We start from the raw sequence: 61,503 nt of genomic DNA, 5'->3' as shown, positions 1-61,503 counted from the left end.
CCTGATTCATCACGTACGCAAAACCATCACTAGGCCTTTCCTTCAGGGCCCTGCTCTCAGATCTGGAGCTGATAGACTAATTGGCGCTAATGTGATAATGGGCAATAATAACATTTACTGTTTTTATCATACATTTGCATATTAATAGGGCCCTTGGGAAACAACAACAAAAAAAAACGGGGAATAGTGGGAATATTTAGTAAAGAGAGGGAGGCATGGGGGCTTTTTAGAGCTTCCCTAAATTGCACTTCCAAACCTTTTCAGGCCCACCTGAGTTCCAAGACCCTCCCCAATTCACCTCTGCCCTCCCCTCAAGTCTTCTTCACCTTTAGACACCTCTGCATTCATGTTGCATAAACTAAGAAAACAAGCAAGAAAGGAATGTTACTACTGCTCAGTCACCTTAATATAACAACCATTTACTTTTGGTTCTATTCAGCCTTTGCTCATATACAGACTTTTCTTTTTTACACAAGGAACTTCTTGGTTTTGATCACAAAATCTTTGTCTCTTTGCCAAAACTCAATTTCCCTTTTCTCTCCCACAGAAGGGAGGCCTGGTGAGTTAAAGAAATCTTCTGGGGCGCTTAGTTCATGCTAGGCCAGTGTCCAGGAAGACCTGAGAGAAAGTTAATGGTTAGGAGAGGGTATTTTTCCTTGCCAGGAGCAGTCCCTCACCTGTGCAGGTGGGAGTGCATTGGTGACCCAGTGAAGCAGGGCCTTGGCCCAGGGGGAGGGGGATTGCACAGACATTTGAAATCCATAGAGCTTCCCTAGAGTTCCACCTTCTTCTTGCCCCGACTGTGCTGTTTCAGCATCTTGGTCTTTCCCTCTCTAGATCCTATAGGAATTGTCAATAAATAGTAAAAAAGACCACATAAGTGTTAAGAGGAAGTAAAGACCCTGGATAATCAACCAACAGGATGGTCAGCCCTTGCCTTGTTGAGAGTTGACTATTCCACTGAAAAACTCAGAGGGACTGTCCTGGGACCTTCCCTTCAAACTTTTTCCCAAGGCTCTTCTTACCTGGGGTTAGGGGAGACTGGCTTTTCAAAGTTCATTATACTTGCCAAGGGTCACTGCCAAAGGGACAATTGGGGTGCCTAAAGAGAGAACCTATGCTGTGGGCCACCTGGTTGGGAGCCCCATCAGAACCTGGTACCCGCACAACCAGGGCAAATATCTTGACGCCAAAGCAGACTGGACTATAATCACTATAGGTTAGTACATGACATAGATACCACTCCCCTATACCATCATCTTCTCCAGATCTGAGTTTCTGCTCACTTTGCTTTTACATCCCCCCTTCCTGATGGTGTCTTTGGGGAGAACGTATGGTGCTTTCACCTGAAACAGCCTCTACTAAGCCGAAAAGAACAGTCACCACCAAATCAATTCCTCATCCATTAACAGGTTGTCTCTCTGTTCCTGAGACACAGGCATAACCTGGTTAGACCTGTTTTATTTGAACACTAACGTGTGAGTTGGCCAAATGCAAATGAGCCAATGTTTGTAATCCTTTATTTTATTTTTTTAAAGGGCCCGGCAGCCAATCAGAAGAGGAGGAAGTGACTTAGGGAATTCCCGGTTGGTGGCTTATTGCTTAACATCCTACAAAATGATTTAAAATTATTGTCATATGCATTTATCTCCACTCTGATGAGGGCTCAGACGTGATAACACCCCTGGTTCTCCATCCCCGTAGGAGCTGGCGTGACGGGCTGCCTGTTGCCTCCCCTCCATTAGCCACAGCTATTGGATTTCCCAACCAGAATCGTTAGGCAAATGAGGTAAGTTCTTATTTTTAAAGTCCTTCTTTTGAATCTGAAATTCAACCACCTGAGTGGAAAGAGAAGCCTGCCTTGAATCAGACAGACGCAACTAAAGCAGACTTCTGGAGGCAGCAGGCAGGAAGTAAGCTTGTCTCACCTGCGCTTACCTCACTGAGTCTTATTAGAATTGCATTTGGGGGGGCAGCTGGGCACTGTTGATGTTATCTGTGAATTCCCTGCATTGAGTTGGACTTCCAGTGACTGCGAATTTAAAAGCTCCAGGTTTCTTTCCCTCTGCTTGTGTGACAAAGCCATTCCCTTGGGTTGAATTCTAAACCAAATAGGCAGCTGGGGATAGGTGATCCTGATAGAGCTCGGTGAAGAACTGGTTGACTCAATAGTTATTGGAGCTCAGAGCACATGTTCTCACTTTCTAGAGATGTTTTCTGTTGGCAATTTTTCTGACTCAGTTGTAGGGAAAGGCAGATTCATTTTTAGTATATTCTGGTGTTGGAAAATGGCTGGAAATAAGCAAGGGCGTATGTATCCACACTGGAAAAAGTGGTCAGGCAGATCGGGTAGGCAAGGAGATTTGGGGAGAGCTGCATACCTAAAAATGACTCTGTCCACAAAAAAAAAAAAAAATTGGCAAGGAATTTTCCCATATCACAAGGTGACACACTAACCTTTTGTTTGTTCCATAATGGGGTACTCTGACTACACAGGCAGACATGGGTCAGCAACACCGAAAGCCTTCTGAGACAGAGACTATTTTGATTTTATTTGGACACCACGGAGAAGTGTTGACCCCAGGGTGGATGGAACTGGGAATAGTGGAGAATTAATCTTCTTGGTAAAGAACAACATTTTAGCCATCCGTCTGTGCCAAGATTTAGTATACTCCCAGTACTGTGGATGCGTGTTATATTTTTAAGAGGACACATAAATTCTGTGAGCCTAAGTGCGCAGGTGTCTCCACTGGTTATTTGCACTGATCCGAGTAGCAGGAAAAAAGTGAGTGAGTGTTTGGATTCTGGAAACTGTCTGAGGAAACGTCTCATTCAGGAGTGGATTCGGTAGGCATGGGTGTGTTCAAATAGAGCCTTTCAATGTATAAAAGGGTAGTTTGGGGTCATGAGGGACCATGTGCAAATTCCACTGAGATCAAAGGAAGAGTCAATTTCCAATAAGAGAGATAAAGTCATATTATGAGGATGAACTTCATGAGTAAGCGACGCTAGCAGAAAAGGCTCTTAAGAGATTTTAAGAATGACTTTAATAGGTTCATTTGGAGTTTGCAGAAGGCTCCATTGTCCTCTTTTTGAGACCTAGAATTCTGAGACTATAAAATAGCTCATCGTTTCCATCTTCTTTTAACCTGAAGTTATGTAGGATCACATCACTTCCACATCAATTGCTAATGGTTCATGTGGATATATTTTAAAAACAATGATAAAACGTGAAATGGGGGTCATTTGGAAGTTTATAATTGCATTTGAAAAAATAATAAGAGATTTTTTCTCCATGTTTCCAAAGTATTTTACAAAGGCATTTTAAAAGAAAATAACTTAGAGGGAACAACTCTGCTATAAGTTCTCCTGAGTTACTGTTCAAGATGGCGGACATTTTTAGGATGGTTGTGAATTTGATCCAGGTTGCATATATACGGAACATCTCAAATTTAATTATATTTTTCCTTTTGTGTTAAAAACCATCTATTGTTAAATTAAAAAAACACTCCCCCCCCCCCCCCGTTTTTTCCATTTTTTAATACATAGTGAGCTCTCCCAAATGAAAATGCCTCGGGGACCTCTGGACCTCTGAGAAAGCCTTCTACATTTTGATAGAATCACTTATGAGTCCATGTTTATGCTCCCATTAATTTACCAACTTTACCCAGATCTTCTTTCAGTATCTTTTGGACTCCTTGAGGGGCTGAGACAAAACGAAAACTGAGAGGTTAAAATATTTAGTCAACTGCATTCAATTAGCTAATTAGAAACTAGAAGAAACTCATATCAGGTCTCAGGTCAGAATGTGAGTGGTTGGGCCAAAGTTCACCTCTACGAAGTAGAATTGAGCATTTTGGAATCTGTAATGTTTAATTTCCTCCTCATCCTCCCCACCTCCAAATCAGGGAATTTTAGCCTTGGGTTGTGTTCTTTAGACCATCTTGCTTTTCTGAAAGCCCAGTGTAAGAATCCTGTCCAATGTTAAAGCATCCAGCACAGACATAGAGGTTTATACAAATCATTACAAAATTATTCAGTCTTTCCCTCTTCCTCCAGACAGAATCATTTCTAAGTCCTTTCAAAGAGATGTGATTTTCAAAGGCCTCTGGGAGTGGGGGTGAGGGGGGTGGATACCAAGAATGCCATGGTAGAACCCGTAACACACTTGAGAAGACATGCCAGAGTTTTAAGGAACCAAATATAAAGTTGGAACCTGATTTTCAGTAACACCTTTTTGCTGCGCTTCAGCCCATTTCTCTTGTAAAGATCGCTTTCTGGTAGAATGGAAGTGACAATCATTTCTGTTGTGGGTGGGGCCCTCATTGGGAGGCACTCGACTCCACTGCAGGCTTGGTGTTTAGAGACCAACCACGCTTTCTCAGGTTGGCTTTGTTACTAGGTAACCCAGGGAGCTCGGTGGCTTTTAGCTTGGGTAAGCCGAATCTGCGGTGGGGATTTTCATCTGAAGACAGAGGCAAGAAAGCAGCCATATCTTGCAAGGATTCTCTTAAATCTGTTGCTGAATAACTGAACAGATGGAGAAGATAAAACTGTACTTAATGTTTTCTTAATTTTTAATAAGATTTTAAATAATATGATTTGTCCCAAGGAGCAGGCAATTGTGCTCTTTTTAGAAATATGTGACTATTATAGTTATTTAAATTGGAAAAGGTTTTAAAGGGCCAGAATATTTAGCCGCACAGGAAACAAACAGTGCAGTGGGGAGAAGGGCGCTAATATTAAGATGGGACATACCGTATGTTTAAGTTGAATGGCATTGATGTCAGGAAGCTGAGATGTACTGGAGTAAAAATGTCCATGAGTTATTTGTCCCTAGAGTTATTTGATAAAAAATTTACTGGACTTCAGAGGGAGGAAAAAAGATATTTCTTTAAGAATTTTCTGGAAGAATTTCAGATTTTTGAGTGATTGGAGCACAATGCGGATAAGACAGTGTGCAGAGCAGGGCTCAGAACTGGCAGTCAGGAGACTTGGTTTTCTATCTCTGGCAAAGCTGTGCGCCCAGAGTGACACACTCCACCTCTCTGGGCTTTAGTTTCCTCATCTGGAGAAATGAGTTTGAACCTGATTGTCTTTGAGATCCATTGAACCCTCAGATTCTGATGCCCGGGAGAACCGGCTATGCTGAGAGGTTACCAGGTTTAACTTGAATCTGTGAAAGCTGAGAATGAGGTAAGAGATGCCTTCCTAAGGAGGCGATAGATAGGAAAGAAAAGAAGTAGGAGACTTTAAATGCTTACTTTGGGGGTCTTCAGAATTTTGGATAATAGATAGAACTGGTGGAGGTACTCAGAGGGGCTACCTGGGCCCTCTTTGGGGGGTGTTAGAGGCTGCTCCATGACAATATCTGACCTTCATCAATTTGCCTCATATGTCCAAAGTTGGTGGGAGTGTAGAAGTGGGTGACGCTGACAGTTATGTGACCACAGGGAACAATCGGTGGACACGAGGAGGCACTCTAATGATCTCTTCTCTAAAACACCAAAACAGCCTCCTGAAAAGTGAACATTTAGGCACGCAGGGAGTCGACTCAGTTTGTGTGGTGCTGATCAGTTCGCTTGACTGATTGCCCATGAATTATTGGGTAGATTGGATGGACAAGCACTCCTTCTCCTAGAGGAAGACCCTAGGGATAAGAGAAGGGGCGCATGCCTGGCTGAGCCACTGGGCAATCAGCCTGGAGACTCTCGTATTCTCAGAGGGCCTCAGCCTGCATCCGGGCAACCAGCACTTGCAACAGGGTCAAGCAGGGTGGCCCATTTAAAGAGGCTCCCAGGGTTTTAATTGACCTTGTTTTAAAAGAGACACCCTGTAAAAATACCCTTTAAAAAATTGATTTCACTAGTACCTAACCACACTCTGTCTTCAGTTTGTTTTACAGGGCTGGGTGCCTTGTTCTGGTTCATTGAATTCAGATTATGTGTTTTTTCCAATCTTCTTCCACACCCTGGCCCTCACAGCCTCCTTCCCTTCCTTTCTCAGAAGTGTCTTTATTGTTATTAAAGCTATCTACCTATTATTTATTTAAAGTATGACCAGCATTGGTGAATTCAAAATGTGCTTTCTGATGAAAACAAAGGCAAACATAAAAAGGAGCCCCAAAGCCTATTATATTTTAACGATTAGACTAATAGACCACCTCATTAACACCACTATTTTAACGTCAGTACTTATTTTTACTTTTGTATGACCTTGTCTAGATGTCATTATAATTGTGGTGAACTTAAAATTTCATATTCGGTCACTTCCCCCTGACTGTATATCACAGACACAACGTAAACAATCTTGGGGGTTGGCCCTCATTTGCCAGGTTAAGGATTTGAGAAGTTTCAGTCACCCTGCTAGCCCTTTCTCAACCTGATGTAAAGTTTTTCCAAAACCCTGAACCGTCTTTCTTGGAATATATATATGAAGAGGCTCTTCTGTCTTTTGCAGATGACAGTGGAGCTTGGAGAATATGGCTGTCTTGTAGAGATTATGTGGGGATCCCTCTTAGCAAGCTTTAAAAAATTCCCTCGGTCGGGCTAATGCTATATTCTGGTGGTCGAGGTAAATGGGGTCTGAAAGGTGAAGCTATTTTCAGCCCTGTCTTCACGGTGACTGACAAAACTTCTTTCATCTTTGCAGTGTGCTTTAGATTTGTCCCAAATCAGCCTCTGTCTCGGTTATGTCCATTTGTAAAATTAGAGAGCACCTAGATCCCCTTTCACCCATTGTAACTCCCCTGGCCAGATGCTATGGGTTGAGGAACACAGATGAAGAGAAGGCTTTGCTTGTGTTTCTGAAGGGGCAGGAAGCTATGAGCTCTGGTTGCCCGGGAACAGATGGAAAGTAGTACAAAGAACACTGGGTTTAGAGTCAGAATACCTGGGTTCCAATTTGGCTCTGCCCATGGTTAGCTGAGTGACTTTGAGGGAGTTATATAAATGCTAGAATCGAAGTTTCCTCACCTGGGAAATGGAGTTAGTGATATCTGCTCAAAACTGTTGTAGGAATTAAATTAGACAAAGAATCTGAAAGCACCTAGACAAATGCTTGTGAGCAAATAATCGGTAATGTGTAGAGTAGAAATTGAGGACACGTCCTCAACATGGGTGTTTTCAGTGAGTCTCTGTTGGATCAAAGTGGATGAATAATTCTGGGATTTTGTGTTTTGAAATGATTGACGTTGGTTCTGCATTGGGATATTGGGGAAGAAATGCAATAGGGTTTTCACTGTAGAAGGTGGGCGATGGGACGAATCTTGGTAAGTGGGGAGCTCCAAATTGAGCCTTGTCTTGAGCAGGTGACAAACCCCAACCCATGCGGGTTCTGGAGAAGACCTGGGGCCGGCACACAGCACCTTCCTGTCCCTGTGCTTGATGCCTGTCATGTACGAGCATCCAAAAGAAACTCATCCCACTCCAGGCAGTTCAATCTCATATACTATTGCCCACCCCTAAAATTCTTGAGAATGTTTTTAGATATTTACTGACCACGTCAACTAGGGCATTACCCCGGGCATTCTAGAGGCTTTGAAAAACATCCCTGCTTGCTTGTTATGCCAAGACACTATGGGGCCTGTCTCTTGTAATTTGTTCAAGTGAGGATTCTGGCCACTGGCAGCGATTTCTAGAAGCTATTTGAGTTGAACGAGCAGTCTTTGCTGTTAATAAAACAGCAAGCATTTCTAACCTGAGATCCAAGGTTTTCTTGGTGTCCATGGAGAGAATTCAGGGAATTTAGGAACTTGGCTGTGAAACAAGTCACTTTTGTATGTTCATTAATCCAAAATTTAAGATTTTCTTTCAATATGAATGTAGGTGAAACTCTGCAGTAGCTTTAGCTGTAGCTGTGACTGTCACCAACAGAACTTATAGACATTTTCATGGCACGTTACACTTGTTACAGATGGTCTCGAAATGTCGACATTATCACTACTTACTTATCGTGGGGGTTATTAGACCTGCACTGGATAATCTTATTTAATGTATTAATAAAGAAGTACATATATTATTATGACATCACACATGTATTTAAAAAATATTTTTTTAAAGATTTTTTATTGGGGAAGGGGTACAGGACTTTATTGGGAACAGTGTAGTGTGTACTTCCAGGACATTTTTCCAAGTCAAGTTGTTGTCCTTTCAATCTTAGTTGTGGAGGGTGCCGTTCAGCTTCAAGTTGTTGTCCTTTCAGTCTTAGTTGTGGAGGGTGCAGCTCAGCTCCAGTTGCCGTTGCTAGTTGCAGGGGGCACAGCCCACCATCCCTTGTGGGAATTGAACCGGCAATCTTGTTGTTCAGAGGTTGCGCTCCAACCGACTGAGCCATCCGGCAGGCGGCTCAGCTCAAGGTGCCGTGTTCAATCTTAGTTGCAGGGGGTGCAGTCCACCATTCCTTGCGGGACTCAAGGACTTGAACTGGCAACCTTGTAGTTGAGAGCCCACTGGCCCACGTTGGACTTGAATCGGCAGCCTTCGGAGTTAGGCGCATGGAGCTCTAAACACCTGAGCCACCAGGCCAACCCTAAAAAAATGTTTTGATCATTGCATTTCAATAGAAACTTCCTTTCTAATCTTACCTATTTTATTCTGTCACTTAAAAGCATTTTGAGAAAGGGTGCATAGGCCCCACCAGACTGCAAAATAGATCTGTGGTATAAATAAAAGGCGAAGAACCTCTAATTCCCTCATTTAGAGCATTCTATCACATAGGGCTAATGAAATGACTTCTGAACAGCTTCAGCTAACAGATGGTCTTTGTCAAAATATTAGGTTCGTGCAAAAGTAATTGTGATTTTTGCAATTATTTTTAACCTTTTAAACCGCAATTGTTTTTGCATCAAACTAATAGTATATATTTTTCCCATCCATTGTTCCTGCCTATGGGTAGCTTTAGTGTTGCAGTGGGACTTTGACATAATGAAGACAATGGCAATAATAATAATAATAATAATAATAATAATAAATAGTAATAATAGTTAACATTTGTTGAGTGCCTACTGTAAACTAGGTGCCTTTACAGGCATGTTCAACGTCATATTTTATTTACTTCAGAGGGTCTTCCATGGGGCAAAGACAGAAAACATTCCCCTCCCATCCCCTGTGGTGATAGATGCAGATGAAGGCACAAGTGGGGCCTGACCCCCTGGACAGGGCCAGTGTCATGAATATGCCACCTGTGCAGTCACACAGGGCCCCACACTTAGAAAGGCCCTGGGCTCGGTTTCATGCTCTGTTGTTGCCGTCTTGAAATTCTTAATACATTTTGAACAAGGGGCCCCGCATTTTCCTTTTGCGCTGAACCCTACAAATTCTGTCGCTGGGCCTGCCTCTGGGTGTGCTGAAACTTTTAGAATGTGCGACGGCTCCCCTGCTGGGACCCTGCTATGAAGAGTCCCCTGCTCTTTCTTATCTCGCTGGTCTAGCTAACCTCTGCTGGGAAGCTGAGGCCTGTCGAGCAGGGATGCTGTTGGTTTTGAGTTGGTGAGTTTTATAATTTTGTTTGAGCACCAAAGATTTTCTCTGTAGCCACTGGAGAAATGGTAGAATAATCAGCTGAAAGGGATTTGATTTCTTGGAAAACCTTTCCGGTAAGGAGTTGCTTGCCTTGCTGATGGTTTTTCTTTTTCTCTTCTCTTCTCTTCTCTTCTCTTCTCTTCTCTTCTCTTCTCTTCTCTTCTCTTCTCTTCTCTTCTCTTCTCTTCTCTTCTCTTCTCTTCTCTTCTCTTCTCTTCTCTTCTTTTCCTTCTCCTTTTTTTTTTTTTTTTCCATAGACCAGTGAGCTAGGAGAAGCAGAGCAAAGTACATCCTGGAAGGGAAAATGAGACCCACTTTACATGGTCCATCATTCTTGTAGGAAGGCACTAAAAAGAAACTCAGCTTTCTTGCCTGCTGTCATTTAATGATTATCTGTACAAAAAGAAAACTCCAATTCTTCTAGAGAGGAGATCCTCTGATTTGTGAGAAAACGCAGATATTATTTGCTTCGTAAGCTGCAAAGATGAAAATGGAATAAGCCTTATGAGGTTCTGGCTGTGTTTTACTGCTAAGTTTTTAGAAATTGTTCCAAAGTTTGAAACAAGGTCAATGAATTTGGTGGAAGTGGGTGAGAACTTTCCTAGGTCTATTTGTTGGAATGGTGGAATTCAGACTCCTGGAATGACACATCCAGTCTTTCTCTCGTCAGTGTGATGTCCACAACATGACAGGTCTGTCATCAGGACCCACGAGGGACATCAGTCATCAGGTGCTTTTCCAAAGGAGCCATAATTTCCCCTTAATTTTTCAACAGTTTTTTTTCTTATTATTGCTGCTCTTTTATTGTGGCTAATAAGTCTGAGGTGGTTTCAGGCAGCCAAGCTCAACCCCTGAGTCAATCTGGGGCGTTCAATAAGAAGGCAGACTGAAAATTTGATGGATGGGTTTGAGTGGCCATGAACTAGTGCTTCTATAGCATCCACACTGCTAAAGGGAATTTTCATATTAGTGCACAATGATAATTAGTATGCCTCCTATTCACATTTAGGGGAAAAAATTATGGGAGCTGTGCTCAGATAAAAGCATGTGATCCTGGGGGCGGCCGGATGGCTCAGTTGGTTAGAGCGTGAGCTCTCAACAACAAGGTTGCCAGTTTAATTTCCGCATGGGATTGTAGTCTGCACCCCCTGCAACTAAAGATTGAAAACGGTGACTAGAATTAGAGCTGAGCTGCACCCTCCACAACTAGATTGAAAGACAACGACTTGGAGCTGAGGGGCCCTGGAGAAACACACTGTTCCCCAATATCCCCCAATTAAAAAAGAAAAAAGGTGTGTGATTCTAAGAGATCTCTTCTTTAGAACAACGAGAACCCATTTCAAAGCTACAAAGAATTGTTGCACTTCTCCCCTCCACTCCCAATATATTTATTACAATACATTCAGTCCATTTACTAGCTCTGTGTCTTTAGATAAGTCGCTTAACCTCTCAGTGCCTCTTCATCTGTAAAATGGGGATAATATTAATATCATCATCTGGGGTTATTGCAAGGACTAAATGAAATTATTCATATCAAGCCTAGCTCAATTCCTATCACATCGGGAATGCACGATAAATGTAAAGCACCATTACTTTCATAGCTATGGTTGTTGTTTTGTAATTACACAGTTTGTGAGATTCCAAACTGGTGGCTATCGATCTTTCCTTAGCTGGAGCATCTTGGTCTTTTCTCGGGAAGAAACTTAAACTTCGAAATGATCAACTCAATTGTCCCAGTCCATCCCAGCCCCTTCCTGGCTCCAATGCCCACTTTTTACCTCCCTCCACCCTTCCCGCATTCCTGTGCAGTTGGTCTTATTTATTTCTCAGTCAACTGAGGGTGTTGTTAAATCTTTTCTTTTTCTGGCTGCCCGATTTGGTGCTGAGGCACTCCACTCCCTGCCCTGCTCATGACAAGAATGCTTGGGAATGCTCAGCCAGCCATGTCCCTCCCCAGTGGAACACCCTGTTCTTAATGCTCCTCGAGAAGCAGCGTTTCCGAGGCTTTTCCCCAGGGCCGTGATTCCCCCATTCAGCCAGTGGTCTGGTGGTAATAAAGGCCCCATGGCTGAGAGAAAGCTGAGGGAAGAGGGTAATCTCGGGGAACTTCCTGCAATGTCCATGTCCTGTCCTTTCTTCTCAAAGCGTAAACAGAGATATTAATAGGCTTCATCTTTCCGTGTGTGTTGAAGGCTGAGTGATGAAGCCATTGCTTAATTAGTGTTGTCATGATCTCCTTTTGAGTGATTTGTTTAGCTCTTTGTGGCCCTTTCTGGCTTGAGCTCATCATGTGATCTTGACAAAGTGATGAGAAATGAGAGTGCGATGATGCTTGGATTAATGCAGAAATGACACCTTGGACATCTCAGGTCCTTTCCACCTGGGACCTGGGACCTCAAGTCACTTGGCAGGACAGGAGTGAGCCTACACAGCTCACCTGCGAGGTAGGTCTGGGTAGCCTCCTTTCCCCAGTGGGAAAGCTATGGTCTGGGGCCGGGGTTTTCAAATTATGCTGTTTGCCCAGGGCTGGGTGGAGGGAGTCTGTGGGAGAGGCCCGACCAAGATTCAGGCACTCCGAGTCTCCGCTTTAAGAGGTGACCCATAGACTACCCCTACTCCCGGAACCACACTGACTTTCAGAAGTGAACAATTGGGAAGAGGGTGGTTTGGATTTTGATCATCTCTCAGCAGCCTCTTCTCTGCCCTTGTTAATCTGAGTCACAATCTTCACCTGGATTGGTTGGAGGCTGGCCATGCCATTCTATAGACCTTGGATACCCCTCAGTGCCCTCACAGAGCCAGCCAATGGAAAAGTACAGTGTCTTCTGGCTTCTTGGCCCTGACAGCTCTTGCTGGCCTACTTGATACTTCCTTTACTTCCAAGGGACAGAGAGGGTAGCATCCAAACTGAAAATGCAGCGTTTTCTTTCTTTCTATTTTTTTTTTTTCTTTTCGGTTTTTATAGGAAAAACAAATTGGCATGAATGCTCAGTCAAACCAGCTCAGGCTGTTTGGGCAGATGCCTTTCTTTGCTTTTTTCTGTTTATTTTCCAACAAATCAATGCTTAACTGGTTGTTATCGGAGCAGAGCAACAGGTGCAAAAAAATAACTCTGCTGCCAACTCAAATGACAAGGTAGGGCTTATACCCTCTGGGAGGTATTCAGAAGATAACAGAAGCCCCTGCCAGCAACTGAATTAACAGCTCTGTTTACGGTGGGTTTTATGTTAACAACCTGCTCCTAACCCTCTTACACATAAACACACCATTGTCTAGGGAGAGACACTCAGCCATCCAGACAACCAATGGCCTTATTCTGCTCTGAATGGAGATTGGTTTTGGCTGAGGCTGCTTTGTGAAACTCAGGGGCATTACCTCGTCTGTTAACTTGATGTCTTAGTAAGGGTTACCTGTGAAGGTAAGGGCGTAGGGTTGCTGTAGAGAAGAGGATCAGTCCTGCTTTTGAACGTTGTTGAAGTTCTTTTCAAGGTTGGTCACGTCCGAAGGCCAGAGCAGGTTGCCTCTCTCTTCTCTGCTCTTGCTCCACTCCCTCCCCAAGAGGAGGTGGGGAATGAGCTCAGACGACTTTGGAGAGAGCTACTGTTGTTTTAGAAGTGGCGTCCCTGCTAAATAGTCTATCAGGGCAGGGGAGCGTCTGTGTTTTGTTCCCTCTTGTGCCCCAGTACCTAGTGTAGTGGCTAATGTCTAGTAGACATTCAAAAAATATATGTGTTAAAATTGGAGGGGGGTGAGTAAACATTTACAGTAGCAGGACAAGCATTGCTTAGCGATCATTTCCACAGAAGGCTAAGACACCAATTTTCTTGGGAATAAGGGAGGAGTAAAATCCAGGTGGTTAAGTAATCTTTTGAAGGGCTAAGGTGGGGGTGGGATCAGGTAAGGGGTAACTCAGCCAACCATGAAATTCTCTCCATAGAGGTAATCGTCATAAATGTCTTCTGCAAATGTTGTGTTTTGTGGCCATGTTTGTTTGCTCAGGCTTCACAGACTCATAAATAGCTGATCCCTATTGAATTTGCCAGTTTGGTGGTACTGAGCCTTGGGAGCTGCTTTCTTTCAAGTTGGCAAATAACACAGTGATAGAATCTCCACACACAGATTGGAGCTCGAGTTCTCCAGATTGAGTGTGTTGTCTTCGACTTTTCCAGGATTTCCTGGAGATTATGGATGTTTCCTTCAAGGCTGCTCTCCTGGAGTTAGTTAGTATGTTGTGGGAATGGAGGGAAGACAAGTAGGTGAGTTGATGACCAGAAGTTTCATCTGTGAGAGTGCTGAAGGGTTGGTTAAGGGAGGTTCTTAAAACTGTAGCTCTTGATTCAGCGGGCCTGGGTAGGACCACAGGAAACGTCAAGTTTAACCCCTTCTCTAGTGGTGATGATACAGGTGGTCCATAGACCAAACTTTGAGAAACACCTGTCTGGCCTCTTCAGCCACGTAGGGAAAATAAGCATCATAAGGGGACTCTTGGATGCACTAGTTCCCACACCAGTGCTTTTCCAAAGAGCAAAAAAGACCTATGGTTATTATAAGAAGTAAGGCCTGTTTTTCGTTTTGTGCTACACTTGTTTTTACTTTATGATCATTTGGTTTTATGATAGATAAAGGGGGTTAGTGGAGACACAGACACTGAGGTACAGCGTGGCAAAAAAAAAAAAAAATTGGGTGGATTCTTCACTGCATTGCCAAACAGAGGTCCAGAAGGACCATGGTTGATGCATGGCCCCTACTTCAGGTGCTGAAAGAGAGGGACAGTGGGGCCCTTTCTAGTGTCCCTAGAGGGGCACGAAGCAACATCCAACCCAAGAAAGAGAGCGAAAATAGAATCTCTCAGGTCTTCTCTTCCAGGTTAGCATAAACATGTGTCTCCCAACCCTGACTCCACTAAAAAGTTTTATTTAAATTTCAATGCAAACGGAGTGCAAGAGAGATGTCTTAAAAGATCCATGATGTCCATAGATCTGGAGGGGTCAAGAGATGGTCTTTGGAGGGCTGGGGGCCCACAAAATACATGCCAAACAAGGTGTGGGTGTGCATTTTTGGTAGGAGAGAGCTCTAGCTTCTGTGAAGTTTGCAAAAGGCTCTGTGCCCTTTTTAAGATTCAGAGCTTGCCCTATTCTTCTTAGTGTGTCATGTTCGAAGGGGGTTGATGAAGGCCTCAGGGGTCACGTAAGGTAATCTTGTCTTTCAATCAACTTTGGTACCTGTCCTCTGTCAGTATCTGCATCTTGTCTGGCACCAAGAACGATAAAGATCAGTATGATATGTATATTTCCAAGTGGCTTCCAGTCAGTAAAGAGTATCTGTGATAGATCAACACTTGGCCTCCCAATACTGCATCATTGCTCATGAAAACGCTTGAAAGCCCAGGAATAATACTTCAGATGTTGCCCCTGGGAGCATGAAATGTCTGCTTCAAAACACATTACAAGGTTATGAAATTACCTGTGATGTAATCCCGGGAGGATCAAATACATTCCCGAAGCTTGATTCACATTTTAATTCATTTGAAAAACATGAATTTTCATTTGTATTACAGTCTGTTAGATTTCATATGTACGTGAAGTTTCTTTTCTCCTATTTGGGAGTACTTCTTTTGAAATGACAGCCATACTGAAACAGGAAGTCAGTAAGCTGTTGCAATATCTTGAAGGCAGATACTGTGAATTCACCTGCTGGTAACTTTGATGAAGGGCTGAGAATGGTGTGGATATCACTGTCAGAGCAAAAGTAGTTATTCAAAATGCCTAATTGCTCCTCTGGCTTGAAGGGAAAAAATACCCACATGCCAGCCAGTTTTGTGGCAGTTTGTGGATGATGTGGTTGAATGATTAAAGGAGCTGGAAAGAAGGCAGACCATGGCTTTGACTCCGAGTCCCTTGGGGCTAGGGACAGAGATTACAGGCACAAACTCTACTTAAGATCTGCTCTGTGGCCTGATAGCTCCCAGTGTATCTTTACCCTCTCAGCAGGAGCAAATGGTGCTTTTTGACTTGTGGTCTAATTCAGATAACGCACAAATAATGATAGACCAGTTTATTTCCAAAATATAGAATAAAAATAACTTTATTGAGTCATAGAGGCAGTATTTATAGTATACATGTATGTATGCATATATATGTGTATATGTATGTATGTTATACATACAGAGGGTGCAAAAAAATACATACACATTTTACGAAAGGAAAAAAACCATTGCAATTGTAATAATATATACCGATAACGAAAGATGAATATAAGTCACGTTTGACTTCTGCAATTACAAGAGCTATTCAAAGGGGTTACCATCAGCGTCCAGACACTTCTGATTATGGCAAATTACTGCTTGAGCAACATTGACCAAGTGTCCACTTGTATACATTTTTTTGGCACCCCTACTATATGCATAGATCTGTTTTAATCGTTAAAAGAGTGTCATGAGTTAAACTGGTCCTGCATTTGAACCACTAACATATTCCTCCCATATTGTCTAAGTGGCAAAATGAAGGCAGCTCTCTATTCTTTCATCCTGAAAGGAGCTCTTGGATAAATTGGGAAGAAGGATGGTTTTGGATTGCTCTGGCAAAGTGGAAAGAGGGTCTCAATCAGGGTCCCTGCATTATTGAATGGGCCAGGGAATTTTATAATCTTGGAGAAGCTTGATAAAGGTGTGGTGCCCCAGATGATACAGGAAGAATGCTATGACTATGTATGGAATGGGGGTGGAGGTGAGGATGAGTTGAGGGCAACATTTTTCATCAGCAAAATACCCTCTTCTCAGCAGAAAATGGCTAAGGTCCTAGGGTTTGTTGCTAGACAGTCCCAGTTTGAACTCTCTTCTAGCTCTAATTCTTGCTAAGCTGTGTGACCTTGAAGAAGTTATCTAACCTCTCTGATCCTCAGATTGGCCGTGTGTGAAATGACATAATGCTTTGTAAGTTTATTGTGATTCTCCACTGAGACAACACATTTAAAATTATTAGCGCAGAGCTGGCACATTTTAAGTGTTCAATAAGCCCTAGCTACTATGGTATCATAATGATTATTATTATTTTTACAGCATTCAGTCCTAGGTCTCAGTAACCCTACCATGGAGCAGAAGACGTTCCCTGTAGCTGAGCAGGCTCAAGCTGGGCTGTGTTTGTCTCTGCTGGGAGGTTCTCTCTGGAGGAGAGGCCAGTTGAGAAGTCCTTGGCCTTGTTAGGAGTCCTGAAACTGGGCAAAGCCTCCTGGGTTCTGGGGTGCATGGCTCCAGCTCCCTCCCAGAGTCCCAGTGGTACTTCCTTCTCCTCACTTTTTTGTCCCCATGAGCTCAAATCCCAGGCTCTATTCTTTGCAATAATTGAGCATTCCTTGTGCTAAGGGACGCCCGAAGGATAGAGAAAGCCTCTGGCCACTCTTTGGCAGGAGCTCACATTTTAGACGTGATGCCCTGCAAACCAGCCATGATGCATGGGAGTACAACGCAGGGCGATACCCAGACTGTGGAGGTATGCCCTCCCACTGTTCCTGGCAGTCTTGGGTACCGTGTGTCTTGTGGGAGGAACGGGAGCAGGAGGGATAGCTTTCAGTTCCTCAAGCAAGGACCATGACCAGAGAGGCATAGCATGGCTTCTGTGAGAAATGGCTGACAATGCCGTTCATAGGTCAGCTGAATGGTGTATCCACACAGCAGCCCAGAGGTAGGGGGAGGGTCGGGGGGGAGAGGCAGGAAATCCGACCCTCGGCTGGACTGTACCTGCTAGATGACATTGGGAATATTATGTAGCTAGAAGAGGTTAGAGGCCTTGCTTGAAATGAACTTGGCCCTCAATTTCCTCCTTGGAGATTCAATAAACTAGTGTCAATACAACAAATAACAAGTATTACTGTGTTTCCCCGAAAATAAGACGTAGCCGGACAATCAGCTCTAGTGTGTCTTCTGGAGCAAAAATTAATATAAGACCTGGTCTTATTTTACTATAATATTAGGCCGGGCTTTATCTAACATAATGTAATATAATACCGGGTCTTATATTAAGTTTTGCTCCAAAAGACACATTAGACCTGATTGTCCGGCTGGGTCTTATTTTTGGGGAAACATGGTATTATTATAAAAACCAGCTAACATAAGTATTTACTGGTATGTGTCAAATACTTTTCTAAGCATTTTACAGGTATCGTCTCATTTTATCTTTTAACAAGACTTTTCATATCATCTCCATTTTATAAATGAGGAAACTGAGGCCCAGAGAAGTTGAATTTCTTGTCCAAGTTTGCCTCATTAGTAAATTGGCAAAGCCAGGATTTGAACCATGGCCATCTGATTCCAGAGCCTCGAGCTCCCAACCATTACACTATCCTGCCATTGAAGAGTCTACTATGGTCCCAAGAATGTCCCTAAATGCAACCAACACAGTTTAAAGAGAGACCTGTGGGCAGACCCTATGACAATAGCTAACATTTCTTGGCACTTGCCATGTATGAGATAACATATTGAGGATTTTACATTCCTGTTTAATCCACACATTAACAGCCCAAGGTCACCACACTTGCAAGATCAAAGCCAGAGCTGTCAGACTCCACAGGCTCTACTTTTAACCAATGTTCTCAATTGGGGGGGACTTGGCTCCAGGGGACATTTGGGGGTGGGGGGTGGGTACTGCTGGAATCTAGTGGCTAGAGGCCAGGGATGTGGCTAAAGAGCCTGTAATGCACAGGACGGCCCCCGTGACTGAAAAACCATCCCGACCCAAAATGTCAGTCATGCAGAGGTTGAGAAACGCTGCTTTTTACCTGGCACACATGACTGAGGAGCACCCCCCAGAATTCCCTCTTGAGTTAGAGATGAGGAGGGGTGGGTCTTTTTCCTAGCTTGCTTTTGACTCCAAAGGCTCTGAATGTACTTCTTCAGTCCTGGAAGAAGTGTGTTAGAGAAACACCTTGAGAATTGATGTTTAAAGAAAGGAAACTAATTTTTATTGAGGCCATGTGTGCTGGCACTGAACTAGGTACCTTTATAACCATTATAGTATTTATCTTTTAAAACAGTCCTGAGGCTTAGCGGACAGCAATGTGCCCCCTACTCATCCTTTTAAACCAGGGAAGAAATTGAGTCTCAAAAAGGTTAATGTACTCAAGGTCACATGGCTCAAAGATGGAACCTGGATTCTAACCCAGGCTTCAAAGATTCTGAAGTCTCTACCTCACATCTCACATCCTTGATGCTTTTTTTTTGTAAGAAATAATAAAAGCTATACTAAAGGTAAAGTGGAAAGCTTAAAGAAGAGCATTAAATAACCTTCATACTTTTTAATTAAAAGGAAAGCTCTTTACGCAACAGAGTAATCATTATATACCAAAGAAAGTCTATATTAGTATATGGGAGTACAGGCGAGTTGCTTGTAATGACTTTTTTTTTTTTTAAACAATTCCCTAGGTACATTTATTATCCATTATCTCATTTGATCTCCACAATAGTCCTGTGAGGCTGTCGGGGGTAGATTGCCTCATTTCACACCTGAAGAACTGGGTCTCAGAGGCGGATAGAACTTGGTGAAAGGGCTCCAGCTGTGGGGGCCCCGGGCCTTCCTGTGCCCACTCTGAGGCCACTGTCCTTGCAGCTCCATGCTGGATTGGGGACGCTGACCTTCTTTCCTCACAAGCCTGGGTGAGCTCAAGCAAACCCTGACTCACTAAGGGTTAAGCCACATAAACTCTTTTATGAGTAGTAACCATTTACGGTGCCCCATAAAAAAGGGCCCCTCATCATGCTGGCTTTCCCTAGGAAAGGGGGTGCCAGCAGGGAATAGCGCCCACGCATGCCAGCCTCTTGGGGGGCTGAGTGGTGACAGGCCACAGGTACTTCTGTAGTCCTCAGGGCTTTTCTGTGGGTTGAGAGTAGTTCTGGATGACTCCAGGAGGTAATGGCGAGAAATGACGTCTGCCCTGAGGAAAGGGGCTTGTGGGCAACGGGTCACAAAGGGAGAACTGGCCCTCCCTGTCCTGTGACATTTATTAAATTCTTTTTTATTACCCATGAAGCTCTTTCCATGCAGGACCTCATTAGATTCTTGCAGTACTTTGAGTGTGGGGTTGTTTCCCTTTTATAAGTGGGGAAAAGTGAGCATCAGAAAGTTTTTGGCTAAGCAGACTTGGAACTTGCTCAAGGTCATGCACAATGAGCAGGAGAACTATGATCTGAGCCCAAATCTCCACAACTCTGAAGCTGAGGTGCTTAGCTGTCACTACACCCTGCCTTCTGGTCTTTTTTGGGAAGTGTTGTTTTTTTTTGGGGGGGGGCGCGAATCTCTGAACCAATTAAGGTGATAACTCAGAATTGGCCCACGCAGGTCTCACTTATACAGAAATGGCCACTTTGAAATAGCCCTCCAGGCAAATCCTTGTGAAAGAATTTCAGGGAAGTCTTCCCTGCCCATTCTTCACCCCCCACAGCCCCCACCCTGGAGGGCCTATTCCTCCATGCAGATGGGCTGGGCTCTGAGCTTCAGCCCTTTCAGGGTTAAACAGTAACCTTTCTACTGCTTGTGGTTGAGCAAATGCTGGTGAGGGACAAGCCCAGCCTTGAGCAAACAGGAGACTGGCCATGCCCCTTCCTTTCCCAAGCCACCCCTCTGGGGATTGGGAGGTTTTCTTTTGCCTTGAAGTCCCTCATCCGATTTCTTAGCTTGAGGGTAATTGCTCTAAAAAGCTGGATGGGAAAAGGCCCAGTTATTGTGACAAAGAAAGGAAAGTTTGACTTGGTTTGGTTATCCTTCTCTGAGGGTGAGAATCAGAGAGGTTTCTGAAAGGGAATTTCAAAGTCCATTTAGTCACTCTCTTTAGATGTTTGCATGGGGAAAAGGAGGCCCTCGGTTGTTTCTGCTTTGGGTTATCCAGAGCGGTAGTAACTCTCATCACAACGCCCTACTTTTTGCCAAGTGCTCAAGGTATAGAAAGTCATGGAATCTCCCAGCAGTGCACGTGGAGGTATGCGGACCTGCGTTTTACATGTGAGGCAACAGGGGTTCGGAGAGCTTAATGACTTATCTGTATTAGCACTAATACGGCACCTTAGCTGGTAAGTGGTGGAGCTTAGAATCACACCCAGCTTGACCGGCCTTCGAAACTCTGACAGAAACCACACGGAACCCACTTCTCCTGTCTTCTCATGCTGCGGTCCCTTCCCTGTCACAATGGCCATCATTCCCACCCTGCCTTTCCTTCTCCATCTTCCACTTAGGCTGGATTCAGGTCTAGTTACTTGCCAAACAGCCCTGATGATGATATTCATAATGATACATGTTTCTGGGTAGCCCTCGCTCGACTCTTAATCACTGCTCTGTCCCCAGGACCTCGGCGGGTGGGCAAGCCCATGACAGGGCTGATACATGTTTGTGGAATAGATGAATACACGAATGAATTTGTATTCCTTTTCCAGGTCCTTTCCCTCCCCTCTCAGGCCCTACACAGAACCAGAGGAGCAGTAGCCAAATCCGAGGAAGGGGTTTTGAGGGCTGCAACTACCGTGTGTGGGCTATTCTGATCCTGGGGACACTGGTTACACACAAGGATACAAGATTTCTCCCAAAGAGGCAGAAAAATTTCCATGACCTATTGCTGTAAAGTTAGCTTTCTCTTTCCACCCCGACATTTTAGAAAGAGCAAGTTACCTTTATATAGCCTCTGGGTAATGTTCAGGCACCTTCTGGAAATGGGTTGCTCTCCTTCTGAATGAACTTTCATTCAAATGGGTCTGGAGTCTGAAAGATGTAGGGTGCCTGGCTTGGGGGCGAGAACATTACAGAGGCTAGAGAACTGAAGCAAATATTTCTAAAGTATAAAATTTTTACATTGTTTAAAAAAATCCAAGCACACTCATGGAAGAAAGGTTCTTTTCCTGGGAAAATGAGGAAAATGAGTCCTCAAACAGAAAATCACCTTTCAGTCAGCTTCGAAGCTCGTGGGATTCTCTAGGTCTCTAAAAGGAGGTCAGAAATTTTTACCAAGAAGCTGGTCAGAATTTTTACCAGGAAGGAAGGGAAGGGGCAGTATCTTGTCAGGGAAAGCAGTTAATTCTTATATTATCATGGAGCCGAATACTGGAGGAGCTTTAGGTAAAGTATGGCTGAGGACCTCTGATACCAGCCCACCCCGTGGCTGGTTTTTGTGAACATCTGATTTCAGCTTAGAGTTCCCACAAAATCTCCTTGGCAGTTTCACTTTTATTAAAAAAAAAAAAAAAAAAAAAGGAAGAAGAAGTAAAAGAAAGAAAGAAAAAAATCTTGGCTGCTGGCCAGACTCGCCCTGGGAGCAGGTATTGCATTTTCTCTCTGCTTCATTCCTGATCAGAGATTATTCATTTATGAATGGGTGGCTGTAAAAACTTGCCTCATGCATATGAAAATTGAACCTGGAAATTTTTAATTGCCAGTGAGTTTTGCTTTTACTGAAAGGGCCGTGGCAATATGCTTTGGACGCAATGGTTGGAAGGACAAATTCTCTTTTTTTTTTTTCTTCCTAAATTAACTCTATGATCTGTACTCTCAAATGACGTTTGTCCAGGAGGCACTGACTGAACAAGCTGTTTGATCCCCTTACAGATCATGATTCTGGAAGGAAGTGGTGTAATGAATCTCAACCCCAGCAACAATCTCCTTCACCAGCAGCCAGCCTGGACAGACAGCTACCCCACGTGCAATGGTAAGGGGGCCGCGTGGGTGTCATGCTCCATCAGGATTTTTCCTTTGCTGTAATTAGACTTCATTCCCCAATTTAATGTTTGAAAAGTACAGCAGAAGGTGTGAGGAATAGCCGGAATGGAGAAAACTCTTTCTGCTGGAGTTTTCTATGGGTCGCTAGCAGACTGAAGCCCATTTGCTACATTTCATTGTTTCCTCCCAATATTCAAGGTTCTGGGTGGGCAGCCTGGCAGATAGGGTTGTAGAAGAGATGCTCAAAGGGAAGGCCGCCTGTTAAAGCTTTTAACAGTAGTTGGCTTAGGATATCGAGACGGGATAGGAGAGAAAGCTATGTGCGCGTGTGTGCGAGTGTGTGTGTGTGTGTGCGCGCGCGCGCGTGTGTGCGTGCGTGTGTGCGTGTGTGTGTGTGTGTGTGTGTGTGTGTGTTTTGCAAGGAAGCGTGGAAGTTGAGGCGGAGAGTATTGTAGCAGCTTAATCTTTCCATTTCATCTTCTAGTGACCTCCCTTTGAAGGGGAGAGATTTGTTAGGAGACCATGTGCCCTCCTTTAGTGCTTTAATGGAGAACCTATTGGTGGGGCTTATGGAGGGTTTGGTGACCAAGCCGATGGCTTACTGTAAAAGTGGAACTGAATAAAGCTGTTGCTGAATCGGGACCCCACACCCTACTGTGAAGGCATTCAGTTTAGGCAGACTGCTGTGTGTCAAACTGCAGTGGGTTTAAGAAGCTCTGGGTCTTCTCCCACCCCACACCTGCTGCTAATCTTGCCATAGACTCTGCTGCTCTTGTCTCCTCTGAAAAATGGAAATGGCCTGTTGGTGAGCAGAGTCTGAGAAGAAGGAGTGGGAAGATAATGGGAGATTGTAGTTTCCACCAAGCAGCGGCTCCATCTGCAGCGTTACCTCTTTCCTTTTGGAACCTCAGCCAAACACGGTTGAAAGCGTGAACAGGTGACTTTCCCTTGCTTGATCACCTGTTCCACCAAAGTGCTGCCTCTTCTGGGCCGTGACATTTTCTGTTGCAGGCCTCAGATTGCCTATGGGGACCTCAAAGGAGGATTTCGAATAGGACAGGAGGGTTCTGCAGACTGGAAAGTCTTTGGCATCTCCAGGTGCCTGCTTCCTCTATTGACGACTGATGCAGCATTCCTCCTGTTTGCTTTGGACGGAGTTGGGCAATTTGTTTAGCAGGGGGTAGAATCAACTGCCGCTTTTACTGCTTAACTTCCAGAGGCCCAAAGAAAGCCCAGCTCCTGGTCATGATTGATGAGGTGGGGGAAGTCACTTGAATGAGAGACGGAGAAGAGTGGAATTCATAGGGTTTTCAGTGTTCCTCCTGAAATTTCAGGAATCGAATGAATCCCCTGTCTGATGGGGAGAATTTCCTAGTCGACGGCAGATAAAATTCTCTGGTTCTTTCAAGTTCTAACAGGATGCACTCTCAGGAACTATCCTGTAATCTGGGTCACGTGAAGTTGAGAGATGAAATTATTCCAGGCCAGTTGTTGGGTTATTGAGAGTTATTGCCTCTTGCTTGCACACCCCAAGCTGCACTGTCATAGCACCACAACTATTTTATACAAAAAAGAAAAAAGACTCGAGGAATCATAAAAAAAAAATATACATATATCCCGTCCTTAAACAACTGTATTTGTGAGACCTCCAAAATTGAGGGGAAATGGAAACATCCAGTCTAAACTCTGCATGTTTGTATAGTTGGGAATATTTCTACGGAATTAAATTTTTGGACTCAATTTTCCCAATCCTAGCCCTCGTTCCTCTCCATCACTGGCTTCCCCTTCAGGGCCCAAGCTGATGGTTTAGGGCTGCTTTTACCTGGCCCTGAAGTATGAGGAGTAAAGCACACACTGTGAGTGGCAAGTATTACCTAAGGCAGTCACCTTCACGCCTAAGTGATCTCGACCTCCTGCTCATAATGCTTCTGACGTCTGGAAGTACTGGATGGATTCTGAGGGCATGAGCAAAAGTGAGATTGGGTTAGAAAAATGGGAGCCTCTCCTCTGGGGGTGTTATGGGTTAGGCCATGGGCATTATGGGAATCCATCCTTTTGGAGTTCTTTAGCTTCTTGCAGCTCAAACTGTATCTACTGACCAGCATCATCATCAAGTGGAAGCTGGTTAGGAATGCAGAAACTCGGGCCTCACCCCACATCTGTGGAATCAGAATCTGCATTTGAGCAACACTCCCTGGTGATTCATAATCACACCAGAGTTTGAGAAGTACTCATCTAGCATGAAGAAAAAGTTAGGGAGAGTTTTCTTGTGCTATGTGTTTCTCTATTGGTCCATCCACGAGTCTGTGGGAATATCTGTGTCTCACATTCAGCTAGATTTCCCCTGCTTGAGTTTGGTGGATTGCAATAGTGTCTTCTCCTTGCCCCTGCCCCTCATCTTTCCCAGAAGAGAGCTCCTCCCCTTGACCTCTGTTTTCAAGGGGACTTAAAGATCTCTTAGCCCTGTTCTATGCCCCCAGAGGCTGGCTTCTATCTTCTCCATCCTCCAGGACTTTGGGCTGACTTTGTGATGTTCTCTTAAGGGAGCAGGAGAGCCACATACACAGATGGCTAGCCCGTAGCAAAAGACCGTAGGCAGTTTTTATTGTTTTGAGTGAACTTCACTTCTTCATTGGCATTTGAATCAACCATCTTGTGAATGCCTCTCACAACACTTCCATGTTCCTACACTGTTTCTGTTTCAGCAATGAATTCCCCTAAAGAAATCTATAGAGAGAATCTATGATGGCAGTCTCTAAGGTAGTTTTTATAGGTAATACAGAGATGGGTAAGACAGGGTCCATGACCTTGAGCATACAATTTATAAAGGAACATAAGACAGTACTTAGATGCTGGTAAAGAAAAGCAGAACATGACAAAAGAGGTTAGGATAAATACCCAGCACGACTCCTAGAGATTCATAGGACAGCAGCCCTCATAATAAGTCAGGAATCTGTGATGACTTTGCCACATGGTCAGAGTTTGAAAGTTGGGTAGGAATTCAACAGGGAGTGATTTGTAGAATACAAACTGGGCTAAAAGAATAACATAGAAAAAAGACAAAAGTCAGAGGTTCACCTGAAGAATAGTGAAGAGTCTCAATGCCTGGTTTGCCAGTTTTGTGCTAATTTTAGTGGATAATAGGACGCTACTGAAGGTACCTGAGCAGGGAAGTGACATCATAATAGCCATACTAACCAGCAGCACAATTAGTAGATGGATAATGGGGACCACTTTGGGGACCAGCAAAGGTATCAGAGAGAAAAGAAAGTTACTCTCAGGCCTTATTTTTGGCTGAAATGGTCTGAATTTGGTGTGTGTGTGTGTGTGTGTGTGTGTAAGAAGGAAAAAGGTGGGAGAGACAGAGAAGAGAACTATGTGGGTGTGAACAATAAGCTAATAAGTTGCTGAAACTAAAGCAATGCTTTAGCTTTCATGGTACTTTTCGGGGAGGTAGGGGAATGAGCTCATGATCTGAGAGCATTTCAGGTCTCATGTCCTTATCCAGCTCCCAAGGGTAAGAGTTATACTAAGGAGGGCATGAAGATGCATGGAGGCTTAATGGCCCCCATCACCACTGGGAAAAGAACCACATTTCCCAGAACCTCTTCTCTAGAATTGATCTCATGCTCCAACCCCCATGATGCATCCAGATTGTGGTTGTGTTCCCCATGACATCCGGCAGCCAGCGGTGTATCCCTCTGACTGGGAAGATGCCCAGGGACAGCCACGGTTCACTCACAGAACCACCTCCTGTTTTTCAGTTTCCAACGGGTTTTTTGGAGGCCAGTGGCATGAAATCCATCCTCAGTATTGGACCAAGTACCAGGTGTGGGAGTGGCTCCAGCACCTCCTGGACACCAACCAGCTGGATGCCAGCTGCATCCCTTTCCAGGAGTTTGACATCAATGGCGAGCACCTCTGCAACATGAGTTTGCAGGAGTTCACCAGGGCGGCGGGGACGGCGGGGCAGCTCCTTTACAGCAACTTGCAGCATCTCAAGTGGAATGGTGACTATCTCTCTCCCTATCTTGCTAGGAGCCAGCTGAGAAGAGCAGAGACTCTGCAGCTGGCAGGATTCCTAGGCAGGGGCATCAAAAGATGGTCTCCCCTCCAAACCACTGTTTCTAAGGCAGGGAAGTAGGAGGGAGAAGAGAAGATAGGCATGAAGCCTAGGGTACGAGGTGTGTCTAATCTTCTACAAACCCAGTGTAATTTAATTCTCTCATTATGATTAATTTTCCAGGAGACAAAGGCTAGCCAGGTATTCACAGAATACTTGTTACTCTCAGAAAAACTTTTCTTCTTTCCCTTGCCAACAGGGTTTGATAGTTTAATTCCCAATTACTTGCTTGTTAAGATCATCGTGGCTACTTTTTTTTTTTTTTTAAATGTCTAGACCTAAGTTCTTAAGATGGAACCTAAGGGAGGTAAGAACATATGCAAAATTAGATCTATGTTTGTGTTTTGGGAATGGAAAAAGCTTACATTATTTCAGCAGGTTCTTAAAAGTTCTGTTAATTAAAAAAAATGGATTTAAAAAAAATGGATTTTAGAACTAATGGTCAGGACACGTGTGGGATGTTTCTGCAGTGATTTCTGGAGTTGGCATTGCCCTAGAGGCCCAAATCTCTCTCTTTTGAGGCCTCCTTGATACCCAGGCAGGCACCATTCAAACACTGTCTGTCGGTGATAGTTTATTCACACACATACACATTCTACACTAGCCTGTAAGATATGGAGGGGCAGAAAACTCACCTTGCAGAATGTCTGACACTGGCATAAAGTTCCCCTGATAATGGCTGTACAAAGCTAGGTCCTCTGAGAACTATGGGTATTTTGGAAAGCAGTGATGGGTAAGAATAGTGAGCTGGTGTGTCCATATCCACATGAGCAAGTCTATCTTAGCAAAACCTGTGTTTAGGCAGGTAGTTGGGGCTTTGGAAAGCATGAGTTCCAGGGCAATGAACCAGATTCAGACCCTGACAGCTGCCATCAACACTGGGGAGGACCCAGAGTCCGGCAGAGGAGCTGGCAGCGTGGTCATCCATTTTGGATGACCTCATTCAGCTCCTGGGCACTCCCTTCTTCCCACCCATGTCACAGAGGTAGTTGCTCATTTTTCTTTTACTAGAACCAAACCAAACAAGACTCTATAAATAACCCCCAGGAATCTTCAGAAAGAGCAGACTTACACTTGAAGAATTAAAAATATTTACCTCCCACCTCCAATTAAATCCACTCCTTGGAAGCTTTGCCTTGATTGAACCCTAAGGCAGGGTGTCCTGGGAGGTGATGTGGCCATTTGTGACCTTCCATCTTTGACCTTCCATGACTTGTTTAGTCCCACTGTGTGTTGCTGGTGCCTCAGTAAGTGCCTAATGACCAGCTTTCTCACCTTTGTTTTGTTGTTTGTCTTTTTATAGACAATCTATTAACTTACATTGGTTAAGTGTTTACTTATACTAGGCATGCTAAGTGAGCTGATTCATTTAATGACCTTATGAGAAAACACTGTTCCCATTTTACAGGTGGGAAAACTGAGGGTCAAAAAGGTTAAAGGCATGACCCCCTACTCCTGAGATATTTATAATCTGGCTGGGAGTAAAAACATATGAGAGTCATTCACATGCATATACGTGCTTTTATATGTGACATATCCAGAGAGGAGTTGAAAGACATAAATAAGGGAAGACTCACTGCATATATCCAGACATATTTCATAGATTGGATCTAACCAAAATGGGATTGATTAAATTTAAGATTAAAGAAGAATCACACTAGTTAAAATGGTTTTCTTTGCATTTTTGTTTTCATTTTGTATCATATCTTAGTATTGAAAAGCACCTTAGAGGCTATCTAATAACTTTATCTAGTTGAATCCCCTAAATTTACAGATGAGGAAACCAAGACTTAGAAAGGTGAAGTGCCTTTTAGTTATTAGTGGAAAAACTTGCTTTCTGACTTTTGAAGTTCTATTTCCACCATACTGAATGATTTCCTTATACAAGACCAAATAACTCCATCTGGTATGGGTGCCCTAGCTGCTAATTTTCTGAGCCAGGAACTCCTTCCATGAGAGTGTAGATGCAGAGAGGGAAGTGTCTCCCATAAGAAAACAGAGGTCGTTAGGCGGTGGGATTGGCAGAAGCTCTTTCAAGAAGCCAGCTCTGTCCTTGTTTAAGTATCACGTTTTGGCTCCCTGTGAGTCCTCTCTGACTTTCCCAATCTGTCCTTCACAGGCCAGTGCAGCAGTGACCTGTTCCAGTCCACACACAATGTCATTGTCAAGACCGAACAAACTGGTGAGTAGTAACAGACAGAGAGTCACCTTAGTAGGCAAAGCCCTGGGCAGGACAGTTGGGAGGGAATACAAGGGAGTGTGGGAGCAGGACAGAGCCAGCATTTTGGCAGAAAACCCAGGGACAGCTCTTCCCGCGCTGTCTCTGATGGGCCATGCTCCACGAGCCTCATCTCTTGTGCTTGGGACCAGTTAACTGCCAACTAGTTCTGATTTCTAGATGGATGGTGAGACTAATTCTGCCCACAACTTCTGGTCAGGGCATCGTACAGGCTCCAGTCCGGGAGCTGGGAAAAATGCCAAGACTAACTGGGTCTCCTTCTCACCTCAAAGAGTCAGAGGACTTGGCTAAGCTAGGAGAAGCAAGAGGAGAGAAGAAGAAGGGTCAATGTCTCCTCTTCCTTTTCTCCCTTGGTGGGGGTGTCACCCAAAAAGGAGGAAGATATGGATTTGCTGTTGTACTTACTGTAGTTTCTAGGGGGCTTCTGTAGGGAACTGTGGAAGCCAACTCCGGCCTTCAGTGCACTTTTAGATGAAAGACACTCTTCTGGGCTCTGAGTAGGGTCTGCAATCCCATAGTATCTACATTCATTCTTTCCCCTGTCTAATCATCCCTCCTTCCCTGTCCCGTCTCTCTCCTGGGGACTTTCTGTCTCTCCTGGAGACTTGCAGGGGGCAGTAATTACCTCAAGAAGTTGAGCCCCGTGGCCTTGCACCAATCAGAGCTCCTTGCATATTCATATTTGGCCTATGGCCTCTTAATCTAGGGAAACCTGTGCAAGCCCCCCAAAGTCCACTGGCTATGATGAAACTGCAGCTGCCACTGCTCCAGGGTCACACTGCAGGCCTTCATCTGGGAGACTGCAAGCCACGTGGGCTGACCAAGTTTGCCACAGCCTTGCCTGAGGGTTGCGTGCCAGTCACTAAGGGCAGAATTTGACCTAGGGGTGATTTGTAAGTCACTCAGAGCCAAAATTATCCCCATGCAGTTATTTACTCTTTTATAAGGGGGCTAGTCTACCATTATTAAAGAAAAAACAATAGCTGCTCAGAATGCTAATTAGGTTTTCCTAGCCCTGTCCTTCCCCCACAGACCTGGGGTTGGGTTACCTGGATGGTCTACATGCTTTATGAGTCAGACTGCCCTAGAAGCAGACACAGGACTTGGCAGAAAGATGGTACCCCCCAAGCCCACTGTGACCCAACAGATCGCCCCATTGGAGAAGCCAGAGTAGTATGGAGAGGTCACAAATGACTTGATAATTCCTTCTTGACCATCCAGACATTCTGGTGTTGCCAGTTCAGAAAAGCTGAGCAAAGGGTGGAGAAGAAGGTCCACCCTGGGAGGAGGGGAGAAGAGGCTCACAGAGGGGCCAACACCCCCAAACCTTTTTGGTTCAGTTTGTTTTCAGAGACAACAACAGGTGTACGAGGTGACCCAACAAGGAGAGAGGGTGTAACCCCAATGGATTGGGCTTGGGATGCCCAAACACGTAGCTATTAGTTAAAATACCAGCTAAATCCCTATGTCGTAAACAGGAGGACTTAGCCAGTGAGTCAGGTTTTATACCTTTTATGTTATAAAAACAAAATGAAACTCGGCCAGTAGTTTACCATGCTGGCCCTGAAATTCAGAACCTGGGCAGGAGGGGAGCCTTGATCGGTGAAGAGAAGAAAGCAGGAAGTTCCTGGTTGTGGGGACGAGGTGAGAGTTCCTGCCAGATCTCACAGCTCTTGGCCAGCCAGGAAAGATAATGCTTTTGTTGGAGACTAGCCCAGATGTGGGGGTTGCGTAGGAGTTGGGCTTCATTTGGGGTAGGTGGAAGGGAGTTTTCTTTGAGTTTGAAATCTGACGAGTCAATTGGAATGAGATGTGCTTACCCAGCACATTGGAGAGACAGAGACAGAGAGAGAGAGAGAGAGAGAGAGAGAGAAAGAGAGAGAGAGAGAGAGAGAGAGAGAGAGAGAGAGAGAGAAAGACGCTTTTCTAAGATGAGGCAGTGATGTGACCCTACTCTTAAAAGGTGTTTGGGTTGGTAATACTCTCCTGCCCTGCTCCTCAGGTTTGTCTTGAGAATTCTGTATCTTCCTTAAGTTAACTGGAGAAATCCTAGAGGGAGCAGGCTGTCATCCAATTTGAGGAGAGATCTCTCTGGATTGCAGCAATGCACACGCTATGATAAAACTGACTAAACTTTTCCTGGAAAAAAAAAAAAATCTGTAATTCTCCCAGGAGGATCTTACTAGAAAAATCTGCTCATTAATCGTGAATGTATTTGTCTCTAACAATTTCTTTTTCTAGTGTAAAAGTATTTTGGTGACTATATAGTAAAGGGCAAAACCATGCCAGACTCCCGAATCCGCCCCCTGCCCGGTGCAGACTGAGAAAGGGCCCAAACAGCCAAACATTGGTCCAGAACAGGATCTCACTCTGGCAAATTCCCTCACTTCCCTAAAAATACAACCGGTGTAGAGCCTATGGAGAGAGCCATGACAAAGTCCGTTTCCCCCAGGACACTGGAAGAAACATGGGGTAACATTATTATAAAGTAACATGGCTGAAGCAGAATCGCATCCCCTGAGGACCACCCCCTATGTCCCACGCCTCTTGGATGAGCAGTGAGTTAGAAAATAAAAAAGGCAAACTCTTCCGCCGGGGATGGTAACTATTGACTGTTCCCATCTTCTGTCCTTTGTAGACCCTTCTTCTATCATGAACACCTGGAAAGAAGAAAACTATTTATACGACACCAACTATGGTAGCACAGTAGGTAACTAACCCCCCAATACTTAAGGCCCTGTTATATTCTTATTCTGTTTTTCTAACAGTAAGAAGTTTCCATTGTAAAGAGGGGGCTCTTACTGTCCCTTATCTTTTCATTGCTATAGATTTGTTAGACAGCAAAACGTTCTGCCGGGCCCAGATCTCCATGACAACCACCAGTCACCTTCCTGTTGGTAAGTTGTCCTGACATCAGAGCATAAGTGTGCCTCATGCAAGTGCTTACGGAGCATGGATGAGAATTACCAACATCCTACGTTTCCACTTTGCTGGAGTCTTTCTCATTAAAAGGCTAGGAAAGGAATGGAGTTACTATTTATAAAAGATCTGCTTTTGAGCCAATATTTGTACATTGAAGATGATCGGCACGGATGCCTCTAGGAAAAGTGTGTGTCTCCTGTGAAACCAAGTCACAACTCTCTTGTGTCCATAAAACCTCTCTTTTTAACAAAAACTTGCTCTTGGGAAATGATCTGATAAAATTATTTATACTTGAGTATACTTCTGGGGCCAGAAGGCTATGTTTAATTTTCAACAAACGTTTGGCTTTAGAGAAAGAATGTCTAACAGTGACCTTCAAAAGTCCGTGAACCTGTGGCGATGGTCTTTGGGTAGGGGGGGAGCAACTGGAAAATTTCAGGACCCCCAGAATCACACTATTTTGTCACTTTTTTCAAGTCTGACCCCGATGGCTCATCGAGACTCTCCAGTCAGACAATGTACACTTTATGAATTATGTTCACTTTAGTCTCATGTGGTTTAGACAGGATACAACGGGGGGCTATCCATGACTCAATCAAAGTTGGTTGCCTGGGAATCTAGGAGCGGGGCCTTCAGATTATATCCCGCCCTCCTTTTATAAGTAAATACACTGGCGTTGGCACGTACTGCGTAGGAATGAACGCACCGGGGAGGTGAATACAGGGCTTCGTTTTGTTCCTAGATCTGGGTGCAAACTTGTGCACCTGTCTGGATCTATGAACTAGAGCTTAGACTTTTCCTGGAATTGAATTTGGGGCAACTTCAGGTTTAAATGAGTGTTTGTGAAAGAAAGCTCAGAATAAAACAACTGCTTCTCCTTCCTTCCTTTTTTTTTTTTTTCTTTTGTTGAGTGTGTTTTTGAGAACTGAAATAATGAAAGCTTTTGGTTTGAGGTTTTGTTTGGGTCAAGCCCCTTGAATGAGAGGGCTGGGCGCCAGTGTAAATGCTTCTGGAATTGAGGTTAAGAACTGAGGCCAATTCATTTCTTTACTTCCCCTCCCCCCAGCGACCCATAGCATTATGTGTCATTTTAAGTATTTGTTGAAATTAGGGTACAGATCAAACACTGGAAGGGCTCTGCAGTGCATTTGCCATTCTGGGGGAACTGAGCCAATCCAGGTAAAATTTCTGTGGCAATCTTGGCCACCTAGTCAAGAGCAAGGGTTTCAGAGCTGAGGAAACCATTCACCCTGCTCAGCCTCAGACTTCTTCTCGCACTTCCTAAGGTGTCTCCTCCCATGTCCTTCCGGCTGGATCTTTGGCTTATGGCAAAAGATTCCAATTAAAAGTAAAGTTGAACCAACCACTTCTTGAGCCTGAGGGTTTGTTAGGTCTTGAGGCACCTGGGAAACCTAGCCTGTAACATAATCACAGGCTACTCTTCTCTCTTCTATATCCTGACTTACTTTCTAGAATCTCACTCTAGAGGGGCCTTAGAGGCCAGTTTCTGCTTTCCTATTTGCAGTAACAGAGAACTATTTCCTGAGTCAACCCATCCTAGCTTTGAATAGTATTTCTTAAAACGGGCTTTACAAATCCGCTCCACATTATCTCCCTGACCCCCCATCCCTCATTCCTATCCCATGATCATAACGCAGGCTGAAAAATGGGATAAGCACTCTAGACCCTCAATCAGAATTATTACTTAAAGAATCAATTCAGTGTCAGGGTTTGGCACATTTCTTTGGAATTACAGCCCTCCGGTAGGATATTTAATTACAGTCTTGTTTGGGTCAATTCATTTCAGAATAGTTTAGTCTCTATTGGATGGGACAAGACCCCTGCCCCCACATCCCCCCCAAAAAACCTTTGTCATTTGTCTGAGTTTTTAGATTTCAAGCTCCCATTAAATTGAATGCAGTTAAATATCTTTCTATGTTTTAATGCAAGTTACAAGCTGAACTAAGGCGAGGCCCAACATAAACTGATGCCCTCTGTGATAAACGCAGGTGGGGAAGCGGGCTTTGTTTTGATTTCTCTGTCATCTGCCCATTTCATAAAATGGCCGCCGGTGTTCCTGATCTGCCCGATAGTCCTCAAGCCAATCACGCCAACTCAGGCTTGATCTGTTTATTCACTGACTTGTTGAGCCTAAAGCTAGGGTGGCACAGTCTATTATAACACTGAAATTTGTATATCCCGTCAAGACATGGCTCACAGCTGAATCATATGCAAATGCTTCTAATCTTTGCTTTTTGTGAAGCAGCTTAGCTGAAGTCATGATCTGGAGCTTGCATCATAAACCTGTGACTTGGTGCGGCCCAGGTCCAGACTGGACCTTGGCCTGAGGTACCTGGGAGCAGAGCGGAGTGAGAGAAAGCCAAGCGGGACCATTTCCCCAGAGCAAACCATTCTTTTATAGGCATGAATCACTTCCCCACATGGCTACCTTCAAAGGTTTTGACTTTTGTTTGGGGGTCAAGGGGAATGCATAGGGGGAGAGGCCATCATATTAAAGGGAGGTTTCAGGTCCAAAGATTTTAGTACTAAGGCAGGTCAGTCGTTCCACAGCTTGCTCTTGCACACTGGGAACGGGACAAGAAGGCTTGAAGAAATCTGAGTTTCCTTTTTTTGCCTTTGGCTGCATATTCCCCCATATGGTGATGAAAACACTTTCATTTGGATTTTTTTTTTTTTTAATTTTGTCTTTTCTAATCTGCATGGAGGTGTATCCTAGGTAAAATGGCTGACATCTCAAAGAGAAGATTTCTTCATGGTCTATCCTGTCTGGGGGTTTTTAATCTGAAGCCACAAACCCGTGAAATTGTTTACAGATTTTCACAAGGGGACATATACGTGCATTTTTCTGGGGACATGGTCCAAGGTTTCCACCTTATTCACAAAGTTCCCTTAACCCCAAAGGAATTGATTCTATGTCAGCTAGGAACCCATACACAATGACTGAGGCTAATAAACTGAGAGACACTGGGTTTTTCCAAATTCAACTCTGGCTCTGAAATAATGGCCCTGCACCCCTCCTGGCTGCCACCTGGAGATGAGCTTTGCTTGTGGCCCGCTGGGTAAATGCCACTCTTTGTCTGCAGAACAACGTGGCCCTGTCAGAGTGAAGTATCACTTGGAAACCAGGGTGGGTGCCAGACCTGTTGAAATATTGTCACATCCTGCTGAGATGTTGCAACTCACCCTGAAACCTACAGGGAGGGAGAGTGGAGACTCCTAGCATTTCCCCTGAATTTGTCCTTTCAGATTTCAGAGAAACCCAAGTCGAGTGCAGGTCTCCTGCTGACAATGCCTGGGGAGAAATTCTTAACCAGAATAAGAGGTTTCTTTACTAACCAGATCTTATTAAATCCCTTCCTCCATCCTGCCAGGCTTTCAGGGAAACTGCTGGGAGTGCTGAGCCATGACAAGCTGGGTGATCAGATAGGTGAATGTGTCCGTGCACATTGGGAAATACAGAAGCATCACTGGAATGTCTTTCCCCCACTAACTAGAGCATTGTAGAACTGAGCCTGATTCTTGGCAGGGAAGACTCGCGAAATCTGTTAAGTGCCACCAGCTTTGGAAATGGCGTAGAATGGTGGTTATGAGTAAAACCTCTGCAATCAAATTGTGTGTTTACATCCTGGCTCTGTTCTCAGGCTGTATGATTTTAGACATTTGACCTCTCTGTCTCAGCTTCTTCGCAACTATAAACTTTGGATCCTAATAGTACCTACCTCATAGGGTTATTGTATGAATGAAATAAAGTGATTCATGTAAAGCGCTTTCTTAGCACAGTGCCTGTTGCATAGTAAGTGCTCAATAAACAGTAGCTATTCTTCTTAGCCATTTTACTTAGGAGCTATAGTGGATATTCAGACTTTTTTGAAAAATGGACCATCACTCTTGACAACTAAATGAACGTTATGGGCCCTTGCCCTTTGTATGTAGATCCGGTCAGTCTGAAATGCCTTTGGAGGCTCCACATGGGTCAGTGAAACCTAGTTTAGAAGCCCTGATGGAACACATACAGAAGAGATGCATTTTACCAGCCCAATTTCTTAACAGGATTAGCTTGAATTTAGGGACTACTCTGTATGAAAATTGGTGGATTTTTGATTGTGGGATTTTTTGATAAGATCTGCCTTGGTCCTTCTGACACCCAAAGTGCCCACTCTCACACACACACACACACACACACACACACACACACACACACACAGCTGGCTAGATCATTGCGTTTTCTTTTCAAGTTGTATTTCACAGATCCGCCTCTGTCGTCTCTTTGGTGACGGTCACAAGGGTTACCATAATGAGTCATTTGTTAAACTAATCTGTGTTTCCATGGTCCTTGGTGGCTCTCTGTACTGAGATCAGGCCAGTCAATGGCCTCTTTGTCAGGCTGATTAAAATATAACTTTGCATGCCAAAAAGGCACTCCTTTGGTTTAAAAGCCGTCTTTCTTTGTTATAAATGTTCACATTTTTGTATTATTAAAACAATAACAACAATAACAACAACAACAAACCATTTAATGACCTGAATCCTTCAATGGCTTTCCATCTCTCAGAATAAAAGCTAAAATCCTAAAAAAGGCCCAAAAGCCCTAATGCTCTGAACCTCAGCTGCTGCCCTCTGCCCCTTGCTCAAAGCCACAGTGACTTCCTTCTGCTCTGTGGCGACAGCAAACACACACGGACTTCAGGGCCTTCGCAGTTACTATTCTCATGTTTGGAAGACCCTTCCACAAGCTCTCTGCATGACTGTCTCCTTCACATTCATCTAGTCCTCTTATCAGAGAAGTCTTCTGTGGCTACTTTACAGTAAATTGCAAATGAGTCCCCTCTCCATACTTCTATCCCTAGTTCTTACCCTGCAATACAATATTTTTCTCCGTAGTACTTATCATCTCTGTTTTGTTTTGGTCACTACCATATACCCGAACAGTGCCATGTAGTAGGTGCTCAATAAATATTGGTTAAATGTAGGATGAATGAATGAAATGAATGAATGAATGAATGTTACTAGTAGAAAATAGGTGAATTAAGCAGCTCTCATTTTTCTCTTTAGTAGAGTCACCTGATATGAAGAAGGAGCAAGACCATCCTGCCAAGTCCCACACCAAAAAGCACAGTAAGTTGTCTGGCTTTCAGATGGCACTTGGCCTGTTCCTTCAAGTTGAGTTTAACTAAGGCCACTAGTTTTTAGACAAGTATTGCCTCTGCCTGCTGCCTCCATTTCTTTCCTTCAAACTCAGGATGGTGAGAAAATGGAAACATCACTTGCTGGCAAAGTAGCTCTCTCTGCAGTTGCTTCTCCAAGTGGTGCTCCAATGGATATTTCCCCCTCAATCTGTTCTACTTGTTCTAAAACAGAGACACCCAGTAAATAAGAACTGCTCACAGGCATGGGGGTAGAGGTTTTCCTTTCTCCAGAAAAAAGGGTGGGATGAGGAGAAAGATAAAAAGAAACAACAGAGATGGATTTTTTTTTTCTTTTGCTGAATGTTGGCTTCCTACCTTTGTGCAGTTAATGTTCCAAGAAATGACTATTTATTCTTAAGATTCAACAGTGCTCCTTGGGAGTTGTATTTCCCCCAATAATAAAACCTTATGAAAGTGTATGAAATATCAGAGACACAGTGTATATATGTATGTGTGTGTGTGTGTGTGTGTGTGTGCATGTGTGTGTGGGGAGGGAGGAGGCACAGAAAGAAATCAAGATGGTATAATCTAGAAATCATAGGGACTTGGACATCTTTATTATCTGCTACTCCAGGTGACCCCACAGAACAGAATTAACACAGCCTCTCAGACGGGACGACTGGGGGTGGCATTGTGTGTCACAAGTCTAGTAGGAATAAATTTGAATTTGGTTGCTAATCTCATTGCAGTAGCTGCTTCATTTTCAAACTGGGCCCCTCAATCCCTGTGAGGCCTTGCTCCAGTCCATTCTGGGAGTTAAAATTCTAGAACCCAAATGATGTTTGGGTTCAGCATTTGGCTGAAACACAGTAGTTAGGTGGGCACAATTTAATTGATTGAGGTACTGAATAGAAGTGGTTACAAGTTGCTCTCCTCGGCAGTAACAAGTTGAAATGACTCCCCAGCAATTTGTCAGCAATATTTAGAAGATACTCCCCCTGGTACAGGACAACTAAGACCTATTCTTTCATCTTGACTTTGCCACTACTTCCCTGTGTAACCTTGGTCAAGTCCCTTAAATTCTCTGTGTCTCAGTTTCCTGATTTGCAAATTGAAAAATTGTGCTAGTTCGTTCTCAAATACCTGAAAAAAAAAAAAAAAGAAAGAAAGAAAAAGAAAAGAAAATCAAATATTTGGGGATTCTGTGATCTGCTGATGGGTAGGAGAGAATTGAGTATCTGCTACTTGATGGAAAATGTTGTAGCTCTCTGCTTCCTCTGCCCCTAATTTGCTGTGACTGAGACCATTATTAAGGTCCTTTTTCCGCTTTTCCTCAGATCCGCGAGGGACTCACTTATGGGAATTCATCCGCGACATCCTCCTGAACCCAGACAAGAATCCAGGGTTAATCAAGTGGGAAGACCGGTCTGAGGGCATCTTTAGGTTCTTGAAATCGGAGGCTGTGGCTCAGCTATGGGGGAAAAAGAAAAACAACAGCAGCATGACCTACGAAAAGCTCAGCCGAGCAATGAGGTGAGCAGTTTCCAGTTTCTGAACATGAGAAGGCCACACGACCAGCTCTTTTCCTGGCAGGCTTCGTTTGACCAACCACTTTACGCAATCTGTCCTTTGTTACAGATATTACTACAAAAGAGAAATTCTGGAACGTGTGGATGGACGAAGACTGGTATATAAATTTGGGAAGAATGCGCGTGGATGGAGAGAAAATGAAAACTGAAGGTGCTGACACTTGGAACACAGACCCAAACATATCCCAAATCACAACAACCCAAGAACTCCTGGACGTAAATATTTCAAAGATGACTTTTCTCTGATATTTATGTACCACGATGGGGGAAACATCTACTTCTAATGGGAAGAAGGAACACTACAGTTGATAAAATTATTTTGTTACTTTCAAGTATGTCCTATATAGGGAACAAACGTACACAGTTTTCTGTGAACTATGATGCTGTATGTGGTTGTGATTTGTGTTTGCCTTTATTGTGAAGTTCTTTTCCACTGCAAGAAGAACAGGGTTTGTTGCATTGTGCTTCTTGCTAAGAGAAAGAAAAAAATCAGAGGGCATTAAATGTTTTTCTACGTAAAATGATTTAGGAAAAGGTGATGTGTCCTTCACACATAAACATCCACAGACACGGCTGCTAGGATGAATTCCAGGGTCTCAGATTGATGGGATGAACCTGAGCATGCTGGGAAGTTTAATCTGACCCTTAGGAGCCACTGAGTGGAGAATGAGGACTTCCAAGAGTCAGATGATTTGCAATGTCTAAATCAGAAAGAACAGTAGTGGGGGCTTTACACTCATTCAGGAATGTTTTTCCTGATGCAGAGGCTGTCTTTCCTCCTCCTCCTTGGATGATTGGTGAAAAGAACTTCAATTGCCACCTCGACTCACTTTTAATTATTTGAGAGAGAGTTCAGCCTTGGCTATTTATATCCCAATTGCTTAAAAATAAATGGGAAAAAGGATGTGATGAGTTTGCTCTTGTATTCCTATAGTCCATGGTTTCTTGATTGGCACAGTTGACATTTTGGGCTGAATAATTCTTTGTTGTGCATTATTTGGCTGTCCTGTGCATTGTAGGATGTTTGGCGGTATCCATGACCTTTACCCACCAGGTGCCAGTAGCACTTCTGACCCTAAAGTTGTGACAACCAAAAATGTCATCAGACATTTCTATATGTTTCCGGGGTGGCAAAATTACCCTTGATTGAGAACCACTGATTTAGCCAGTCAAAATGAAAATGGTGATTTATTTTCAGAATAAAAAGATATTTAAGATCTTTTAGTCCCTAGAAAAAAGCAAAAGCAAGACTTCAAGTCAACTTATTTTTAATTTTTAAAATATTAGGGACAGTGGGTTTAAATATCTAGAAGGATTTCTTTTTAGAATCCCAGATGAGAGCCAAAGTCAGACAAATTAAAAAGGATAATGTAACAAGAACTACAAAGCAGACATTTTCACTAGAATTACAAAGCAGAGTAAAAATTATATTGCAGAAGGAAATGCTGAGAGAAAAAAATGTGTGTGTATGTGCGTGTGTGTGTTTGTGTATGTGTGTTGTGTGAGATAGACAGATGATAGATATATAGATAGATAGATAGATAGATAGATAGATAGATAGATAGATAGATAGATAGATAGATAAAGGTCCAGGGAAAACCTTCTTTGCAGATGTTAATTCTTATAATCTTTCCTCTTTTGAATGATTTCTTTCCTGTCTCGTATGAATTCATCCCAAAGTGACTGATATGCTGCCTAGATTTTCAACCAGAGAAATGTTTAAAAACGAGACAGAAAAGAAAGGAAGGATGTAAAAGAAAACCATAAAATGCAGCTCAGGTGCTACGGTCAGTAGGAGTTGGAGATTTCGGCAATGACGGGATGATTTGGGGTACCTGAAGACTTCTCACCAGACCCTGCAATCTTGTTTACAGACTATGAGACTGTAAACACTTTGAAATGGGTTTGGACATCCAGATTCCTTTTGCAACTTTTCTTTTTGACGCCCCATGTCCTTGGCTTTCTCCTCCCGTCTGCTTCTCTTGAGCATTCATATGGGGCCGAAGACAAGTACCAGTAAGAGGGAGTGCTTTTCATCAACTAATGGAGCACCTGCAACAGTGGGTCACCCAGTGGATGTGAGCAATTCTTAGTCAAAGAGGTGCAAAGTGCTTGTAAAATATTCAGAATGCTGGAAATAAGAATTAAGACTTTATCCTACTATAATGAGAACCATTATGAATGGGACCTTGGGGACACCAGCTTAGTGAGATAAATGACCTTCTGAAAGTCCAACCAAGTCTGTTTCTGTTTCTACCTGTCTTGGTCACCTCCACAAAGGTGTTGCTCAGTGTTGTCAAGTAACAGTTACTGAGGGGACTGAGAGAAATAACAAAGCAGCAGCCCAGATCCGAGACATTCCTGCATGACACACCTTGCTTTTCAGACAAGGCTAAAGAAGCATGAGGCTTTCCCAGCACTTTTCTATACTTCCCACAGAATGAATTAAACATGCAGATATTTGAAGTAATGTCACTGTGTCTGTATGTGTCTGAATTGTGTTATTTGGGATATCTGTTAATTCTCTCTCTGCTGTTCCTTCCCTCGCTTTGCCTGTTCGTCACCTAAGGTGACTAGATTTTTCTCTGAGTTTACCCTTCCCCAGACCTGTAAGTTTCTTACATTTCTCTAAATTGGCCTTGGCTCTTCCCGTGCCCTCTCCATTGAACAGCAATCTTTGCTAAGTAGTGAGCGAGTCTGGGGAGTACCGACTGGAATAGTTCTGCAGAGAATTAGCAGATCGTGTTGTTTGTTGAATGTGGCAGTTTCTTGGCAGCTGGTTTCTACCTAAACAGGCTGGCGTATTAAGTTCTCAGCATATCTCTCTATTGTCTTGGCTTGAATTTGATGCATTTTCTATGTGCTGTTCGTGACTTGGAGAACTCAAGGTAATCAAGCCATGCCAACTTGGGGTGTGAACAGAATACTTCCTACCACAGCGTTGAAAGGGAGAGCAAAATCCCAGAGATAAGCCAGCATCAGGTGAAGCCCCCTTTCTTTTGGGGGCACGCGGCTTCTCACTGAAGATGCTCATCTGTTCTAGATGCTCACATGGTCACCACACATGGTCTCCTCGAACCCTCCCTAAGCTCGGGTGCTTATTTGTAGTTTTCATGGGAACTCGAGGCAGGAAATGTATTGCTAAGACTTTATCAGACTCAGATCATCTGAAGCTTCTAGATATTTGACTTGATGAAACTTGAGTAGGGCCATGAGACACACCTACAGCTTCTTGTACTTGCCTTCTGAGCCGGGCAGACCCAAGTTATGAGTTTTCCTTTGGTCACGCTGGTCCTTCCTCAAAGTTTTTGCCTTGCTAGACTGTAAGCTCTTTGGGGTCAGGTACTATATCTTATCAATATTTTCCCCCCAGTACCTAACATGAAATAGGTGCTCAATAAATATTTGTTGAATTAATGAATGAAAGTCTTCTGGAGGACTCCTCGGATTCGGTGGCTATATCCATAATCGGATGTGAATCGTTTCTTCATTAGAATAAGAGCACAGGGCCATAACGTCAAGGACATATTATCTATTAGATGAGCATTTATTTTACTGTGAGACGCCTTACTTTGCCTTCCTACTTGTGCTGAAATGAAACCAAAACAGGCTGTTTGCTTCCGTAAGTCATGTGTTGGATGAGAATTCTGTTGCCTTATTAGGAACTGTGAGATTTATCTGGTATAAGAAACCAGTAATGAACCTTTGACCTGTTTCAACCAATGAAGATTATGAATGTGTTTATATGATGTAAATTGCTATTTAAGTGTAAAGCAGTTCTAAGTTTTAGTATTTTGGGGTTGGTTTATATATATATAAATATATATATACATGTATATATTTTTTCTTTTTGAAAAATATGGAGGGATCTTTTGATAAGGTGAGTCAGGCATGTTAGATTTTAGTTTTGCAAGTGTGTTGTTTTTTAAATGTATAAAATATAGGAAAAGGTAAAATAGTAAGAGGGAAAGGCAGTTATGTTCTTCTTCTATAGTTAAAAAAAGCATTTGTTGAGTGCCTACTAGGTGCACGGCCTGAAACCATGTGCAGGAGCTTATCTACTTATATAGGGTATAATAGATACTCTATATGAACCTACTGAATGGGTGTTTACTGTATAAAGAAAGAAAAGTACAGCAGTCATAACATCAGAACTGAATTAACCTCAGTGTTGGTCCTCAAGATTCCATTTCTGGAATAACAGATAGAGCATTTAATAAAAACCCATAGAGACTAAGCCTTGTGAACCAGTGAAATGTATAAGCCTTCACAGATTTAGCTAAATTGGGATTAATCTTTCCATAGCTATCTGCATAATTCTTGCTTTTCTTCCCATCTGGCTTTTGGGTTGACAAATTGTGGGAAACAACCCTACTGCTGCTGTTTTTTGAAAATCAGAAATCTTGCCCTTTAAACTATGTTAAATTCAAGTTGAGTATTTCTCTTTTATGAAAGGATTATATTTTTCAAAATATGACTTTTTGTTTGATGGGTCCCTGAAAAACACTAATAAAAACCACAGAGACCATCTTGTAACTGTGTGTTTCATGCTTCAACAAGCCATCCACAAGGGGCTTAGAGGAAATGGAACAAAATATATGCAGTCTATAGCAACAAAATATAGGCAGTTCCCACATTTATTTATTCAATAAGCATTTATTTGAGTATCTACTCTGTGCCAGGCACCGACTTATATCAAAGAATGGAAGAGACAAAAAACATCTGCTGTCAAGTGTGTTCTATTGGGTAGATACAGACAAGAAACAAAACAGTAACAAATAAACAAAACAGCATATCAGATGTACAGTCAAGAAGTGAAGAGCAAGGAAGAATGTAGGGATGTATTGCAAGGTTAGGCAGGGTTAAGAAGGACACATTCCAGTAAAGATTTGAAGAACGTAAGGGAAAGAGCCATGCAGGTAACTGGGGGAATGATACCCCATGGGAGAAACCAAGTGCAAAGGTCCGGAGGCTAGTGTGTTCCTTACATGTCCAAGGAATAGCAAGGAAGTCTGTTTTCCAGTGTACTCAGCAAGAGTAGGAAATAATATGAGAGGTACCGACTGGCCAGATCATATAGAACCTGGAGGCTGTTAATGAGGGCTCCAATTTTTCTTTTGAGTGAGATGGGGGCCACAGAGGAGTGACATACTCCAGCTTCTGATTTAAAAGGACCCCTCTGGCTGTTGTATTGAGAACGAATTGCAGGAAGGCTTTCAATGCTGAGTGTACATTCTTTCATCAAGGATGAATAAAAGGAAATAGAAAAGATCTTTCTCACATCCAAGTTTCCAATAAAATACTTAAAAATATTTCAAGGTAGTATGTGAACTCTACCTGTTTTTAACAATATTTCTCTGGGGCTCAGAAAGTCTCAGTCACTTAACTTCATAAATAATAATGAAAATCCTAATAGCTAACCATCTTGGGAAAATCCCCTTAGTCCCAGGAACTGTGATATGTTCTTTACATACATTTCGATCCTCATGGAACTCTGTGATATGGAGATATTATCCCCAATTTTCAAATGAGAGGAAATGACGGTCAGAAAGATGAAATAACTTTCTTAAGGTTATACACCTACTGTAGTAATAAGTGGGAGACTGGTATTGCTAACCCAGATCTCTTTTTCCCAAAGTCCATACACGTAGCCCTAATATTTCTCTACTTAGTCAGGTACTAATATTACACACACACAGACAGTTTCATTATTAATACTAAGTTAAACAATGGATTACAGAGTTATTTACTGTTACGATTTCTCAAAGCCTTTATTGGGGTGATGTGGGTTGTGAGTCCACGAGAGGGATAAAGTGTTCCTAATTTCCCAATGGACCCTTTTCATCAACAATTTTATTAAACCAGTACCCTTTATAACACACTTAGGGAAATGATGATGTTTAGCAATTACTTCTCTGACTTAGCAGAAGCAGTATTTTCATGTCTGGGCCAAATTAGTTTGCTGATAACATTTATGCACATCCAACTTGGCCAACTTTGTACATATTCCTTTTTTTTTTCTCATTGAGAAGAAATTCCCTCACTTCCATGGGCATTATTTATTTTCATTGATGCATTTCTCAGTAATCACAGAACTTTCAAAGTGATTCTTCTTTGGGAGCTATGAACTCTCCTGAATTTGACCTCTTTAGAACTATCTGTCCAAACCTACAGGCACTAGCCACACGTGGCTGTTTAAGCTTAAATTAGTTAAAATTATATCAATAAAAAATGTAGCTTCTTAATTGTACTACCCACATTCTAAGTGTTGAACAGCCACATATGACTAGTGGTTACTGTATTGGACAGCAGATAGAGAACATTTCCATGATCAAAGAAATTTCTACTGGACAGTGCTACTCCAGAACTTGACCTGGGAGGATGGGATAAAGGGAGTGAGCAAAACTAACCAACACTGAAATGAGATCCAGTTTGCCTTGGAAACCAAAGGTGACCCTGAATTGTAGAGAACAAAAAAATAAAGGTCCAAAGCAAATATCTCTGTTTGCTGGAATGGTGACAGTATCTGCAAGTGCAAACATGTTTGGTGTTGTCAGTGGAGCCTTGGAGTGGGAGGATTTGATTATTCTTATCCCCAAACCCCACAAATACCCTACAGTCATTAAAATGAATGTTCCAAGGTTGTGGCTTTCTGGTTGAGAATATTGACGTGAGGGGAGATCACTGATATGGGAAGGGAAATGAAAAATCCCCAAAGAGGAATGGCTGGCGCTGCCCACTGTCTACAATAAGTGACCTAAGACCACTTTCTTCCTTCTTTTGAAGACCACCTTCTTGAATAAGTAGTCTACGTCGTAGGCTATTTCCATGTAAGTCCCTTCTCCTCCATTAATTATCATAATCTGGTCTCTGTTCACATCAAGTCACTGAAAATACCCCCTTGAAGTTCATATTAAAACATCCCGGCCTCAGGGACGTTGCTTCGCTTATTCCCTGTGCCTAAAATGCCCTTTCGATCTTCATGTGGCTGGGCTTCTTCTACTCATGAAGGTCTCAGTTCAAAAAGTCACCCTTGCTTATCAATCTGGCTTCAGCGGCTCTCTTACCCACCCCTCACTTCCTATTATATCATATTATCCTCATTTTATCTTCTCAGAACTTACACCATCTGAAATTATATTTTTAATTTATTAGTAGACTTTTTTATTATTTTTTTCTGCCAGAAAGTAAGCTCCAGGAGAGCAGGGACCTTGTCTTCCCTGTTCACATCTTCCTAGAGTGAGAATGTACATCACATAGGTACCTGACTCTGTTAATATTTGTTGAATAAGTGAAGGACACTATTCATTTTTCTTCTTTATTTTTTTTAAAAGTTATTTGTTTGTTTATTTTTTATTGTTATAATTTAAAGTTTATTGGGGTGACAATGGTTAGTAAAGTTACATAGGTTTCAGGTGTACAATTCTGCAACATATCTCTATATCACGCTGTGTGTTCATGTTCATGTGTTGTCTTGGAAAGGGTTATGAAAAAAGAGCTGAACAAAGTGAAGGCATTATAACTACATTTGTGACAACTCAAAGAGAGGTATTTAGAGTGTTTCGTCTGGGAATACAATGATATCTAGTCAACAAGAGTGTCTTCCAGCCATGTCATTTCACCCTGTGTTAAAGTCATACCGGATCATCTCTAGCAGGGACTACAGAGGATTTGATGTCTATCTGCCTTAAAAGCATGGTCCCAGAGATGCTTAGAGCTGGAAGACCGTTTGGTGCAAACCCATCATAAGAGAACAGAGCTTAACGCACAGATTCAAGGTCACCCAGGCTCTTAGCGAGGACAGAAAGCCAGTTTTCTGGTTTTCCCATTCATGCATCCTTTCGCCCAAGTGTGAGCTTTCCTGGCCGTGGGTTCTTCATCACCACACAGGTCTTCCGTACCCAACATGGAAACAGCCTCAAGGAAGCGCATTTTCCTCCTGGCCTCCATGATGATGCTCTGCAACTTTCTTATACTGATTCTTCAAATCCAGTCAACATCATCTTCCCTCTGGGTCCCAGCCAGGTCTGGGAGGAGACACTGCTCATCCTAGACATTACAGAAGAGCAGATGTGGAACCAGGGGACCAAGTCAGAGCTGGTAAGAAACCATGAATGCAGAGGTTCCTAGCACTACTAAGGAAGGAGCATAAGAGAGTATGGAATCTGGTAAAAAGATCCCTTAATCATCAGCTTTCTGATGTCTCTCCTCTGCCTCATGTGGTGTGTGTGTGTGTGTATGTGTCTGTCCTCCTTTCCCTTGCTCTCTGTGTCTCTTTCAGAGTCCCAGCTTCTTTCCCATACCCTTCCTTCCTCTTGCTCATCAGGCCCTTTCAGATTCTTTTTTCTTCCAAACCTGTCTTTCCAGGTTGCTGAAAGACAGAAAGCTGACAAGAGAACAGTCCCGGACCAGGAATGGTGCCACCTCTCTGAAAGCCTCAGTGGTGACAATAACAAATGGTATTTACCTAAGAGTTATTAACACATCAACTGTTCTCTCCTTGACTATTTAGTCATGTCATTCAGCACTAATGGACTTTTCCAATGGCAAACAGAAAGAGAAGAAGGAAAACAAACAGTGTATTCACACTAGATCAAGTCGGTGATCCCTGCTGAAGCTGTGAAAACAGAGGCCATCTCTTAAGTTTGACCCGAGGACACGTCTCACCTGAATGGGGATACACAGGATTCCAGGCTCATGTTGGACTCTCCACCAAGGTTCCCTGTGAGAAGGAAACCACAAAGTAAAGGATGTGGCTGCCTGGGACGTACAGGGAAAAAATCACTTTACGTACTCAACAATTTTCAACTATGCATTGATCACCGCCAGGCACCACACCAGCTGCTACCACAGTGCCCAAGACAGAGTAAAGGCAAAGCCAAGTGACAGGTCCAGGTTCACACAGAAACCCAGTGTGAGAGCCCACTTCTACTTCGCTGTACCGCCTCCATCGGTGTCCCTTCTTTCTTTAGGAAGGAAGTATCTTTAAGTTACCAGCACTGACCAAACAGGCGAACAGAGTAAAAAGCACATGTTTTTGCATTGGAACAACCCCAGTTCCAAATCTCACACTATCACTTACAAGCTGGGTGACCTTGGACAAGTGGCTTTACCTCTTTAACCTTCAGCTCCCTCATGAACAAGCAGATGTTCTAAGCTGAAGCTTAATACTGTATGGTGGAGACAGCCAAATAACCAGAGTGGCAGTGCAATCAATAATCAGGAAATGCAGGAAGATGGAACCTGCATTCCAGTCATGGCTCCACCACTAATTAACTAGCCATGGGCCCTTGGGCAAGTTTCTTAAACTCGCTTGCTTTGATTTCTTTATCTGTAAATCAACAGGTTAGTCCAGATCATCTCTGAGGTTGTTCCAAATAGAAAGTTCCAGGAATTTATGAAAATAAATTTGAATCCAGTCCAAAATCTATTTAAATGTTTATGATTCTGCCATTCTATTAATTTATTTTGAGAATCAATTAAATTAAACAGAGGGTGCTCCCCCAAAAATGTATACTGTATTTTTTTAAGAAAGGAAAAAACTGTATTAAAACTGTAATACAATGAAGGACGCTAGCATTCCTTTGATTAACGCCATCTTCTGAGAAAACGTCATACTACACGTTGCTACCGTAATTCAACTCAACTTCGAAAAGTAATATATAGATACCATCTTTTAAAATGTGTACATTTTTTTGGCACCCCCAGTATTTATTAAAGCAACTTGTAGATTCTGTTTTTATTGAAGAAATTTGGCATGTAACATTATATAAGTTTAAGGTGCACAACAGGTTACGTTGGTACATTTATCTATTGTAATATGATTGTCGATGTAGCAATATTTATCACATTACTAAATCATAGTACAACATTATTGTGTATATTCATTATACTGTTCATTAGATCTCTATGGCTTATTTACTACCTATTGCAAGTTTGTACCCATAAACACCATCACTCTCCCCCTTACTCTTTGGTTTTTACAGTTCTAACATTTTTAGATTCCACATATAAGTGATATCATACAGTGCATATTTTTTCTCTGTCTGACTTATCTTGTTTAGCATAACATGCTCGAGGTCCAGCCATGCTGCCACAAGTAGGAGGATATCTTCCTTTCTCGTGGCTGAATAATATTTCATTGTGTATATCTGCCAAACTAATTAGAAATGGCTATCTTCATCTCCCTGGCATGGGATGGGGAGCTAAAGGGAACACAAAAACAGCAGAGCCTGGATCCCTGTATATTTGTAGCCAGTTTCCAGGAGAGGCTGCCCTTTGGGATCTAAGAGCTCTGTCTCCACCTGATAAACTGCTTCCTGGGGATATGCTCATGGGTAACAGTGATGGCTGATATTTATCTAGCACTTACTCTGTCAGGCAGACTACCATGCACTTTACTTGGTTGATCTCATTTAATCATATGAGGTAGGTAATATCATTATTACTATCTTTCCTTTGGGATGAGGAAAACAGGGCTCAGAACGATTACAGAATTTGTCCAGGTGGAAGAATTATGACTTAAACCCAGCCCCCAAGCAATGACGCTTCTACTGCATGAACTCCTAAGTTGCTAAAGGAAGCACTACCTGAGGTTTGAACAGCTGAGTGAAGTCCTTTCTTCCTCGGAGTAGGCTTTCTTAGAAACAGGAACTAGAATTTTGCAAAAAATAAACAGGTCCTGGCGGCATTGGGTGTAATTTGAAATTCAAAACTCGTGACAGATAATGCCTTTTATTGAGTCTGATTGGTCCCGGGAATGCTAACAGTGGAACCACAGATTGAACTCCCAGGGAGCTCCCGTAGCAGGAATATATTACACATCCACAAATAGCACTGGCCTCGGAGAGTATGTGTGGTGTGTGAGTGGTGCAGAGTAAGGGATTCAGGTGATGGAGAAGAGAAAGGTAAATTCTGGTCCTGACAACCAGCAAACTCTTCGCAAAAGAGTGGGGTTTAATTGGCCATTGAAGGAGAGTTCATTTTTAATACAATAACTTTATGAAATGATGTCTGGGGCCGGCCGGGTGGCTCAGGTGGTTGGAGCTCCGCGCTCCTAACTCCGAAGGCTGCCGGTTCGATTCCCACATGGGCCAGTGGGCTCTCAACCACAAGGTTGCCAGTTCAACTCCTCGACTCCCGCAAAGGATGGTGGGCTGCGCCCCCTGCAACTAGAAAACGGCAACTGGACCTGGAGCTGAGCTGCGCCCTCCACAGCTAAGACTGAAAGGACAACAACTTGACTTGGAAAAAAGTCCTGGAAGTACACACTGTTCCCCAATAAAGTACTGTTCCCCTTCCCAAATAAAATCTTTAAAAAAACCAAAAACTAAAAAAAGATGTTTGATGATTATTTGAAAAAAGAGAAATATAGAAAATAGTAAGAAAGTTAAAAAAAAATACCTCAAATCCCACCACTCAAAATAACCATTGTACACATTTGGTAGACATCATTTGAGGCTTCTAGATTAATAAGATGATTGATGTATTGAAGGCTTGGAATTGGGAGAGTGAAGGATGTGGGTGAAAGCAAGACTTCTCCCTGTAAAACATTATATCTGAAGCATATTAATGTATTAGCTATTCATTGAACAACTAGATAGGTGTATAGACAGTAATAATTTTATTAAAATGTGACATACTATTCGAAAATTAAAAACCGTTCAATTTGACTTGAACTCAACTTGAAGAAAAAGAAATGAAAGAAATCTCTGAATTCAAATAAATTTTCTTTAATATAAGGTATGTTCATTCAAAAAAGATATCTTAACTTCATGAAACCAAAGTATGAAAATATTGACATTGGAGTAATTATGTTTTCTAGAAGTACAAGTTTCCATTTTAGACAGGATTGATTAACTCCTTGTGAGAGATGATAGAATTAACCCTTGAATTAACCCTTGTTTCTCATTTCCCTTTCCCCATTTGCTGATTTGGGTTAGTAGATTTTTAGTTTTACATTGCTGAGGATTAAATAAATATGTTTATTCTTGTTAACAAAATCAAACCCAAAATTCCAAAGTTGTTTAGCCTTAGATCTAAATTTAAGTGTTAGATGTTTGCCACCAGTTTTTTTACCTTGGTTTTCCATTTTGTATGTCTTTATTACGATTCACTTTTTGGGTGTCAGGATTTCATAACGTAATAAATTTCTATCGGTTCCTCCTGAGTGCACATTCTTCTCTCTTTCTAGTAGTTCTCATTTTTCTTTAGGAATTTGTGTAGTTTTGAGAAAACTAGTTCTTCTTTGACCTCCAAGTATGGAGCACATGATCCAGGCTGAGCAAATCAGAGCATTCTATGCTCTTACTGAAGATTATCTTTACAATGTAAACTGGTGCAATCAGAGTGAGTATCAGAACATTTTGTTGGGAATGTTGGGACATAGAACTCTCTTCCTCAAGATTCTGTAATATGAAGATGTGACTCATAGAACTATTGCAACTTTTTTTCCTTCTATAAGGGAAGTTAGCCTGAGGATAAAGTCAATACACTGAGGAGGGCAGAACAAACCAAATTTCAGAAAACTGGTGCTGGATCCCTGATGAATCATGGACCCCCTGAGTCAGGCTGCATCTGAAGGCTTCCCTACTACTAGACTTTTCATTTACAGAAGACTATATAAATCCTTACTTTATATTTCTGTGTTTTCTTCTGATTGCAAAATGAAGTATGAAGTGTACTACTTAATACAATTGTGAAGGTAGCTGGTGGACGAGGGCTAATGGAAAGAGTATTCCTATGGAGGAAACAGCATAAACAAAGCTTTGGAGGCCAGAGAACAGACAGCATGTGGCCTAACCTTTGGGAGGTTAGCTTTTTCTCAAGTTACAAGGGGCTTTATTCTTGTTAAAGAGGAGTAGAACATTGTGGTGACAGCTTGCCTACCATAGTATAAGTTATTTCCTTACAGGAAGTGTTTATCAAGGGCTGAAAAATGCACGGGAATCAAGAAGTTAAAATTCTATACTTAGCAAAAATATTCTCAAATGTTAACGCCATGTAAAGACTTTTACATAAGACTTGGAAAGGACCTGAAAAGATCAGCTAGTCTTTTCCTTCGTCTCTAGGAACACAAAACTCCCTGCTGTCCAGGAGCTTCAAGTCCAGAGATAATCTGTATAAAGTCTGCATTCAGCACTCAGTCCATGAAAGGGATAAGTGTATTATCACTAGAGTTCATCTAAAATATTTACCTTTCTGGTCTTGTTGGATGAAGGATAATAGACAAGTTTCTTTTTTCAGGCAAAGTCTTAGAATGCCACATCATCTAAGTTGGGAGGATAATAGTCTGGTTCGCTGCTTTAGGGCAAATGGATTGAGGATTGGATCAGCTCGGGGTTGCCAGCCTCCAAAATGGCCTCCCAACGATCCCCACTTCCTGGTATGCTCCCACAATGTACCAGGTTTGGTCTGTTGTACCCATAGACTATGGCAGAGGAATGGTAATGTCACTGCTAACATTAGTACAGAAGTTAGTGAGGCTTCCATATGGGGCATTCTCTTTTTTCCCCATCTCAGATGATTTGCTCTGAAGGAAGCCAGCTGCCATGTCATGAGAAGCTTCATAGAGAGATGAACACGAGGGCAACTATGGTCTCTATTTAGTGGCCACACCAATGAACTTGGAAGTGAATCTTTCAGCCCCAGTCAGGTTTTCAGATGATTGAAGCCCTGGTTGACAGCTTGATTGCAACTTCACGAGGGATTCTGAGCCAGAGCCAGGTAAGCAGCTGCTAGATTCCTGGTCCCTAGAAAATGTGTAAGGATATAATTGTTTGTTACATTAAATCTTGCCACGCAGCAGCCTACCTGTCTGTCTCCTAGTACCTGCCCCTAAAGCAAGGAGAGTCTGTGACACGGACGCTTTCAGGGACTTTGCTTCACCTTTGTGTTTACACCTTATGTCTCCCTGTTTGGCCCCAAAAAGATGGCTGGCTAGTCAATGATGGGTAAGATTCCCCATGGGGCGGGAGGGGCAACCCAAGCCAGACACAGCTGCGTGGGGACCATCTGGGTAACTCATGGGATAGATAGATGTGGGCACAGCCCCTCACCTTCCTCCGGCTAAGGAGAGCCTCTGCCTCTGTGGCTATATTCCTTCCCACAACCTGCAGGGGAAGTGACTCAATGATGTGTTCTCCATCTATTCATATACATTAAGGTTTTGTCTCTTGGGGAAGTACATTCATCCTGAGACTTACGGTTCCGCTGCTTGCAGACAAGAGCGATTGGTTTGAATCAGTTTCCTATTATAATGTATGGGATTCACAGATCTATGAGATTGACAAGCCTTATCTCCTTTACTTCCTCACCTAACTAATGAAAGCTATGAGTTGGCCCGATTCGGGGCTCAGTCCTTGAGGCTGCAGTCCCTTGGCCCTGCTTGCACATTATTCTTGGCTACTGTCTTTCTTAACTCTGTGCTGCCCTCCTCGCTCCCCACAACTCTTGTCGTGCAGGACGCAACAATTAAGATGCTAAGTTTTAGAGTAATTTGCTATGCAGCAATAGATGCTAATATCCCCCGTATAGGTGCTTGATAAATATTTGTGGAATAATTTAATACATTTGTACTTGGTTTTTCATCCTTGCCTCCCATACTTGTTTCTTTCTTACCAATGAATTGCCTTCTGCCTTCTTGATCATGATATTTATTTCCCTAGGTCTTTCTCCTGCTCACATGCTGCCTTCAGTCAGATGGAGCAAGATGGTTAGACTATAGGCTTCTTGACTTGGGTTGGTCCTTCTCCACGGCAATGACTGGACCAATATCCTTGAGAGATAATAAATCAGGCCTTATTATGCATCCAAAAGCTGTGGGGACACTTGTTTCCTTCTAGGCCTGTTTCCATTACAAATTTCAACCCATTGACTAACAAAGCTTGTGTCTGAGCTCCTGAGGAAAGCGTCCTTTTAAAATTGTTGCATTCTGATTTTCATATTTCTTTCCAGAAAGTAGGTTGGGGTGGAAGGGGCACTCGTGGGAAAGAAAAAGGCTTTTCAAGTCATCTTGTTATATCAGGACCTGAGTAAAATCAAGGCAGAGGTTGATAATAAATCCCAGGGTCAAATCAGATCCAGGAAAGATACAGAGCTGAGCTGTTGAGACCTTAGGGAAGCCTGACCCATAGAAAAAGCCTCTGGTGTTTTTTTGCTGTAACAATAACCAGGATAGGAATTCCCAGGGTCCAGGGCTCTAAGCTGCTGCATTGTCATAATTTGCCACACTGGGAAGAGTTTGGAAATTGTGTGTGTGTGTGTGTGTGTGTGTGTGTGTGTGTGTGTGATTGTACATACACTGGACTGGGAGCTCTAGGGCAGGCACTAGTCATATTCCTGTTCCATCTCAGTACCACACAGTCCTGGACACGGTAAATGTTGAATGAAAGCAAGGATGTGCATTTTTCAGCCTTTTGATGATATATGCTTGTTTTAAGTTATATTTTCTTTATGCATTTTGACCCTTCAAAAATTTCCTCCTCCTTCTATTAAAAATAAAACAAAACACACCACACAAACAAAATAAGCCAAAACAAAAACCCAGATTGGTGATCTAATAGCTAACAGTTGTTTCCTTTCTGCATGTCATTTGCTGTCCGAGGTCATTTTCATCCATGGTTGCACTTTTCCCTCAACGACATTCTCAGGTTGGGATCAGAGCTCCATTTTACACAGGAGGAAACATGCTCAGAAAGGTTATTTACCTTGCCCAAATTACATCGTAAAGGACAGAGATGAGCTCTGAACTCAGGACTATCTAATGTCAAAGTCCCACGCACTTTCCACTACCCATACTGTCTCCACGACACAGTCCCTTGTTCCCAGCTGCATAGCCATCCTTCTTGAATTATGAGGTGCACATGTCCAGGCTCTTCGGAGGAGGTGAGGCTCTGGGTCTCCCACTAATTTTCAACCCAGTGGTTCCACTTTTATTGACTTTACACTTTGAGCTTTCCTATAAAATTTCATTTGAGCAAAGTATTCCAAAGCAAAGTCAAACCAATCAAACTGGAACAAACAAACAAGTCCCCTGACCTTGCTGATTAGGTAACGTCCAAGGTTCCTGCTATAAAAACCCACTCCAGTTCCTTCCTTCTGAGCCATTAGTCTTTAGTCTCAGAGGCTCTGGTAATGAAGATTGAGTACGGACCAGATCTTTTTGGGCACCACACGGCATCTTCTTTCCTTCTGCTGTGGTAATGTCAGGGTCCTGGCCCCAAGGAAAAGGGGAAATTCTGGCAATGTTAAACAGACTGTTCAGCATGTCCCAACTTCCACGAACAGGCTTGGGAGCCAGTACATCCTAATGAGGCTTTGGATTCAGACGTATCTAGTTGCAATCTTGATTTTCCCTGATTGCCAGCTTTTGGACCATGGCTGAGTTTCTTTATCCCCCTAAGACTCAGTATCCTCATTGCTAAAATAGAGGTGATAGTAATAACCATTTCATAAAGTTCTTGCAAAGATGAAATGAGACCTTGCATGTAAAACACCAGCAGCTACCTTTTGTTGAGCACTTACTATATGCGATAAGCTCCACTAAGTGTTTGAGATACGTTGCCTTTATTGCAGCTTCACAACAACCTTGCGAGGTGGGATATTTGGCCTGTCACTAGCTTCATGAGAAGCAGTCAGTAAGTGGGAGGTGTCAATATATGGTAATTGCTGTTACTGTGACATGGTGTTGGGTCAGCTGTGCTGGGTGACCACTGGGAACCCCCACATGAAATGCTGCTGGGGTGGACCCTCCCATGTGCTGCCTCTGCTTGGCTCTCTGGCTGGGGAAGACAATACCACCACAGAGCTAAGGGCTTCTCTCAGTGAGTGATTCCTGTTGGGTTTTCTCCTCTGTTGGCCCAAAGAACTTGGGCTCTCTTCCTTCATCTCTGCCCCAACTAGTCCTCCCTTCACCCGCCCCCCGCCCCCTCAGCTAACACTGGTAGGTGAGAAGGGAAAAAGAATTTTCAGAAAATGCATTAGAGTTTAAATTAGAAGAATAACTAGACTTGCGTCCCAGTTCTCCCACTTTGCAGACAGAGAACAGATGTTTGTCATTCACCATTGAAGTGGCAGATTCTTTGGCAAGTCATAGAATCTCTCCAAGACTACATTTCCATATCTGAAAAAACTGGAAAGAGAATGGGTAAGGAATGAAATGTTCACCGAGCACCTACTACATACCAGGAGATCTATACAAGTTGTGTCATTTGTTCATCACAACACCCTATAATTCTTGCCACCATTTTACAGATGTTAAAACTGAGGCTCAGAGAAGTTAACAGACTCACCCAAGATGACACTGCCATACAGAACTTGAAGGCAGGTTTTGTGGAACCAAGTCCCATGTTCTTTCTGCCACATCAACCAGCAATTCCAAAGGCTGTCCTAGAATTGCCTCCCATCTGCCCCTCTGGGTATATGGAAGGATGGCCTTTTCGTAGGTAAACATCTCTTTGCAAATGACCACGACACGGGGCACAGGTGCCTGCAGCCTTTCAATGGAGTTTCAGAGGCTCTCCTACCTCCACCTGCTCGCAGACTAGCACCCTACCTTTTGCAGATAGTTTGGAGTAACATGAGTCTCTGGTTTTTCCCTGAGATTGTTTCTTTACTGAACCTGTAAGCTTGGATGCGCACAAATGTAGTTTTGGTCCCTGTAAACAACCACAGTGACACAGCCCAATGACTCACCTACCAGTCATTTCCAGTGGCTTTCCAAAGCGTGGGCATGGCATGGCTCTGACCACCCATTTCATCTCCTGGGAAACTGGCTCTTAGGACAGGCCACATGTCAGTCCCAGTTTACCTCTCTGGTAGAGCAGATTGGAGGAGGCGAGGAACAAAGTCTGAGAGTAAGGGGAATTTATGGCTTTACTGAGAAAGAAAGAGATCTTTTTGCTAGGAGAAATTGATCATTGGGCAGCCAATTGATTTAGAATCTCTTGAGAGCCACGTGCCTGGAATATAAAAAGGGAAGAGTTCATGGGTACTTAGGGGCAAAACCAAGGTTGGAACACATTGCCTGACCAGCTCGAGTGGTAGAATATTTGATATTATGACTGATTGGAAAAATCTGGAATCCTGACGTAGACTTAAAACATGGAACTCTGCCATTAATCGTACAATTTTGTTTTTGGAAAAGAAAATGAGGTTCTTGGGATTGAAAGGCACCTCTTTCCAAATCTTTCCCAAATATTGGCTCCCTAAAATTCTACCTTGCGTTTTTGTCTTTAGCCTAACGTTTTGATCTATCGAATACACTTAATCAAATATATTAACAGTTTACGTATAAATATCCTGGGGAGGAAAAACACACCAGACGAGATAGTCTTCACCGCTGTGCAATTTCAACTGATTAGAAGGAAAGAGCTGAACCACTGTATTGAGCAGCCTTGTAAGTCTCAGGTAAGAGTCGGGGAAGAATCACAGGAGCATGTGATTGATGAGCAGTGTCCTTCTCAGATGGGAATAAGTGATAGGATGGATTCTTTGTAGGCACATTTATTGGCCCTCCAACCCATGCATTTGTTTACTCATTCAATGGTGGTACCCAACTTGATTCTTATTCCTACTGACCCACAGCCCACCTTTCACTCCTTCTGACAGTCGCTATTATGGTGAGCTATGCCTGACCCAGCCAGTTTCTCCTCCATATTTCCAATCAATCCAGCCCCTATCCCTGTTCATGAAGCAGCACGGACAGCTTCGATGTTCTATTTCTGACCCTGTTGGAAGGAAGCAGAGGGAGGGCTTGTGGGCCAATGTTTATAAATTTTACAGTCATGTCCGAGGCCTTCACACTCTCCACTCACTCACTGACTCACCCACAGCAACTTCCAGTCTTGCAAGCTCCATTCATCGTAAGGGCCCTATGAAGAAGTACCATGTTTTATCTTTTATACTGTATTTTTAAAGTCCCTTTTCTATGTTTAGATATTTTTAAACACACAAATCTGAACATTGTGTTACAATTGCCTCCAATAGTCAGTAGGGTAACATGCTGTATAGGTTTGTGGCCTCGGAGCAGTGGACTACACCATGTAGCCCAGCTGTGCAGGACACTGGATCATCCAGGTGTGTATAAGTGCATTCTGTGATGTTTGCACAACCCCGAAATCCCCTACGGTGAATTTGTCAAAATGCATCTCCATCATTAAGCAGGGCATTCCTGTCTAGTGACATCTGCTCCATCGTTTCTCACTACCACCCAATGCCCCAGGTAAGTGTTTCCCACAATTTACCTCTCCCCTCTTCCACTGACGAACGTGCTGGCTGTCTTCAGTGCTCCGACACCATGACAATAACGCTGCAGTGATCATTCTGGTACTTGGTTTCTTTATGGGATGGGGTAAAGAATTCAGGTAAGATATAGACCTAGGAGTGGAATCCCCAGGGCTGAATTCTCACCTGTAGTGCAGAAAGCTTCCTGTGGTTCCTTGACCTCACCAAGACTTCCATTGTCCAGCATTGGGGATCTTGATGGTAGAGCAGGTATAAAGGGATATCTTGTTTTAAATTGCTCTTCTCTGGTTCCTAGTAATTTTGAGTGTCTTGAGTGCCTTTCATATATTAAGTAATCTTTTTTTTCCCGCCCATAAATTGTCTTTTTTACACCCTCTGCCCATTTTTCTACTAGGGGGTATTGTCTTTTATTGAATTTTCTTGAAAATTTTAGATATTGGTTTTAGAGATTGCAAATATATTCTATTCTGTCATTCACTTATTACTTTGGTCATGGTACCCTTTAGTGAACGAAAATCTTTACTTTTGTTATAGTCTAATCCATCCTTTTTTTATTTTGCTGTAGCATTTGTGTTCTGGAAGTTTTATGAGCCCCCACTTCGCCAGCTCCTAGGTCACAAAGGTATGCTACATTTTCTTCTATTAATTTTATACTTTTACTGCTCACATTTCGGTTTTTAATCCATGCATAACCTACCTTTGTTTATGGAATTAGATAGGAATCTAGCTTCGGTTTTCTTCCTGTAATAGTTTTCTAGTTTCCCACTATTTATTAAACAAGTTTCTCAATGAATCTATGGGTATATCTATCTATCTGGCTATTTATCATCTACCTATCTTTATCTAGACACTAATTGCTTGTCTTCCATTGGCTGATTTTTCTGGTTAGGAACCAGTACCACACTGTTTTTATTACTCATTTTCTAATATGTCTTAAAATTAATGATGTCTTGATTCGTCGTGAGCCAATATAAATATTAGATGATCAAGTTCCTTGAAAAACAATTCAACTGGAATTTTAATTGAGATTGCATTAGTTTTACAGGTCCTCATCTGAAGCCCAGGAAGGTTTTTTGGCTGTTGGTGACCTTGTGACCCTTGGCAATGGGCCGGATGTGGTGCTTAGTGTTAGGGGAAGGGTTGGTGACACCAGCACATTTGGTGAAGTTGGCACTTCAAGGCACTCCTCAGGCTCCTGGAAATCCTTACCAAACGAGATGACTCATGGTTTCATAAAAAGCTGCTGATCTCATTAGTTTCAGAAACAATTGCATGGCTGGGCAGGGCCTCTCAGGTAGATGCAGTGCTGACTTGGGCCCCTGGAGCAATACCTCTCACTTCTCCTGTGGTGGTGAAATAGCCAGAAACTGGTTTCCATTCAAACTCTGGAAACTACCGTGAGTGACATCATTCCACACACACCAAGACCTTTCTGAGATTATTATCTGCATAGTCCAGAAAAATCACTTTTTCTACCAAACGTCCTAAATGATTAATGGAGAAAAAAATTTCTTGAATTGTGTTAACTGTTATTACTAAAGGACTATGTGCTATATCTCACACACACACACACACACACACACACACACACACATACATCCAAACTATTTAGATGGGGGAAAAACTTTATTTCATCGTCAGGAAAACAAATGCCTTCTGCACAATAAAAAGATGAAAAAAGGAAAAGTAATCCTAAGTGTGGGGACAGAGCAGGAGTGCAGTTTCCAGGCTCTCGGCCTCATGTGGAAAGGTGCTGGCTCGGGTAGTAAATGGCCATCAACTGTAATCAGATGGCCACCAGCTGTGGCTTGTTGGCCGTCAGCTGTAACCAGTGAGCCATTGGCCACTAATATAATTGCTGTGGCTACGCTAGCAGAAAATGGGGACAGGAAGGGCAGAGTGTGGATTGTGGACCGTGTCTCCAACCTAGCCGCCAGCGAGAATATAGTGGTCTGACTCCCCTATCTATGGCTCTGTGGGTGTTCCTTTTTGGCCTCACCATATCTTGTGTTCTTATGTGGGGAGCAGGACCAGAGACCCTGCATGACACCCTGCCTGACACTCCGCATGACAGTAAAAAAACAAAATTAATTCACATACACCCAGAGATGATCACTGTTAAAACCTTGATTTTACTTTCCCTTCTGGATTTTTAAATGATTGTGAAATATATTAAACAAAAAGAAATGTATGACTTTTTTTCTTTTTGAGAAACAAAGAACCATGACAAATACAATTGAAGACACCTGGGTGTCCTACCACCAGTTCTATTCTCTTCCTTCTTTCCTGAGAGATAAGTACACTCCTGAAAGCTCATGCTTAACTTTACACTTTTGCTATCTATTTATCTATCCCTAAGCTGTAAGTAGCAAAGTTATGCATATTTAAAAACTTATATAGATGATCTTATGCTGCCTGTATCATTCTCTAAGTTTTACCAATATTTGTTTATGCTGCTCCTTCAGCTTCATTTTAAGTGGTGAATAGTATTCCATTATATACATATATCACAATTTATCCATTCTTCTATTGGTAGTGAAATTATTTCCAAATTTTTGCTTCCATGAAAAAGCTTCAATAAACATTCTTGCACATGCTTCCTTTTGCATGTGTTAGAATTTCTTCAGGATGCTATATTAAAGAGTATGAGGATCTTCTGTGTTCTTAGATAATGCCAAAATATTTTCCAAAACAGTGGTATCAATTTCCCTTCCCATCAGCAAGCATGAGTGTCACCATTATTCTGTGTCCTCACAAACACTTGGCATTGCTATCGTTTTGAATTTTTACTAATATGATGGATGTGAAATGGCATCTGGTTGTTAAAATTTGCATTCTACAAAAATTAATGAGGCTGAGCACATTTTCAAACATTTATTGTCTTTTACATTTTTCTTTCCTCTAAATTGCCTGTTAACACACTTGGCCCACTTTTCATTGCATTGATTGTTTCTGTAATGTTTTGGAAGCATTTTTAATATACTCTGGATAGGAACCAATTTTTGACTACATACATTACAAGTATCTGTACTTAGTATATAGCTTGCCTTTTTAAAAAATGTTTTATTTTTTTAGAGCAGTTTTAGATTCACAGCAAAATTGAGGGGAAGGTACAGAGAATTCCCATGTACGTCCTGCCCCCACATACGCATACTCTCCCCCATTACCAACATCCCCCATTGGGTGGGACAGAGTGGGACATTTGTTCCAAATGATGAACCTACACTGACACATGCTTATTACCGGAAGCCTGTAGTTTCCCTTAGGGTTCACTTTGGTGTTGTACATTCTATGGGTTTGGACAAATGTATAATATATGTAATATCACTGCCCTAAATATCCTCTGTGCTCCTCCTAGTCAACCCTCTCCCTCACCTCAATCCCAGGAAACTCCCGATCTTTTCACTTCCTTTATAATTTTGCCTTTTCCAGAATGTCACATAGTTGGAATCATATAGTATATGGCTTTTCTTTTTTTATTTTATTTTATTTTATTTTTTTATTTTTTTATTTTTTATTTTTATTAAATTTATTGGGGTGACAATTGTTAGTAAATTTACATAGATTTCAGGTGTACAATTCTGTATTACATCGTCTATAAATTCCCTTGTGTGTTCACCACCTAGAGTCAGTTCTCCTTCCATCACCATATATTTGATCCCCTTTACCCTCATCACCCACCCCCCACCCCCTTACCCTCTGGTAAACACTAAATTATTGTCTGTGATATGTGGTATATAAACCAAAAACAACAAGACAAACAAATGAGAAAGAATAACTCGTATATGGCTTTTCAAAGTAGCTTCTTTTACTTAACAAATGCATTTAAGGTTACTTCATGTCTTTTCATGGCTTGATAGCTCATTTTTTTTTTTTAGCTCTGAATAATGTTCCATTGTCTGGATGTACCACAGTTTATCCATTCCCCCACTGAAAGCCATCTTGGTTGCTTCCAACTTTTGGGAATTGTGAAAAAATCTGCTTCTAAAACATCTATTTGTGGGCCGGCCCTGTGGCTCAGGTGGTTG

General features: G+C 42.7%; 1 protein-coding gene across 2 annotated transcripts; it reads left to right on the top strand.

The window, feature by feature from the left end:
- The first annotated feature begins 1,600 nt into the window (after positions 1–1,600).
- On the top strand, positions 1,601–41,649 carry EHF (ETS homologous factor). Of its 2 annotated transcripts, none has more exons than XM_081062321.1 (9): positions 1,601–1,789; positions 22,100–22,199; positions 25,975–26,220; positions 28,453–28,515; positions 31,211–31,282; positions 31,401–31,469; positions 36,571–36,630; positions 37,979–38,174; positions 38,280–40,704. In XM_081062321.1, the coding sequence occupies exons 2-9, from the start codon at positions 22,103–22,105 to the stop codon at positions 38,377–38,379; spliced, it is 903 nt and encodes a 300-aa protein (XP_080918447.1). In that variant the 5' UTR covers positions 1,601–1,789; positions 22,100–22,102; the 3' UTR covers positions 38,380–40,704. The 2 variants fall into 2 exon arrangements, with proteins under 2 accessions (XP_080918447.1, XP_080918446.1); XM_081062320.1 differs by having other exon boundaries at positions 1,653–1,789; positions 36,568–36,630; positions 38,280–41,649.
- Positions 41,650–61,503: the final 19,854 nt, after the last annotated feature.

Source organism: Rhinolophus hipposideros (genome assembly GCF_964194185.1).
Source record: "Rhinolophus hipposideros genome assembly, chromosome: 10".
Taxonomy (NCBI): domain Eukaryota; kingdom Metazoa; phylum Chordata; class Mammalia; order Chiroptera; family Rhinolophidae; genus Rhinolophus; species Rhinolophus hipposideros.
This window is presented reverse-complemented; position numbering and strand designations above follow the sequence as displayed.

What these genes read in the sequence shown, in the direction of transcription:
- EHF (XM_081062320.1), top strand. Translation starts at nt 22,103, where the DNA reads ATGATTCTGGAAGGAAGTGGTGTAATGAATCTCAACCCCAGCAACAAT. An exon ending in CAGCTACCCCACGTGCAATG is followed by an intron (nt 22,200 to 25,974) that starts GTAAGGGGGCCG and finishes CCTGTTTTTCAG; the next exon opens with TTTCCAACGGGTTTTTTGGA. An exon ending in AAGCTCAGCCGAGCAATGAG is followed by an intron (nt 38,175 to 38,279) that starts GTGAGCAGTTTC and finishes CCTTTGTTACAG; the next exon opens with ATATTACTACAAAAGAGAAA.